At 34.9% G+C, this 72,089-nt stretch overlaps 2 protein-coding genes and 1 pseudogene across 5 annotated transcripts; 2 read left to right on the forward strand and 1 right to left on the reverse strand.

Moving 5' to 3' along the window:
* Positions 1-801: 801 nt before the first annotated feature.
* LOC127791723 (glutamate receptor 3.1-like) lies at positions 802-11,486 on the forward strand (annotated as a pseudogene).
* On the reverse strand, positions 11,198-16,302 carry LOC127791418 (disease resistance protein At4g27190-like). Of its 4 annotated transcripts, none has more exons than XM_052321289.1 (4): positions 16,178-16,302; positions 16,029-16,076; positions 13,175-15,828; positions 11,198-11,822 (listed from the first exon to the last, which is right to left on the reverse strand). In XM_052321289.1, exon 3 carries the CDS (start codon positions 15,820-15,822, stop codon positions 13,741-13,743), a length of 2,082 nt encoding a protein of 693 aa, XP_052177249.1. In that variant the 5' UTR covers positions 15,823-15,828; positions 16,029-16,076; positions 16,178-16,302; the 3' UTR covers positions 11,198-11,822; positions 13,175-13,740. The 4 variants fall into 4 exon arrangements, 3 of the variants coding, with proteins under 3 accessions (XP_052177249.1, XP_052177248.1, XP_052177250.1); XM_052321288.1 differs by lacking the exon at positions 11,198-11,822 and adding an exon at positions 12,485-12,862; XM_052321290.1 differs by lacking the exon at positions 11,198-11,822 and adding an exon at positions 12,485-12,862 and having other exon boundaries at positions 16,029-16,042; positions 16,178-16,285.
* A 24,512-nt stretch (positions 16,303-40,814) lies between these two features.
* Positions 40,815-59,688, forward strand: LOC127791724 (uncharacterized). Its single transcript, XM_052321701.1, has 4 exons — positions 40,815-40,902; positions 46,234-46,349; positions 49,576-50,587; positions 59,471-59,688. Exons 1-4 carry the CDS (start codon positions 40,815-40,817, stop codon positions 59,686-59,688), a joined length of 1,434 nt encoding a protein of 477 aa, XP_052177661.1.
* The last annotated feature ends 12,401 nt before the right edge of the window (positions 59,689-72,089 follow it).

Below are 72,089 nucleotides of genomic sequence, written 5' to 3' on the forward strand. Positions count from 1 at the left end.
AACTGCATAGGTAGAAAGAGAAATCCTAGTTGAACCACAAAATAGTACAAAAATAGGTTCGATTCCCAAGAATCCTAGCATCTAAATCAGATCTTAACTGTTTAAGCTCAATCGGAGCACAAAACATGGTCAAAACGTCAATTTTATCACAACTGCATATCATAGATGGAAATTCGAATTTCTCCCGAAACTTTGCCCTTTTCCTTCCATTTTTCCTTCTGTTTTTCTCACCTATTATGCACGACTTTTATAGCCTAAGAGGCACAAAAAAACCCTAATCTCATTAAGATTATTTTAGGTCCACGAGATAAAAATATTAGTGAAAAAGATTAGACCATCCTTTTAAAAATACTCAACCATTACTGTATCGTTCTCCAACTAGGATGGAAGCCCAACCCAACAGTTGCCATCTATGTGGATAATGAGTATGGAAGGAATGGAATATTTGCATTAGGTTATGAGCTTGGGAAGAAAATGTTAAAAATTTCCTTTAAATTTCCGTTGCCTACTGATTTTGACACTGACAGTATAACAGGTGTGCTGAATAAGTTCAAATTGCTTGGAACCCGTGTTTATGTTGTTCATGTCAATCCAGACCCAAAATTGAGAATCTTTAACATTGCCCAAAAACTTTCGGCTAGAAATTGTGTGTGACTTGGAACGGATTGGCTTTCTGCTACACTAGATACACCCTCCCCAGTGGATCATACTTCATTGAAAATCCTTGAAGGTGTATTTTGGTTCCATCAACATGCTCCAAAAACCACCTAGAAAAAGGCCCTTGTGTCTCGATGGAGAAAGATGAAAGATGCAGCAGGATGGGATCATGGGAAAGTAAATTCTGAATTGAATGTTTATGGATTTTATGCATATGATACAGTACGGGCAGTTGCGTATGCAATTAATAAATTTCTGAATGCGCACAACAACATAAGATTTTCTTTGAGTGGCAAGCTACAAGATGCAAAGGGATCTAATATACAGCTTGGAAATCTCAAAGTTTTTGATGGCGGCAAACTTCTAGTCAAGATATACAGCTTGTAAGAATTTGCGAGCAAGTTAAATATGTAAATAATTGTCTAAATCGATCAAAACCAATCACACAAAAGAAATATGCTATTTAGCGGATAAAAAGCATACTTCTGCTAGATTATAATTGAAGTGAACATGTTAGGTCCAAAGGCTTTAACTCTGTTGCTGTCTTTTTCTTTTTCGTTAGAACTCTTTTTACTGTTATTGGGCCGACTTTGTTATTGGTTTTTGTGCCCTCATTATAATTTAGAATATCAGGTGTTTGATACGGCTGTTGGAGACATTGCAATTGTGACAAACCCCACAAAGGATTGTTGGTTTTACCCAGCCTTTTATTGCGACAGGTCTAGTCATAGTGGCTCTCATCAGCAGCTCAAAGTCAGGCGCTTGGGTGTTTCTCAAACCATTCACAGTAGAGATGTGGTCTGTCACTGCAGCTGCCTCTATGGTTATGGCAGTGGTTATCTGGATTCTTGAACATCGTGTTAACGATGATTTCTGGGGTTCTCCTAGGAGACAGCTCATAACAATGTTCATGTAAGCATCATTGATCATTGATATTTGAAAGCTCATTTCTGTTTCCATATTGTTTGTATTAAAATTTTTCTATACATTATAGGAAGTTTAGGGGCTCTACAACCTACAACTGTACATCTGATTATGTTTAAGACTTGAGCCCAGTCCCTATAGACCACATGTCACCCATGAATAACTTGATTGCCCTGCATTCTGTTTGTGCAGGTTCAGCTTCTCAACTCTGTTCAAGGCAAATCATAAGAGAAGAGTGCACTTACAATAATGAGGAAAGATTACTTGAGCTTAAGAAAACAGTTCTTTTATTAGAGCATAATACATCACATTCGAATAAAGGGAAAGTGTCCATTATTGAAGAAGGATGATTTTCTTTCTTCTGCTATTTACATTTTTGTTTGCCGAGTTGTACAGAGGGACAATGATATATTTTTCCTTTTATATTGTTAGAATATTCCTTTTGTAATGGTATATAAATGATTGAGTGTACAGTTTTGAGAAAATAAGATCAAAAAATATTTTCTCTCCATTTTCTAGGCATTTTCTTCTCTGCATTCTCTATTCTTCATTTTGTTGCATGGTATTAGAGCCCCCTTGATCCAAACTTCTCGCCATGGCTAACAAAAGGTTTCTCAAATTTTCAGATCCTTTCAACCCATTTCACATTGGCAACGGTGACAATCCCGTTGCTGTCTTAGTTTTAGATCTCTTGACTGCTGACAATTATGTCAGTTGGTCTCGAGTTGTAAGTCGTGCCCTTTGAGCCAAGAACAAGCTTAGTTTCATCAATGGGACCACTTTCAAACCTCAAGATGCCATTGATCCAATTTTTGAAGCATGGGAATGCTGCAATGATTTAGTCGTCTCCTGGCTTCAAAATTCTGTAAGTTCTTTTATTAAATCCAGTCTTGTCTTGGCCGATGATTCTCGCACTCTCTGGCTTGAACATCAGGACCGTTTTACTCAACAAAATAGTTCTTGCATATTTCAATTCAAATGGGATCTTGCTAGCCTCTCTCAAGGTCAGGATTCCATTAGCACTTATTTTGGCCGCTTAAAAATTTTATGGGATGAATTGGCTATCTACGACCCCATGCCTGTTTGTGATTGTGGCAAGTTGAAGATCTTAAATGATTGATACGATTGTGATTGTGTCATATAGTTTTTAATGGGTTCATCTAATTCTTATTTCCCTTCCACAGATCAGATTATACAATCATGATTGAGTTTTTAATGGGATTATGATTCTTATTGAGTTTTAAGGCAAGGTTTTCCCAGCATCAGTAAAAACACTTGGTTATCTAATGTAGAAGTCTGAATCAATAGCAAAGCCGTATGTAAAATACCTGAATCGCAGCGGAATATCGCAACTGATTTGCCTAACAACCTCCGTGGAAGAAAACTATAAAAGCTTTCTTATCCGTCCACCCCTTGTCCGCCCAAGGCTCGAGTGGTGATGCCGAAGACAGTAAATGAGCGATCAGAAACTGATTCTGATTATTATTTTCTCCATTAGGCTCTATGTCTAATTATAGGTATCACAAAAATACAGATAGACATGGCTTTATCGGAATTTGAATCTCATTCAAATTATAATTACTTATCCCATTATTGTTAAAATTCAAATGTTAATGAATTTGAAACAAATTCAAATTCATAACATTTATCTATATCACTAGGGAACTTATCCCAATGTAACCGTAATTCTAACAATCTCCCACTCGGGTACATGGGATAATGCTCAACTCATCTCCTCATACAGGACGTCAAAGGGTGCGACCTTGATGACAACGATAAGAGTACTATATCAAACAACCACCAATGCCAACATAGTACTGCTGCAAAAAGAAATAAACGAGGGCAATGCCATCTATGCCTTAGATAATAAATAACACATCTATCAAATGCTTCCAATCTCTCAAGAGTAACTCTGGACAGCATTTGATCATCAATCGAAGTTCTTGCACTCATGATCATCACGCAGATGATCGTCCGGACTATGAGTTGCAAAACTTACATGATGTGGTATAAATTATCTTTCCCAAAATTCGAAACAATCCATCTCTTGGTTCAACCACTTGCCCAGACATGGCCCGCCTAGCTGCTTTCTTGCTAGCCAATTGGGTGACATGCTAAAGTAGTGTAATTGAACCTCAACTTCATAAACAATTTTAGGTCAAAAGGCATATGTGAATAGGGTCCCACGCGATGACAGAGAGAGAACAATCTTGGCACTTCCCTATAGCGGTCGTACAAGCGCATGCTGTATGATGTGTATGCTACGGTGGAGCTCCCACTAATCGGGGATGTCACACTCAAAACACTGTATAGATGTCGGCCCAGTCACAACATAGGCACTAGCCTGAGTCACTCAACTTATGAGTACTCACATCCTGCTTTTCTCGGGCTTAATATGGAATTCAGAATATATCCATATTCGACTTCTTCAAATAAGTCTCATCTTAGCCGTACTAAGGCGACAATAACAACCTTGTATACCCCTCATGTATCAAGGCACTTACACTGACCACATAAGTCCAAGAGTAAGTTGTCTCATCCTACACACCACATAGGTGTCAGGGCGATCGTCCGCGTGAGTGGACCGATCCAAGCCTAGTGACATTCACGAACATGTGCAATTATTTTCATGTTTTCCATATCAACAACACAATGTCATATAATGAAAACAGAAAGAAGATAACAAATATCCATCAAAATAAATCAAAATGAATGTCATAAACAGTGAACAAATGTAGAACTCAAATTCTACGTAATCCCATATGCCTCACATGGGATTCAAATACATTCCTGCTAAGTGGCTTTGTCAATGGGTCAGCCAACATTTCAGTGCTAGGAATATAACTTAAAATCACTTCTTTGTCCCTGATCAATCCTCTAATGTAGTGATATCTTCTTCTTATGTGCTTTCCTCTATCATGGAATTTGGGGTCATGTGCGAACTGCATCGCAGCTGTGTTGTCGATCCAAATTTCGACAGGTTCATTAGCCTGAGCTGTTACCCCAAGCTCTCGAAGGAAAGCACTAAGCCAGGAGGATGCATGTCTTCCAGCTTCTGAGCTAGCCACATACTCTGCTTCCATGGTTGACTGAGCAACACAATCTTGCTTCTTGCTTCGCCAAGAAATTGAGCCTCCACCAAGAGTGAAAACATATGCTGATGTGGAGACACTATCATCTTTATCTCCGCCAAAATCAGCATCAGTGTAACCATGTACTTTCATATCTCCACCTTGGAAAGTTAGAGCATAATCATAAGTACCACGTAGATACCTCATGATTCTCTTTACAACTCTCCAATGTATCTCACCAGGATTACTTTGGTATCTGCTTACTAGCCCAACGGCGAAACAGATATCAGGACGAGTACACTTCATAAGGTACATGAGACTCACAACAGCACTAGCGTATGGTTTCTTTTCCATTAGTTTCCTTTCTTCCTCTGTTTTAGGGCACTGACTAGTACTCAAGGTGCAACCCTTATCAACCAGAGTATCAACAGGTTTTGAGTTATCCATATTAAATCATTCAAGGATCTTACGAAGGTAAGTCTCTTGAGACAAACTCAAAAGCCTCCTTGAGCGATCCCTCGAGATCTTAACTCTAAGGATATAACTCGCTTCCCCTAAATCCTTCATCTCAAAGACAGAGGATAGCCATTCCTTAATGATGTTGATCATCTCCAAGTTGTTTCCCACCAATAAGATGTCATCCACATATAAGGACAAAATCAAGAACCCATCTTTTGTTCGTTGGATATACACACAATGGTCTTCCTCCATCATGGTCAAACCAATAGAGGTGACGGCTTCATGAAACCGTAGATACCATTGTCTAGACGACTGCTTGAGACCATATATGGATCGTTTGAGACGGCACACTTTGCCCTCTTGCCCTTCAGTAACAAAACCGATGGGTTGATCCATATATATCTCCTCGTCTAGTTCTCCATTGAGAAATGCTGTCTTGACATCCATCTGGTGTAGCTCAAGATCTAAATGAGCGACAATGGCTAGAATCATGCGAATAGAGTCAAATCTCACCACAGGAGAAAATGTCTCTAAGAAATCTACACCCTCCATTTGGGTGTAACCCTTCGCGACCAATCTGGCTTTATACTTGTCAATCGATCCATCAACTCGGCGTTTGATTTTCAAGACCCACTTGTTACCAATCGCCTTTCTATTTGGTGGAAGATCAACAAGTTCCCACACCTTGTTCTTATCCATCGAGTCCATTTCCTCTTTCATAGCGATCAACCATTGATCTCGGTTTGGGGAGGTTAAGACTTCTTCATAAGAAGTCGGCTCACTGTCATCCGACATGGCACACATAAGTACCCTTCCCTGAATATCATCGAAATGACGGCGAGGGATTAGCCCACACTGGCTACGTCGAATTACTTGAGTCTCCGAAGTACTGTCTATGGGTTCACTCCCACTAACTGCAAGAATTCTCCCACTGACAAAAGGCACTTCCTCTTGTAACTCATACAATTGGGAGTCCTTATTAACCTCACCAATTCTTGGGAACTCATCCTCAAGAAACTCTACATCCTGAGATTCTGTCTCAGTCAAACCCCCACTAGGATGTTCACCATACATGACGTATCCTTTTGATCCTGCAGGATACCGAATGAACACTTTCTTGCTAGCTCTTGGTCCAAGTTTTCCATACTTGTGAGACGTGCTATGAACATATCCAACTGATCCCCAAGGCCACAAATGATCTAAGTTTGGACTTCTACCAGTCCATAACTCATAAGGGGTAGAAGGCACGAACTTGCTTGGAACACGATTAAGAATGTAGGCTGCAGTCAACAATGCATCTCCCCAGAAATTAATCGGGAGATTCGCCTGCACCAACATCGATCTAACCATTTCCAACAAAGTCATATTCCGGCGTTTTGCAACACTATTTTGTTGCGGAGTGCCAGGAATGGTTAGGTGTCGAACTATACATTTTTCCTCACATAGGCTTCTAAACTGATCAGAAAGATATTCACGGCCTCTATCGGTTCGAAGAGTTTTTAAGCTCTTATCCATCTGATTTTCAACCTCATGCACAAAGCGTCTGAAGCAATCTAAAGCTTCTGACTAATGAGAAATCAGATACACGTAACCGAAACGTGAATAATCGTCTATGAAGGTAATAAAGTATGATACACCATGACGTGCCCTTGTATTCATAGGACCGCATATGTCAGAGTGTACTAACTCCAAAGGGCAAGATGCACGGGAAGCCTTACCAAAAGGTTTCCTCTTGGCCTTACCAGCTAGGCAAGGTTCGCACACAGTGAGTCTCACTTTACTGAGAGATCCCAATAGACCTTCTCTCGCTAGCCTTGCCATCCTTTCTTGACCCACATGGCCACATAAATCACAATCAACATTTATGTTAGAAGAAGTAGAAGAAACTAAAGCAATAGAATGGTTATCAAAAACATGATCCAAATTAAGTTTGAAAAAATCATCTACTAAGAAACCACCTCCAAAGAATGTATCATCCATAGATGTTCACGCCAGTGTCACGGAAAAGAAAAGAATAACCTTGTCCTAATAAACATGCTACTGATAATAGATTACACCGGACTCCAGGAGCATACATAACGTCCTTCAGGAGTAGAATCTTGCCATTCTTCATCTTGAGCTGGAAAGAACCAACTCCAAGAATTTCTTCTTGTGTGCCATTCCCAAGCGTGACGTACTGAGTTCCCACTGGCACCCGGTGGTAATCCACAAACCCTTCTTTCTCAACACTTATGTGTCGTGTTGCTCCTGTATCCACAATCCACTCAGGACGTGAGTATGCAACTAATGCATGTGAGCAAACATGAATCAAAGGGGAATAAGAAGAGAAATATATCTTCTTCAGCTCTGGACAATCTCGAGCGAAGTGACCATTCTTCTTACAATTATAGCATTTCAATTTGGACAGGTCTTTCTTTCCACGTGTCCCTCTTTTGGCCTTCTTGTTCTTGCCAATATTAGGTGCAGGCCCTGATGCCTTCGATCCTTGTCTCTTACGTTTAGGCTCGAAGCCCTCACGTCTGTCGACCTTGGCTACAAAAGCCGCCGCACGGTTCGCTTCAACGTGCTCCGCCTCAAGCTCCAAGTGACGTGAAATATCATTAAAAGTTTTGATGTTTTCACTGTGTGTCATAAGGAGCTTCATCTGAGACCACTCAGGGTCAGGCAAGGATCTGATCACCCCTAGGAGTTGCTGCTCATCAGTAAGCGCTACTCCCGCACTCTGAAGATCTCTGATAAGTGAACCCATCACTCTCAAATGCTCAGCCATGTTGTGCCTCGGGTCTTTGACATACTGTTGAAATTTTAATTGTAAAGCACGAAGCTTTGTTGCAGATGTCTGACCAAAAGTGATCTTCAACTTTTGCCACATTTCTATGGCTGTCTGGCAAGACTCAAACTGGCCCATGAGATCGGCCCGCATGCTAACAAGCATCGCAAGACGAGCATAATGGTCCCTCTTAAGCCATTTGTCATAGGCTCGCTGTGTCACCAAGGAAACATTTTCCCCTTGCGGCACGGGATGTGAAGTCTCCAATACGTCCCATACTTTCTCCATCTGAAGTAGATACTGAATCTGCTTCTCCCATGTGGAGTAGTTGGACCCATCCAACTTATCTGTCCTGGTCATGCTTCCAGCAACTGAACTGGTGGCCATTGATCACTGAATCAAGGACAACAAAAGACATTCAATGCACATGTTCAAAGCAAACAATTAAATCAAACATTTAGCTATGCACTTCAGGATCAACAGATCGCCAGGCTTCAAAGTCATCACCTTTAATGCACAACTAATATGTTATGACTTAATTGTTTATGTAGAACTAATCCACAATATCCAACAATATATTAGAACCCACACAAGGCCCAAGATCGGTACTAAACCAAAATTAATTATCAATAAGCAAATAAAACTAAATATTTGCAGACAATAGATAATTAATTAAGTTAGCAAAAAAAAAATGCCACATCACATGTATTTATAATTTTAGACTCAAAATTAAACTCATTAATTTATGGTCTAAAAGAATAAATCAAACAATTATCATGACAATATTAAAACATATAATAAAAGTCATGAAAACAATTTTATTAATTACAAAAATTAATATTCCAGAATTAAATATTCCTAAAATAATTCTGATTGATTTTTATTTTTAATTCAAAAATGGATTTATTATTTAAGTTAAAACTTTAGGCACAAAATTAAACTAATTAATTAATAGCCCAAAGCATAATCCAAATGATTAAATAAAAAACCCAATAGAATGCCCAAAACAAAATTGAGGCCCAAAAGATTTTAAATTAAAATCTGGTCCATGTTTTAATAAAACAATTAGTCCAACTCCAGATCCAATTATGTTAAAACAAGTAGCCCTATCCAAGGCCCATTTCAATTGAAACAAATCCAATTACTTAGATATTATCTTGGATCTTTAAATGGGGTAGGCTAAACGGATTCGGATCAGACCCAGCACTCAACTGGGTCTTCATCTTCTTCCTTAACACAAAGTTAGGGTTTTGCAGGGCAACCATGCGCCGCCGCCGCCGCTGGCTTCTTCCTCCAACGCCGTCGATCGCCCCTTCACCATCTCCGTTTGATGCCGCAGGCCGCGAAGACCGACGACCGACCGGTGGCTCGCAACAGCCACCATCAGTCTTTTAGCATTCCCGAAAATAGAAGAAGTCGCGGTCATGGTGGACTGATCAAGCCATGGCCGCCATCTTCCTTCCATTAATGGCGGCTATGGAGGCAGCCGTTCGACGACTCACGTCGAACCCATGACGAAGAGGAGAAAACAGAGGCATCGGCCATGAAGGAGCTTCCACAGCAGCGATCCAAGAATCGGCCATGGCCGATTTCAGCTTCCGCCTGCATGGTTCTCCCACTGGTCGAGACTTACACAACCCCTAGGGATGGCTTCAGCCATCGCGAGGACGACCCTCGCTTGATGCCTCTCTGGATTCGACACCAAAACATCGCCCACGAACCGCGACATACGCGGGTCTGGTTACTGCCATGGCGAGAAGACCGAGCGGCAAGACCACTTAAGATCGAGCCACTGGCCGCGACGAACACGGCCGCTGCAGATGGCGCCTCAGCCATCGCGAGGACGATCAACGAGCAGCACGCCCAGCGGCTGTGACAAACACGGCCACCGGTGACTGTCTTAGCCATGGCTAAATCGCAGAGCAAACAAACAGACCGACCAAAATAATAATCACACAGAATAAATTTTACGCGTAAAATATCACAAGATATAAAAAAAGACCCATGAATATAAATGGTCAATCACAATGGTGTAGACAAATTAACAATGGCTCTGATACCACTGTGGAAGTCTGAATCAATAGCAAAGCGGTATGTAAAATACCTGAATCACAGCAGAATATCACAATTGATTTGCTTAACAACCTCCGTGTAAAAAAACTATAAAAGTTTTCTTATCCGTCCACCCCTTGTCCGCCCAAGGTTCGAGTGGTGATGCCGAAGATAGTATATGAGCGATCAGAAACTGATTCTGATTATTATTTTCTCCATTAGGCTCTATGTCTATTTATAGGTATCACAAAAATACAGATAGATGTGGCTTTATCAGAATTTGAATCTCATTCAAATTCTAATTACTTATCCCATTATTGTTAAAATTCAAATGTTAATGAATTTAAAACAAATTCAAATTCATAATATTTATCTATATCACTAGGGAACTTATCCCAATGTAACCGTAATTCTATCATCTAAATTTTTTAGCAATGAAAATTAAACACGAGAAAATTTTATCTTGTGATAACTGCTTCGGTTTTTCACATTTGCTTTTTGTATTCATAATCTTTTTGAATACTCTTCACTAGAATTTCTCATTCCTTTCAACAAAAATTTTAGATTCCATTAGGATCTATGGCATTTCAGACCAAAATCTAAGCAGTTTCTTTTCCCAACTTGATTTCACAGAGGAACAGACCGTAAGCACACTTGGAAGGATGGTAATGGTGGTCTGGCTTTTCCTTTTGTTGGTGATCACATCAAGTTACACAGCAAGCCTGACTTCAATCCTTACAGTCCAGCGGCTTTCATCATCCATCACATGAATTGACAACCTAATTGCCGGAAGCTGGCCTATTGGCTATCAAGTGGGCTTGTTTGCTTATAGCTATTTAACAGAGAGTCTTAACATACCTGGATCAAGTGGGCTTGTTGGCTCCCTGAAGAATACGAGAAAGCACTTCAGCTAGGACCAAGCAGAGGAGGAGTGCCAGCTATTGTGGATGAACTTCCATATGTCGAATTATTTCTGTCAAAGCAGACGGATTATGGTATTGTCGGCCGGGCAGCCATTCACAAGAGTGGGTGGGGATTTGTAAGTATTCTCGTTTATAATTAGATTAAGCAGATGCACATTTACATGATTTCTTTCACACAATTAACTATCCAAAGTCGCTTTGTGGAACATTTAGTTTAGATTATACGTCATTCATTCATCGGTAAGCAAATGTACATTACACTATATCAACAAATTGATGTTGGTCGTTGAGGTCTTCTCTTTATGTTTAGAAGGAGAAAAATTAACAGATTTCATGGCATATGCCATTTTGAAGTGATGATATTATCATTGACAGAATTTCCACACTAAATGGCTTCATGTAATGCAACATAACCAGGTTTTTCAGAAAGACTCAGCCCCCTCGTCCTCTGCGCAATCAAGTGCCCGCTTTTCGATGTCGTTCATAACTTCTTCGACTCCATTGACGAGAAGAAGCCATCAAGAAGATGTTTACTCAACGCGACGATGTTCAACCTCAGATGAGTGGATCAGGAATTTGAAAGCACTCACAAAGAATGTCCAATCGCGGTTAATGCACCTAGAACTCTAGTTTTTGTTCTATATATTGACAATATTACTTCATTAATTACCAAGTGTCTGTGGATGGCATGTTGATATCTTTTTGGGAAGACATATGTATATGGTTTATTAATCTAATGAGTAGCTTTGACTTCATTGGCGTGTTGCAGCGGTGACAAGATGAGGCCTCCCCCAGTTCCACCCTGATGATCGAAGCTTTCTTCTTCTTGTTCTTCTTCGACAGTGACCGCAGCCCGGGAACATCGTGACTGCCGGCGGGAGTTGGAGTTTGAATTGCATTAAAGGGTGAGAAGAAGTTGAGCGGCTCAATGCACTTCAGGAGCTAGAAAATCTTCCCTTGAAATACCTAGAAGGAATGGAGCCAGTTGGTTATACACACGTGAAGTGGAGCTTTGATTTTCTAGAAGTTAAAAGAGGATGTAAAGCTGCCAAAGTGGGCAAGGGCAGCAACCGTGGGTGGAAAGTAGATCATCATGATATTCAAGAATGGCCAGAGAATGATGCCGTCAGGATCTCACCACAAATATATATAAGGAAAGATGTCATTGATCCTCAATAAAATCCTCAATAAAATTGATGTGGTTCCAGGCATCATTCTCTGGCCATTCTTGAAGGACACCTCATAACACTTAATGTCTCTAATTTTTGCAATTGTGGGAGCATATTTGAGAGTAACACATTTATCAGATTATGACATTGAGTTACTTCGACATTCTTCAGTTGAGAAAAAGATGCATTGTTTGATCTTTCTAAGGATTGGATTGTTTGCTTGTTCCAAATAGCTTTTATTGGTAACTCATTAATTTCCAAATCCTCTAAGAGGGGAAAAGAAACCTGTCATATAAAATTTAATATTAGACCATACACTTTTATATTTTAGTTTTTAATTTTATTATTATCAACACGCAACAATTATTTAAAAAGTAGAAAGTAATAGTTAGCTTGACAACACAAATAGAAAAAAATATTTTCTTAAAAGATAAAATTAGAATTGGAGTATTCATACTTATCATTAAATAAATGTGATATTTCAAACTTGGACTGATAAAAGCTTTTGAGATCTGGCAAGTTCAGAAGAATCAATTTTTTTAATTTGCAGAACTTAATCATACCATCATCGGTCACTCCATCTCCCCTTGCCTCTGACACTAACGATGTCAAAGAACGACAGATCCAAACATTTAATGTCTCCAATTTTTGCAATTGTGAGAGCATATTTGAGGAAAACACATTTACCAGATTATAACATTGAGATACTTTCACATTCTTCAGTTGAGAGAAAGATGCATTGTTTGATTATTCTAAGGATTGGATCATTTGCTTGTTCCAAATTGCTTTCACTGGTAATTCATTAATTTCCAAATCCTCTAAGAGGGGAAAAGAAACCTGTCATATAAAATTTAATATTAGGCCATACACTTTTATATCTTAGTTTTTGGTTTTACTATTATCAACACGCCACAATTATTTAAAAGACATAAAATAGTAGTTAGCTTGACAACACAAATAGGAAGAAATATTTTCTTAAATGATAAAATCAGAAAGTGGTAGTTAACTTGTTCTAGCTTTATTTTGTTAAATGATAAAAAATATTTTTATGAATAAAATTATTTTTTTTGTGACATTTTATCAAAAAATATCTTAGAGAAAATATTTTAAATAAAAAAAATAGATAGCATATTAAGATTTAATACATACCTCTTCATTAAAGATAGAATCTCCTGGTGTAGTCCAATTTGACGGGTTTCCCTCAATTGTTGTCTTCTGCATTTTGAGGCAAAAGCTTCTAAATTGTGGAAGTTCTTTCAAATGCATCTTTCTCAACCGACTGAAAATAATTGCCTCATCAGTAACGACTTCCTCTTCATGATAATGATCTCCTACTCCAATTATTTGTTCCATTTTGCTACAATCTTGTACTTTTAGTGTTTGGAGTTGTTGGAGTGTTCTGGCAGAGGATGGGGAAAAGAGATATTTACTACTATTACATTTAGATATTTTTAAATAGGTTAATTTTCTAAAAATAAAAGATCTCCCGTCACTTAGTGTAAAGTGTCGTTGTGGCTTGCCAGGTAGATATCTCATGTCTTGAATATTAGACAACCTCAACTCTTCAACTTTGTCCATCAAGAGATGAAACTCATCTATATGGTGAATACCATCAATTTCCAAAACATTTGGGGATCGATTACTATTACTATAACTGCCGCCTATAAATATGGCAAAATTACTCAATTTCTTAAATAAGTTGGGGCATTCTTGCATCATAATCGAGACAAAGATTTCAGCTCAGCAATGCTCGCATTGCTCATTCCCCCATCATATATAGTAGTAGTATCCCATTCCTTAAAGTCGTATGCAACATACAACTCTTCTAGATTGATCAATTTGGATATCACACCCATTGGAATCACCTTTAGTCTTCTGCACTCTCTCATATCCAAGGACCGCAAATGAGTCAATTCTTCAATCTCTTGTGGCAACTCCTCTATCATAGATCCCTTAAAGTTAAGTATCTCAATGTGATTCTTCTTATCACATTGTAGACATCGAATTGTAGACGGGCCTCCTAATAATTGGCAATTGTTTAGCTCTAACATTCGAAGATGATTCAACTCCAAAACTAGTGATGGGAGGTCCACCATCATGTCTTCCAGAGCTAAAACTCTTGCCTCCTCCATGCCTGGAAATAAATCGTTTGGAATTTTAAGTGAAGATTTTCCACGCTTCAACGCAAGGGTATGCATTAGTGGACAATGGAACACATCACAAGGAAAATGAATGTTGTCATCATTGATCATTGCTGTGTAATGTTTCCAGGCATTATTCTTTGGCCAATCTTGACCACCGCTGTGTCCTGCTTGCTTCTCCTTTGTGATAGAAATTGCAAGGTCACGAATAACGTCATGCATTTTAACAAAATTCCTTTGTGCTCCATTTAGCAACAAGCATGACTTTTTCAGCTTATTAACCATTATTTGTACTTTAATTCTTGCAACTTCCAGCGTAACCACCTCTCTTCCAAGGAACCCCGAGGCAAAGCTCCGTCTGACCAACTCATCAATAGAAATCTCAGCATCTTCATCGAACAAAGAGCAGAGCAAGAAGCACGACTGTGCACCCTCGTCTTTTAGAAATTCATAGCTCCACTTCAAGGGGGTATAACCCTGTGGTTCAACTCCTTCAATGTATTTTAGGCGGGACTTCTCTAATTTGTGAAGTGCAGATTGCCACTCATTATTTTCCTCGCCCTTTAATGCAGCTCCAACTGCAACTATAGCAATAGGCAGACCTGCACATTTCTTGCATACCTCTTTCGCTGTCGATTCATCAACTCCAAAATCTCCGGTCACCTTCGTAAACAGCTCCCACGCTTCTTCCTCCTTCAAGTAATCAATGGAAAAAACTGAAGGACCGACCTCCATCCTTTTGAAAACCTCTTCTCTACGCGAGGTTAGCAAAATTTTGCAACCTTTGTCGCCAAGGCCCGACTTAGGAATTCCAATTTTTTTCAAGTCTAGGTCTTGCCAAAGGTCATCCAATGTTACCAGTATCTTTCTTTCCCCGTTTAACAATGCCTTTCGTAGCTCATCTGCTCTTCCTAACTCATTTGTTTGTTTAAACTTGAGATCCAATTGGGTTGCAATATCTTCTTGTAGTTTTGAGGTGTTTGGATCTTTAGACACAGCTGCAATCACAATCTTATCAAAAATGCATAGTTTCTTAGCTTCTTTGGCAACCTCTTTCACCATTGTCGTCTTCCCAGCTCCACCAGGCCCATGGACCCCAATCATGTCAACGTTAGAATCCTTCAAAGCATTCTTGATGTCGTCAACAACTGAAGCTCTTGAGCTAAACATGGTGTAATACTGAGAAGAATCAAATTGCGTCTCCCATTGGAAAGGTGCATCGCGTGCCACTGGCGACTTCTCTAGTCTGTCACCGTCACTTATCAGTTCACTGACGTCCAACTTCCTCTTGTGAGCTTCCATACCCCTCTTGTGACGCCACATTAAGTTGGGACACATGCAGCCCGGAAAACACTTGAAAGATTCTTCGTCTTCTTGTTGGTGCAGGAAGTTGGCCATGTCTCCTTCCTTCTGCTCTACATTCTCTAGCCAACTGGAGACGTTAGGTTCAATGACTTTCCCATACTTTGTCTCCATGTCCACCATTCCCTGGATTCTGTCCTTTGTTTCACGGAGCCTCTTATTTTCTTGTTCGAGTAGCTGGACATGGTTCTTGTATTGAATCACATAATCCCCTTGGCTAATCACGCCATCTGCGAGAAAACTGAGAATCTTCCCCGCACATGAATCCATGATGTTTTTCAAAATCAAATTCATCCCGTCCTGTGAAATGAGATTTCAAAGAGGTAGCTATATATATGTGTGTGTGTGTCTGGAGATTAAGAAGAAGGAGAAAATCCAAACAATATTCTTCTTTCTTTCTTTATTCTATCTAGGTTGGTACCATTCGAACTCATATCTTGATTCAACTGGCAAAGAAAATAAAAGAAAGAGAGAAAGAGAATTAAGGAACAGATGAATACCTCGTCTGAAGCAGCTGGAGAGACAGAAGAGAGAGGTGAGTAGGTCTTCTTGTAAAGTAAAAATTAAAGGGAAAATAGAGAAAAGAGAATAAGAAGAAGAAGAAGAAACGGAGTAGTTGGTGCTGATGGTGTGTTTGAGATGTATGTACCTAATCTTCTTCAACCAAAGCTTTTGGATCTCAGATCCACCACAGCATGCAGATGCAGGGGAGACGACGGAGCTCCAATCCAGAGGAAAGAAAGATGCTGTAATTATTAATTATATATTTTACAGATGCTTCCTTCCGCGTTTCGCAATAATAAAGATGCTTCATTCCGCGTGGACTTCCGCACAATCGGGAATGCAACTTTCTACGTTGGCAATGACAAAGATGGTGCAAAGTGTTGGGGTTGGCGAATAGTTCGGGAGCCTTATTTCTCATATTGGGTATGCTCACGTGAGCTCAGGGGAATTGAAATGTTACCCAACTAAATGTGACCCCTACACGTTAGATACGGGAGTTTAGGGGTAGCGCCCCCGACACGAGTGTCCCGCTGCCCGGTCAATGGGCGGGGGTTCGAGGGCAGCGCCCCCGACGGGAGTTTCGCTGGCCCGTATGGTTGAACTTAAGAGTTTTTTATATTGTTTTATGTCCATTTTTGAGGCATATATATTTTTGCTTCTTTTATTCAATTGTAAGTTGTTGAATCTGCTGTAACCGAAAAATATAGTAAAAAACTCTTTGCAGGACGTAGCCCTAAACTTCGGATGAACCTGGATAATCTCGTGTGTTTCTCTTATTTTTTTTGATTTTTTGTGTGATCGTCTGACTCGGTTGCGATAAATTCCTTCACAAAGGACACTCGAAATTATTATTAAAATTCATTATTGGTGCAAAGGACACTCGGAAAGTTACCTTCCGCATTTTGCAATAGTAAAGATGCGTGTGAATGCTTTGATCGAATAGGAATTTATTTTGATTGCATCGATAGCGACGGTGACAGGCAACCTGCCAAAATTAAAGTAAAACATGCATCAATTAAAGTTATGATATAAAAATTTAAAAATATTATCACGTAAAGCTTAATAGATTTAAAAGTATATTAAGTAATATTAATTATATATTTTATACTTAAAAAAATTATTTAACAATATTAACATAAATTTATGATGAAAGTAAAATAAAACTCATCAAATATTTAAATTAAACATAACTATCCATATATAAATAAATGATAGGTAGTATTTAAATAAAATTAAAAAATAAATCTTTATAATTTGTTAGAGCAAGCTAAATATTGTGACCATTTCAAGAGTGTTATTGTTAGTTCAAGGGTTTTGGATATCTCTCATTATTAGTGTGCCCCTTGATGCCCTATTTTTTATCCCACTAATCTTTATTATTTTAGATATTTTAAAAAAATATTTATTTTGAAATGATTTTTGGATTAAAGGTTGATTTTTCTAAAAGTGTCTTGATTGGCATCGATGTGGATTGGTCTTAGTTGTTTTTGAAGATTGAGTTATTTCAACGGTCAATTTGCTAAGAGCTCATAAGACAATCGTTGAAAGCTCGCTAGGAGCTTTATCGGAAGCTCGTCACGTGCTTGCTTTATGAGTTTCGCACTTTGGTGGTGTATGAAATTTCTTTGACGTGGTCGCCTACACTATTCTGAGTTCCGGGCGATTAGGCCGACCCATTAAATTGAGTTTGGCCCATAAGAAGTGATACGAGAATAACGTGTAACAAGTTACAAAAGTGCTAAGATTGGTTAAGATATTAACCATTAGATAGGATTCTTCTCCTATTTTCATAACTAAACCTTGTGATATATGTTTCTTTTATTATTATTTTAATCCAAAAGGTGAAATCGCTCACCCCGAGCGCCCCCCACACCCGGCCTAACAGAACGTGAGAAAATGTTAATTATAGTGACCCAACCGAGCACAGTGGCTAGACCCGGGCTCACCGCACACAAGGAACCCCCTCACTTTGAAGAGAGGTACCCTCACACTGCCGCTTGCGAGACTCGATCCTTAGTCTTGATCTAAAATTCACTACGAAAGACACTTTGTGCCTCCCTTCTTGACCAACTGGGCATGGAGCATTGGTTCAACTTTTACTTGGATACTGTTGAGATAACTTATTTTAAATCCAGAGTCGTTAAAACACTGACAATAATTCATATATGGTCATGGAAGCCTATTGTCATAAATTTTAATTCAAAGTTCTATTAATTGTTGTTTATTAGATGACATTGTAGACATTCATGTTTAATTTAAGGGTTAATAATGAAAATAATCTAATTTTTCTTTTGCTAATTTTTAATTTTATTTAATCATTTTAATTTTAGCAATTAGATTCAAAATGGCTCAATTAGGCATAATTTTATTCAAAATATAAAATAGATTTAAAAAGAATATGTTCATGCTGAATTGTCATGTGTCATATAATAATAATAATATTTATGAGACATATATATACGTATAAAAAATATATATATATATCTTGCTGCATATAATCTCTTTATTTATTTTTATTTATTTTTACAATTTACATTTTTTCTTTTTTTATATATTTTTTTACTTACCCCTAGAGCTAAAGATATTTTGAGAATAATATTGAGAATTAATACTTACCCTGGAGGAAAGATCATTTTCTTTCATCCAGAGATAATCCTCTGCATAGCATAAGATCATTTTTTTATAACATTTAAGAATAATTATTTTAAAAGAACTCAGAGTAATTGAGATTAACTTAACATACCATCTTCATAAGATTTAAGAGAATGTGTTTATCCCAAGTTTATTCAGACTCGAGTTGCCTACTAGATTTTGATCATAATCTTGATTGAAGTAGGAATCTCAATTTTGATTGGTTTGCTTGTGAGTTTGCAAAAACTCAAGGTCAAACGAAGCCTAATTACTAGTGAGTCAATTTCTTAATGTCATCAAACATATAAATTATTCTTAAAACAAAAATAATCACACATACACAACAGGCAAGACAATAATTTATGGTAGATTACTTAATATAAAATGATCCAAAAAAGTAAATATATAAAAATATTAAGGTAAAATTGTCAACAAAAATTAAAACTTCACGTGGAATGCTTTTCAATAAAATTTGTATGTGCCCATTTTATAGTAAAATAAAAATATTTTATATCAAAATATAAAAATAACTTACATAGAAATTTTTTTATAGAATATATAATGATATAAATATGTCGCTAAGCAAAAAATGATACATGAAAACTGAAAAATAACACAATAAAGAATAAAAATGAAGCTCCGTTCTCTCGATTCACAAATTATGACAATACATTTTATTTGAAGTTAGAATTTAAAGAACAAAAATGAGACAACACAATATACTTTATTTGAAGTCGGAATTCAAATCATAAAACTAGAACACCTTACGGGTGGCTCAGTGATAACAGGGAGTCAACATGCCTAAAGTCTTAAGATTCAAAATTTTTAGAAAACACTATAAGAAGATTATAAAATTGAAGACTAGCCATACAAACTTCATGATATTTCAAGTTAATAAAAAAAAAAATCATAAAACTGGGACATTTTTTGGAATTTATTTAATTTTTTTCTTTTTCTCACTCGTGTGATGTGGTGGGTTAAATTTTTTATTAGTTTATTAAATATTAAATGTAATTAATTAATAAAAAAATACACAGGCTAAATATTTCATCCTTTACCTCTCTTCACGTGGCTTGTTGGTTCTACTTTCTGTCTCTTTTCTCTCTGCTCACATCCTTTTCTCTCTGCTCACATCCTGTCCTCCTCTCACATGGGTTGTCTGTCCTGCTCTCTCTCTCCCATCTCATCACTTGCTTTTCTCTCTCCATGGTAGACAGATGGCCTATATCAACTTTCTGCGTTGGCATTAATGACAAAGATGGGATGTTAACTTTATGCGGGAATGCAATTAAATTTCTTCTGATTGATGGAATGAAAGTAATGTTAATAATTGAATAATATGAACGCCACTGAGCCAAAATCTGAGGATGCAATTGCGAAAAATTCACTCGGCTCTTTATCAGTCTTGTTTCTAGTCAATTTTTTTGTTATGTTTCAAATTGCTAAGAAATTGTTCTTTATACTTCTTATCTCAATAACTTTCTCTCGTAGATATAAAATTGAAAAAGCGACTACGAGCAACAATAAAAGTGGCTATCAACGACGACGGCAACAAATAATAGTAGAGTTTTGACAGTAGAACGACAGCCAAAAATGAGAGATCAGAGTCGAATGACGAGGAAGAGGGTGTAGATGAAAAGGATGAGGAGATTTTCAAATGAGTGGGTGGAGACTGAAATTTTTAGAAAATAGGTTTGTGGGATTTTAATATATTTTTTATTTATTAATGTATTGAATGATTAATATTGTGTATTTAGTTATTGATTTAAATATAAAATTATTAATTTTGTATATGTGAATTTAATTATTAATTTTATTTATGCATATATCTGATTATTTTGTGTATTTAGTTATTAATTTGTATATTTTATTATTAATTTTGTGTATATATAAAAATTATAAAAAATAAAATAAATAGAATTAAAATTAATTAAAATAAATAAATAAAATAAGAAATGAAATAAAAAAAAATACAGTTAGAATAAGTATAATTTTTTAGATAAAATAAAAATAAGGAGTGAATTATTTATAATATAATAAAAAATGAGGTAAGGAGATAGGTTAAAAATGACCTAAAAATTCGTTGTTAATTATATATTTTTTTATTAAAAAAATTAAAAAATCATATATTACTATTTTTTTAGTATTTTTTTAATAAAAATATAATATATAATTAATAATATTATTATTAATTATAATTTTTAATATTAATCTAATAATTATCGATTATGTATTCATTATTGGTGTATTGGTGTAGTGACAGTAACGTTAATAATTTATTATCGTTGCAAAGGACAACCGGAAAGCTACCTTTCACGTTTTGCAATAGTAAGGATGCTTGTCTGTTCTACTTTTTGTCCCATGGCTTGCTTTTATCTCTCATCAGATCCTGTTCTCTGCTCATGTGATTTGTTTGTTCTGTTCTCTCTCTCTCATCTGTCCTTTCTTTTTCTTTATCCGACGTATAATTGAGTCCTTGCAGACCCTATCTATTTGAGTAGTTTGGGGTAATTTAATTTGATGTTTTTATATTAATTAAAATAAAAAATAAAAAATAAGATTTAAAACATATTTTATATTATATTTATTAAATTTATTTAATAATTCTTATTTAGATAAATTTATTTTTTTCATGTAAATTTATCTTAAGTTTTATAAATAAGAAAAAATGATTTATATATTTTCAATACATTTTAAAAAATTTAATAAATAGTATGATGAAAATTTTAAAATATTTTTTTAATTTTATATTGATAATTTTATATTTTAATTTAAAAATATTCTAATATTATACTGATATAATTTTATCTTATTTAATTTAATAAATGTATAAATATAAAATATAATATATTCAAGAACAGATGAATAGCTCTTCTTAAATGAGAAGAAGCAGCTGGAGACCGGAAAAGAGAGGGGAGTAGCCTTTGTGTGAAGTGAAAATTAAAGGAAAAATAAGTAGAAGAGAATAATATAGAATCATGCTAAATATATAATTTTTTTTTATATTATAAATTATATAAGGGGTATTATATTAAAATATTCTTCGCATCACATGCAACTCAATATATTCTATGAAATTTTTTTTATTATTATTAATACATCTTTATATAATTTATGATATAAACAAAAGTTTATCAATAACATTTTTCAATTGGAGAAACTGAGCAGGCAAGCAGAGGGCTATCAACATTGAATCAAAGTCACTTTGGCTGAGAAGACAGAAATGACTTTGGCCCGTTTTGACAGAGATGACTTTGTGACAAATTAAGATGACTCAGAGATGACCTTTCGTTGTTACAGAGATGACTTTGGCCGTGCAAAGGACAATCAGAAGGAAAGCTACCTTACAATATAAAGATGCGCGTGAATGCAATGATGGGCCTGACTTGTAATTGCAAAGTGGGGCAAGGCGTGAAATTGGAAAGCTGACTTCTGCAGTGCAAAGGACCATCATCGAAAATGCAACTTTCCGCGTTGGCAATGACAAAGCGAAGATGGGCTATCAGTGATTGAATCAATAATTATTATTAAAACTATTTTTCTTTATAATTCATTATTGGTGCGAAGGACAATCGAAAAGTTTTTACCTTCAGGGTTTTGCAATGGTAAAGATGCGCGTGAATGCGACGGTGACAAAGGCTACCAATCAAAATTAAAGTAAAATATATATTAATTAAAGTTATGATATAAAAATTTAAAAATATTATCACATAAAGTTTAATATTATTATTATTATATTATAATAATATTTATAAGTACCACATTTATACATAAATAAAAAAATATAACTTATTATATATAATTTATTTATTTATTTTATTTATATATATATATCTAAACCTTATAAATATTATTATTATATGATACTTAATATATCAAGTCAATAAACTCATTCCATCTAAATAAATTTTACATATTAAATAAAATTACACTTAATTAAATTAATTTGAGTCTCATTATTAAAATTTAAAAATTAAATAAAATAATAAATTTATAAAAAAATTAAATTATTTTCATGATTACCCCTTAATTTAAACAAATAGTACAACCTTCATATATTCATAAACCCTGCTCCCTACCGTATATTCAAAAAATTAAATTATGTCCAAAATGGGTTCATTACATACATTTTTAAAGTGTTTACTAACATATATATATATATATATATGCTATGCATGAGAGAGTGAGCGCTTTTATTGAAAGATTAGTCTGCATAGCGTTGATTAAAATAAATTAAATTAAATTAAAATATTTTTTTAATTAATATATAAAATAATTAAGATAAAATTAGAAAATATTTTTATTATTGCTAAAATACAATAATTAAAATTTGTGATGTGAGGTCCACTCGAGCTTGTTGTCGGGTGAGATTAGGTTGCCGTAAAAGATGTCACCTCAAGGGAATTTGTCGCTAGGAATGCTTGCCGCAAGGATTAGCCACTAGTTCTTGTCACAAACTTTCGCCACTAACTCTTATCACAAGCTTTCGCCATTAGCTCTTGCCACAAGCTCTCGCCACAAGTTTCGCCATAAGTTTCGCCACAAGCTTTATCATTAGTTTCGTCACAAGCTTCGCCACAAGGTTTCGCCATAAACTTTGCCACTAGCTTCGCCACTAACTTCGCCACAAGGATTTGCTACAAGGTTTCGCCACAAACTTCGCCACTAGCTTCACCACAAGCTTCGCCCCTAGTTTCGCCCCTAGCTTCACCACAAAGTTTTGCCACAAGTTTCGCCACTATCTTTGCCGCTAAGTTCACCGCAAAACTTTGCCTTCGTAGCTAGGTTTGCCGCAGGACTTTGCCCTCACTGCTAGGTTCGCCACAAGACTTTGCCCTCCCTGCTAGGTTCGCCGTAAGACTTTGCCCTCGCCGCAAGATTTTGACCTTGTTGATGCTCAAAAAATAGGTTAGAGGGCTCGTGGGAATCTTCCCCCGCGAAGACCCTCCGATGCCAAAGTCAGTCTCGGATCCCAATGATTGTTCACGAAAATAGTAAAAGTGTATTCAAAGTGTCTCGATTTTACCGAAATTGGAAGTCCTCATTAATATCTTGTAGCTGAATATTTATAGGGCATGATTCTCAAGGGTGGCTGGTGTTGACATGTGGCGTTTGATAGATGAGAACAACTTCAACGAAGAAGGGGGATCACCATGAACCTGCCGCGAGGCAACTTGCGGTAGGGTGCCGCGAGGCTGGCCCTCAGCCAACAAATGGCCGCAAGGCTGGCAGCCTTGCGGCCAGCTTCTGGGCCACAAGGCTTAGCCTTGCGGCCAACCAATAAGAGGCCGCAAGGCTGCCAGCCGTGCGGCCAGCCAATAAGCGGCCGCAAGGCATGAGCCTTGCGGCCTGCCATTAAGCGGCCGCAAGGCATCAGCTTTGCGGCTTGCCTCTGTGGGGCCGCGGCCCTCGCGACAAGCTGCTGCGAGGCTGGCCTCGCGGCTAGCCCATGCCGCGAGGCCCATCCTCGCGGCAGGCTGCCGCGATGCTGGCGGTAATTTGCCACTAGTCTTTTCTTTTTATCATTATTTTTTGATTTTTTATCCCTTCATTTTTTCATGGCACTACAATTGCCCCCCACTCTTCTATTTTATCTTTAGACAAAATTAAAGAGTAGAATATCAGTTAAAGAATCAGGTCTAGCACCTGAATTCAATCAAAGGTTCTAGGATACCCGAAGATCTTACCTTGACCCGGGCTGAAGTACCAAATTATCTCTGGGCAACCATACCCCTGATAGATAGACTTCACTGTGGAATTCTTACCGGTGTCCGAGCTTGTTGGGAGGTCTAGGCGCCGGATCAACTAAGGAGTTGGGTCTAGCTCGGGAGCATAGCACCTGACTCAGTTAATGGATCCCGATGAGCCTACGGGCACAGTCTTCGGAGCATCCGGCGATCCTATGACAGATTATAGCGCTCTGGCTATTATGTTCTCCATTTCCGGCTTTCAGGGTTAGCCTATTTCAGGGAATCTGGGTTTGGCTAGTGATCCAGTACGGGATTTCTACCAGACATCCGAGTTTGTCGGGAGACCTAGGCACCGGATTAACCAAGGAGTCGGGCCTAACTAAAAAGGCATAGCACCAAACTCAAACAAGGGATCCGGGTGAGTCTACGGGCATAGTCATCGGATGTTCTGGTAATCCCGGGCTGACTCGTGGTCATAGGCACCAGATTGCAACTGGATGACTCAACTCCGATAAGTGGGGTCATGGTAGAATTATCATAGGGTTGTTGTCTTTTTGTGCCTTTCTTGGGCCAGTCTACCTCAGGGGATCTGGGTTTGGCCAGTTGCCCGGTGCGGGATTCCTACTAGGCATCCGAGTTTGCCGGGAGACCTAGACTCCAGATCAACCAAGGAGTTGGGTCTAGCCGAAAAGGCATAGCACCGAACTCAAACGAGGGATCCGGGTGAGTCTGAGGGCATAGGCATCAGATCCTCTAGTGATCTCGGGCCAGCTCATGGTCATCGGCACCAGATTACCACTAGGCAACCTGACCTTCGGGAGCGATCTTATGATGGAGCTATCAGGTGATTACTTGACTTCTTTTTCGCCTTCCTAGGGCCAGTCTACCTCAGGGAATCTGGGTTTGGCCAGTGGTCCAGCACGAGATTCCTACCAGACATCCGAGTTTGCCGGGAGACCTAGGCGCCAGATCAGCCAAGGAGTTGGGTCTAGCCGAAAAGGCATAGCACCGAACTCAAACAAGGGATCTGGGTGAGTCTGCGGGCATAGGCATCGGATCCTCTAGTGATCCCGGGTTAGCTCGTGGTCATCGGCACCAGATTGCCATTAGGCGACTTGACCTATTGGAAGCGAGTTGTGCTTGAGCCGCCATACCTACATGATACATACAAATAATCTGGGCTTATGCAGATTTTACGTGATTCGGCTTATAGTTTTGCCTACTCCACGGGAATACATGGGATATATTCTTTTATTTATCGGGGGATGTTATTACAATGAAAAATTTAAAGACAATCCTGGTCTCTAATCGGGTCGAGGAACGCTTCTGACAATAGGTTTGACTCTATGTCTCGTGCTTCGTCCTTTCCCCTGGGGCTAAAATCGGGAAGTACCTCTCGAGGTGCGTGGTGTTCCAAGCTTTTCCTATCGCCTCACTTTATGGTGTTGGTAGTGTGTATCTGTTGGTGTCTCCCATCTTCTGGATTTTGTAAGGTCCTCCGCACTTCGGGCTGGGTTTCCCTTCCTCTTCTATCACCTTCCCCTGCATCCAAAATTTCCATTTGGGTGACAAACTGTTCTTCTCGGTCGAACAACTCAGTCATTGAATTTGGCTCAGAGAAGGCTAAGGATCTTCTAAGCGGGGTGTAGGTAGTTCTGTTTAGTAGGGCTGACACTGCTAACCCGAGTGGGAGATCCCTTACTTCCTGCATTGTGGCTCCGAATCGCTCGATGTATTGCTTCAGGGATTCATTTGACTTTTGTTGTAAGCTCATTAGATATATTGCATTCTTCTTCTTTGGGAGATAGACAGAGAATGCATTTAAGAATTCTTTCTTCAGCTATTCGAATGATCGTATATGCCCTGCTGGTAATTCGGTGAACCACTGTTGAGCTTGTCTTGTAAGGGAGAGTGGGAAAGCCATGCACCTCGTGACCTCATTCCATCCATGTAGCACGGCTACTGCGATAAAATGTTATAAATGATTCTCGGGGTCTTCCCTTCCTGAGTATATCGAAAGGTGCTGCAGGTCAAACCCTGGTTGCACTGGTCGCCTTTGGAGTTCTTCAAATAGAGGGAACCCTTTCAAGGGAGTTACCTTTGGTATCATCATTACCTGTTTCTGTTCTAGCACCTCTTCTATGAGGCGTTTAATGTCGGACACGCTGAGTGTTTCCTGCTTCCTTTCATTTTGGCAAAGAGATGGGTCATGAGGCACTCCTGAGTAAGTGCTTTCTGTTGTCTCTCTACACGTGAGAGCTTTCTTCGCCCTCCTATTATTTTTCCTTTTCTAGTCCGTTACTTCTGGGACTTGACTATTCAGCCCTGGAGTTCTGATTCCTATCCCCTGCCGAGGGGCTCTTGAAGGGTTGTCTTGGGATCTCCTATGTTCCATCCTTGTATCGATTTGTCCCATGTGGGGAATGTGAATGTCCGGCCTTAGTTCACGTAACAAAGTAATGACTTCCTATAGTCTTCTCATATTCTCCTCATTGGACATTTTGAGTTTGTCATTCTGTTTCTTCAACTCCTCAAAATTCTTCTGCAATAGTTCATAATCTGAGAGTAAGACCGTGGGTGGAGCTATTCTTGAAGTCCCCACGAGGTTTCCATTGAGAGTTGAAGATTATCCAAATGAGCGTGGTTCCTGACTAGCGGGCACTGCATGGGGGACTTGTTCCTCTTGCCCTGTCACGTATCTCCTCAATCCAGTTATGGGTGCTTCTCCTTGTTCTGAATGCTCCATACCCCCCCAGTCCAGTGGTATGGTTGCATTCGAGCACATGAAAGTTCCCGAAAAGTTCTAGTACTGTAGAGTGCACCTAGTGGGAGCTTTTCGTGGTTCCCGTCCTGGTACGAACGTGCCTTCGGGTGGGGTCAGGCGGGTTCGCCCAACTGGTTGATCTTGTCCCTCTCGGCATTTTGTGTTGAAATTGGCTTTTTGTTGCGTTTCCCACCGACGACGCCAAATTGTTGTTGCCAAAATACAATAATTAAAATTTGTGATGTGGGGTCCACTAGAGCTTGTTGTCGGGTGAGGTTAGGTTGCCGTAAAAGATGTCGCCTCAAGAATGCTCGCCGCTGGGAATGCTCGCTGCAAGGATTCGCCACTAGCTCTTGCCACAAGCTTTCGCCACTAGCTCTTACCACAAGCTCTCGCCACTAGCTTCGCCATAAGCTTTGCCACTAACTTCGCCACAAGCTTCACCACTAGCTTCGCCATAAGGTTTCGCAACAAACTTCGCCACTTGCTTCGCCACAAGCTTCGCCACTAGCTTTGCCACAAGGCTTCGCTACAAGGTTTCGCCACAAACTTCGCCACTAGCTTCGCCACAAGGCTTTGCCACAAGCTTCGCCCCTAGCTTCACCACAAAGTTTCGCTATAAGTTTCGCCACTAGCTTCGCCTCTAGGTTCACTGTAAGACTTTGCCCTCGCCGCTAGGTTCGCTGCAAGACTTTGCCCTCGCCGCTAGGTTCGTCGCAGGACTTTGCCCTCGCCACTAGGTTGGCTACAGGACTTTGCCCTCACCGCTAGGTTCGCCGCAAGACTTTACCCTCGCTGCTAGATTCGCCGCAAGACTTTGACCCTGTTGATGATCAAAAAAAAGGTTAGAGGGCTCGCGGGAATCTTCCCCCGCGAAGACCCTCCGATGCCAAAGTCAGTCTCAGATCCCAATGACTGTTCACGAAAATAGTAAAAGTGTATTCAAAGTGTCTCGATTTTACCGAAGTTGGAAGTCCTCATTAATGTCCTGTAGCTGGATATTTATAAGGCACGATTCTCAAGGGTGGCTGGTGTTGACACGTGGCGTTTGATAGATAGGGACAACTTCAACGAAGAAGGAGGATCACCATGAACCTGTCGTGAGGTAACTTGCGGTAGGGTGCCGCGAGGCTGGCCCTCGCAACCAGCCAACAAATGGTTGCAAGGCTGAGCCTTGCGGCCAACCAATAAGAGGCCGCAAGGTTGGCAACCATGCGGCAAGCTTTTGGGGGGCCGCAAGGCTGAGCCTTGCGGCCTACCATTAAGCGGCCGCAAGGCATCAGCCTTGCCGCCTGCCTTTGTGGGGCCACGACCCTCGCGGCAACATGCCGCAAGGCCGCTTGCGGCAATTAGCCGCAAGCAATCTTGCGATAGCCCATGCCGCGAGGCCCATCCTCGCGGCAGGTTGCCGCAATGCTGGCGGCAATTTGCAGCCAGTCTTTTCTTTTTATCATTATTTTTTTATTTTTTATCCCCTCATTTTTTCATGGCACAACAATTTTAAAATTTATATTAGATTATTTATTAAATTTTTTAAAATACATTAAAAAACATATGGGTTATTTTGTTTTATTTGTTAGGATGTCGATAAATTTATTTAGAGAGAAAGATAAATTTATTCAAACAATTTTAAGTAAAAAAATCACATGACTTCTTTTTAGTGAGTTTTCAAATAAATTTAACAAATATAATAGAAAACACTTTTATCTAAAATAATTTTTATATCTCACTTTTTTTATCTCATATTTTGATTAATAAACACTATCATAGTAAATAATATAATGACAGTTTATTTAAAATTATAATTACAAAATTACTAAAAGAAACAAAAAGTAAAACTTACTCTTAGAATTATCGTCTTTGCGCAGTCATCCGCCACTCATGTCCTCAATTTCAATAAAGGAAATAAATTACAAGCGAGTCTTTGGCCCTTGCCTAAATCTAATATCAAACTCGTGATTTACTAATACTAATCTTAGCATGTCACTTGACCTATGTTTTGGGGCAAAAGTAAAACTACCTCTTGATAATATGTGATATGATAGAAGACTTTGCTTCAAATATATGAAATATACATTTTTTTTTAATGATTATATATTTAGAGTAGTGGAAATAGAGAAAGTAAAATAAAATATTATGCATATGTCTATATATTTATGTTTTTGGGAAAGATTAAGATTTGGTATATTATTATTGTATGTCAATGAATATATTTAAATTTCGGATTCAACTTTTAAGTTTAGCTACAGTATTAATTAATTTAAATTTGGTTCCAATTTTGAATGGTTGTTATATTTTTATTAATTAAAATTATTAAATACAAACATGGCAATAGGAGGTTAGATTAAGTGACTGCCACGTCAAATTAAAAATATGGACTTAACATAGATAAATAATTAAATACAAAATATATAAATAAATTTTTAACGAGTCATACAAGCATATATATATATTTATATTTATAAACCAACATGGGATAATTTTGTTATCAATACGATGCAGAACAGTATTGTAAGTTGTTGCGCAAACAAAGAGCAACCCAAACACATACACACTTTGAATCATTGAAAAATACATTTCCTAACATTCAACAGAGTCGAAATTGAAAAACCAATCATACACTGCAAAAAAATACGAATAAAATTGAAAGCGGAACCAACACGAGAGATTTACCGTGGTTTATCCAAAAGGGCTACGTCTACACTGAGCTCCGGCAAAGGAGAGCTCACTGCATTATCGGAGTTAAAAATAGGATTTATAAACACACTGAATACAAGCCTCACAATCACTCTTATTTACAAAGACTGATTCTCAATAAAAAAACGCCTCAAAATCATAACAAGAAATAGATCAGAGGCATACCCTATTCGAACTAAAGAGAAGACCAGAAGGAGCCGAAGAGAGTTTGAATCAAGAATGAGAAAGACCCCTCAAGCCCTAGCATTTATTCACTCTCTCTCTCTCTCTCATATGTCAATTACACATCCCAATGCATAGTAAATAAATAGGGATCGCACGACGCATTTGAAGGGCTTGGATTGAACCAGATAAAAGGCAGCATCGATGGTCCAGATTGCACAAGGACGAGACAAGAAGCATGATCGAGATGAAAGACGCCCGGGAGGTTACCAAGCTACCCCCCACTGCCACGTGGCAGTGGTTGCAACTGACCCTCCTGCCCGGGTCCTTTAGTAAAAACGATGTCGTTGTGTGCTTCACAGCCAACAATCTCCACCTTGAAGCATCAACGATACAAGGGATCAAACACCAATAAGTGCAGCAAACTCCTACCCTTACCTTCATTGCTCTTGTTGGTTTGGGTTAACCAACTTCAACATGCAGTAAGCCTAAGCAGTGCTTGAACTTAGTTGCAGTTACTACCTTTATCCCAATATCAGCTGGATTTTCCTCTGTAGATACTTTAAGGATTACAACAGTTCCAGTATTTCCCAAATTTCTCACAAAATGAAACTTCACATCAACATGTTTAGTTCTTTCATGATAAACAAGATTCTTACATAAATGAATTGCACTCTAGCTGTCAGAGAATACCTTGACCTTACCTTATAGAAGATTGATTTCCCTCAAGAGACCTTGAAGCCAGATGGCTTCCTTGAAAGCATCAGTGACCGCCACAAACTCAGCTTCAGTGGAAGACAAAGCAATAAAAGGCTGCAACTGAGACTTCCAACTAAAATAGTTGCCACCCAATGTGAAGAAATATGCTGTGGTGGACTTACGGGAGTCTCTATCTCTTACAAAATCTGAATCTACATACCCTACTAGGTCAACTGTATCATTTCTTTTCTCAAAGTTTAAGCCAACATGTAAGGAACCATTAATGTATTTTAATACATATTTTAAAGCTTCCTAGTGAATTTTTCCAGGATTGGACATAAACCTACTTAGTAGGGATATTGAATATGCTAGGTCTGGCCTAGTGCTTATCATAGAATACATTATGGTCCCTATTACATTTGCATATGGTATATTTTCCATTTTTAGAGATTCTAATTCAGATGATGGACACTAAGTTTTAGATAATATAAAATGTCCAGCTAAGGGAACACTGACAATTTTACATTCAGCCATACCAAATTTTTGAACTGTTTTAAGAAGGTAATCATGTTGGTGTATTTTCAGTTTTCTTTTACTTCTATCTCTTTCTACTATCATCCCTAGGATTTTCTTAGCTGGTCCTAGGTCCTTCATGTCAAAGTTAGTGTTTAACAGTGACTTTAACTCACAGATCTTTGCCTTGGTCTTGCTAATAATCAAGATATCATCAACATACAGCAAAAGATAAACAGGAACATCAGATAGAATGTAGTAAAAGCAACTATTATATTTACTTCGATTAAAACCAATCTTAACAGCAAAATTGTCAAACTTTTTATACCATTGCTTAGGAGATTGTTTTAATCTATACAATGATTTTTTGAGCAAGCAGACATGATCAGGGTGATTTTTATAAATGTACCCAGCAGGTTGTTCCATGTAGATTATCTCATTTATGTCTCCATGTAAAAAGGAAGTTTTGACATCCATTTGTTCAAGTTCTAAGTCAAATTGCACTACAACAGCAAGCATTATACGTATGGTTTTGAATTTAACTACTGGTGAAAAGATTTCAGTGTAGTCTATTCATTCTCTTTGAGAAAAACCTTTAGCTACAAGTCTTGCTTTAAATCTTAGAGGATCAGATGGAGACATCCCTTATTTAATCTTAAACAACCATTTACATTTAATTAACTTCTGCTTATCAGGTCTTGGAATTAGTTTCCAAGTCTCATTAACCTTTAACGAGGTCATCTCATCATCCATAGCCTGTTTCCACTTAATGCTGTCATGGGAGCTGACAGCCTCCTCATAGCAGGTAGGCTCACTACTCCTCATTTTCATTCTGGCAATTAAAGCACATAATACTAGGTCTGAATATGCATATCTAACAGGATCACTTCGGGTCATCTAACTGATAGCCTCCTCTTAGGTCTTGTTGAGGGGAGTCATACCCCTCAACCTCTAGGTCATCTAGCTGAGCCTCATGATCACTTTCTTGATCAGAGATTTCTTCTTGGTTTAAGGGCTCATCAAAGGTGCGAGGGTCATTTGGGGATGGAACAGCAAGAGAGTCCTGTTGCTCGACCCCAATTTGGGTGCTACCACCTAAAACAATCTCACTAGGGTCGCTAGGTGTTGAGTTATCTTCATTATTGTCTGATTTGCATGGGAAATTTGATTCATTAAATTTTACATCTCGGCTAATAATGATTTTAACTCCACCTGAAGTTTTGTCCCATAATCTATAACCCTTGGTTCCCTCTTGATATCCCACAAAAACACATTTAATAGCCCTAGGTTTTAACTTTCCAACTGATTGATAGGCATAGGCCTCACAACCAAACACCCTTAGGTAGTCTAAGTTCAGTTTTCTCCCAGTCAATTGCTCTCCAAGATACTTAAAATTTATGATAGTAGAGGGGCTCCTATTTACTAGGTGAGCAGCTATAGACAGGGCTTCTCCCCAAAAAATTTTAGGCATTTTAGTAGTAAACAAAAGGCATCTAACCTTCTCTAAGAGGGTTCTATTCATCCTCTCAGCAACCCCATTTTGCTGAGGGATGTTTCTTACTGTTTTATGCCTAAGGATACCATGAGTTTTACACAATTCATCAAAATCTCTATTACAAAATTCCAATCCATTATCAGCTATTAGAGTTTTGATCTTTCTATCAGTTTGGTTTTCAATCAAGATTTTCCATGATCTGAATTTTTCTAGAGTTTGACCCTTAGATTTCATTAAAAATATCCATACCTTCCTAGAAAAATCATCAATTATGGACAAGAAGTACCTGTTACCGCCATGGGAAGGAACTTGGGAGGGACCCCAAAGGTCTACGTGCAGATACTCTAGGCATACCTTCGCCAGGTGAGTCCCCCTTGGAAAGCTCAGCCTGTGTTGCTTGCCTAGGGTACATAGCTCACAGAAGCCTAAGGCATTTGCAAACACTGAACCAAGGTACCCTTGGTTGGATAGTGCCTGTAGTCCTTTCTGACTCATATGGCCAAGTCTCAAGTGCCACAAATATGTTCTATCAGATTTAACCATGCATGTAAATGGAATATAACAGTAACCATTCAACACATATAAGCTATGTTTCTTTATTCCAGAGAGAATAAGGTCATCATTCTTAAACACATGCAGAAAACCATTTTCAGCTTTATATGAAAACCCTAGTTCATCTAAGGTGCCAAGAGAAATCAAGTTTCGTTTTAGTCTAGATGCATATCTTATATCAATTAACATTCTAATTTTGTTATCATGTAATTTCAGAGAGATGTCACCTATCCTTTAATTTTGCATGAATGATTATTTCCCATAAAAATAGTGCCAGTTTCTTTAGTGCTAAAGTTTTGAAACCAATCTAAGTTTGGACACATGTGAAAAGAGCATCCAAAATCCATAATCCATTCATTTACAGTAGATGTACAAGAGATATTTAAAACTTCAGCTAAGGAGTTTGAGTTACTGGCAGCTATTGTCACATTCCCACCCTATTTCTGTTTCTTAATGAAATCTGTAATGCCCTGCTTTCCCGGGCGCGTTATGACTTGGGACAATTCCGGGACAATAATTTTTTTTCTTTCAAACATTAATGCTACACCACATCATTCCTCGAAATCATCCCAGAATTCCCATTTGTTTATCTCGAAAGAGAATCATTTTACACATTAAATGCGAAAGCAATTATCGAAACCTGATATCTTAACATTAATTGTAAATAAATTAACCATCAACATTCCTCAAAACGTTCAGAATTCAAAGTAGTAGAACCTAAATACATGGGCTATATTACGTACATTTCATTCTTTATGCACTCTGCTAAGTGCCATTTCATGCCTCATTTATCCTCGTATCTGCTACACTCTCCATCTGGAACGTTTGAATATTCTTGGGGCAAAACCCAAGTTGGATGATGAATAATCTAAGTAGGGGTATATAATGCTATGTCATGTGTGTATGCAATGTCTTTCCTCGTAGGTGTCAACTACACCCCTCATGCTACTTACCATTTTTGCGGCCACCTCTTTCGAAGTCGGGGTGTATGGGTGCACCCTTGGCAAAGCAGCGATGCCAGTTCGTACTCCCTACGGCCTCAAATACGTGTGATCAATGATATCAACGTGTGTTTATGCATTTGATAATCACGTCATGTATGCAGTCTACATGATGGATACATATCAGAGTATGTCAATATGATGAAAATATTTATGAGGAACATAAATCACTTACAACCCAAGCATTTTTCATAAACTAACTTTAATTAGGGAGTACCACTTACCTTCTTAAGCTTATCGAGCTACCTCGATATCAGTGTCTTGTCTCGTGCATTGCCTCGATTTGCATGCCAATCTCAAAATTCAACAAGCCACTTCAACTTAAGCCTCAAAACATCCTAATCACCATAATTATTTAAATAAACATGAAAACCTATTTTTCCATAATTTCTGAAATTTTCTTTAATTTTCTCTCTATTCTTCCTAATTTTTCCCAATAAATCCTAACTAAATATTTCTAAAATATTTTCTCAAATATTCTTCTACGAAAATTCATAAAATAATATTTTTGAATTTTTAAAATTTTCTAGGGAATTTTACTTACCTTGATTTAGCTTTTCTAGCTTCCTCGGTATGAGTGCCATATTCCCGAAACGCGTGTCTGGGCCGTTTTCTCGCCAAAATCTCGCAGATATTACCAAAACATAATTTTTTATTTTTCGGGATTTTCCAAAATTTTTCCCATCATTTTCTTATATTTTCTTCTATTTTTTTCTTTCATTTTCCTTTTCTTTCTTTTTCTTTTCTTTTTTTTCTTTTTTTCCCTCCTTCTTCTTCCCCCCCCCCCCCCCATTTGCTCCTGCAACTCCCTTTTTATTTCAATTTCCTTTTCTTTTTTTTTTCTTTTCTTTCTTCTTCTTCTTCTTCTTCTTCTTCTTCCTTCTCTTCTCTCCCTTCTGCACGAACAGCCCCTGCCATGCGTGTACCAGCTGTCGCCGCCCACGAGCCAGCTAGTGTTGCCACCGTGAGCTGCTGCCTCGACCAACCTCGCCATCGCCGGTTCTGCCGCACCACTGTTGGCAGCCGCACGCAGCCGCCGTTGTCCGCGGTTGCTGCTGCCTTGTTGCAGTAGCTTGCGGCCATGGCCGCCGCCACTGTGCGGCCGACTTTGGCCACCTTTTGGTCACTCCGGCTGACACTCCAGCCTCCCGAGCTGCCTTACCTTGCTGGACGTCACTGCTTCGCTTGGTGGTTGCCGCTACCCCGTTCAGTTTTGTTGGGAGCTTGCGGCCATAGTTGCCGTAAGATATTCCAGCCCACCTCGGTTGCTTTCGGTTATCGTTACAGCTGCCTTGGGCCTCCAGCATCGCCTCCATGCTTCTCCCTCAATCATCTAGTCGCTTGGTCGCTGCCTTCGCCATCCATGTTGCTGCAACTCTTGGCAACAGGCTTTCATTCATGGCTGCTTTCTTCCTTTCCATTTCTTTCTTGCATTTGCTCTTCAAATGATCCCCTATTTATAGGAAACGCTCGGCCGCCCTTGACTGCCCAGCCACTCCTCGAGCCATCCCTCATTACGTGCAAATCTCAATTTTGCAGAGCTGAGATTGTAAAGATGATGTGCAGGGCATGGCCTCCACGGACGCCCACATAAATACACTATATATATAATTACATATATTATATTATAAAAATTATATTTTTAAATTCCTTTTTAACCCTAAATTTATTGGAATAATTCCCTAATTACAATAATATCCTCAAACACTGAATTAATTGGCATTACGATATCGAAAACACAAAATTAATAACTTGAAACTTAGTTAAAAATGACGATTTTGCCCCAGTATCCTTACCGGGTTGACGATTCATCTCGAAATCACTGAAGAGTTGATCCTTATGGAAAACCGGAGCCATCCTAGGGTTTCGTTAATTTTTCGGGCGTCTCCTACAACAATTTGGTTTTTCAACTTAAATGGGAGCTGTATTTTAGCTGTACCAAAAATCGTTCCTGATCTAATTTCTTTCGATACCATAAATTTTAACTCAAAACACATATCGAGACTCTATCATTTTTCTTAGACAATTTCACTCCGAGGCATTCCCTGTAGTTGATTCGATACCTGAAATTGCTATAAAATCAATTTTTCAATATTCTAAACCTATCGAAATTACGTGGCAGCCTCATACGAACATGGGGTATTACAAAATCATAACAGTATTTTTTGATATGACCCTTTTTTCCACAGTAGTAACATTTCCATTTAGACTGTTTTTGTTTTCCCTTCTTTCCATTTTGTTTTCCCTTATGCCCTGTACCCCCATTATGATTGTTGTTAGGACTACTTTGACCCTTTTCAAATTTTTCCTTTTCAAATAAGTTGTTACCAAGTTTTTTAGAAGTATGAAGTTCTAATTCCCTAGCCTTGATACCATAAATTACAAGTTCTAATGTAGGCATAATACTAGTGTACTGTAAAGCATGTTTAACTACATTGTAATCATCAGGTAATGAGTTTAATAATATCATTGCCTCACTAGTATCACCTAAGGCTTGGTCAGTTCCTCTTAATATTACTGTAAGTTTAGTAAATTCATCTATATTATCACCTATAGATTTTGATGCATTCATTTTAAAATTACATTAAATAGCATACATTTCAAATAAACTAAGTTCTTTGCATTCATTTTAAAATTGAATAGCATATCTTTCAAATAAACTAAGTTAGGAGCAAAAATAACAGCATACAAAGATTCAAGCCTATTCCGTAAATCAAGGGGGTTAGTCATACCGTCTACCTTTCTGATAACAGTATCCCCCAAATGGAGAAATATCAAGTTGAATGCCTCCTCCCTTATCTCATCGGTCCTGGCTAATTGCTCAGTGGACCATTTTCTGTCATCCAATTCAAGTGCAATATAAGCACTTTATGATGAGAGAGTAATACTCTCATCTTCTTTTTCCAACTACCGAAATCTCTTTTTTCATCAAATGTTTCGATTTCAAATCGAGTTGTTGTCATCTTCGCCTTGCACGAAGGTAACCTAGTGAAACCCTAGACACTGACAAAAACACACAGTAAACACCCGCTGACCATGAATTTTCAGGAAAAAACCCTAGAGGCTCAAAAAGAATTAACCAGGCGACTAACAACCCTAAACCGACTCTGAGTGGATTAGAAAATAATCAAGGACTCACACAGTGCGCATCAAAGAAATGGCTCCGATACCGCTTGTTGTGCAAACAGAGAGCAACCTAAACACATACACATACTTTGAATCACTGAAAAATACATTTTCTAACATTCAACAGAGTCGAAATTAAAAAACCAATCATACACTGCAAACAAATACGAATAAAATGGAAAGTGGAACCAACATGAGAGATTTACCGTGGTTCACTCGAAAGGGCTACGTCCACGTTGAGCTCCGACAAATGAGAGCTCACTGCACTATCGGAGTTAAAAATAGGGTTTACAAACACACTGAATACAAGCCTCGCAATCACTCTTATTTACAAAGACTTATTCCCAATCAAAAATGCCTCAAAATCATAATAAGAAATAGATCAGAGACTTACCCTATTCGAACTAGAGAGAAGACCAGAAGGAGCCGAAGAGAGTCTGAATCAAGAATGAGAAAGACCCCTCAAGCCCTAGCGTCTATTCACTCTCTCTCTCTCTCTCTCTCTCTCTCTCTCTCTCGAATCTGTCAATTACACATCCCGATGCATAGTAAATAAATAGGGGTTGCACGATGCATTTGAAGGGCTTGGATTGCACCAGATAAAAGGCAGCATCGATAATCCAAATTGCACAAGGACGAGACAAGGAGCACGATCGAGATGAAGGACGCCCGAGTAGTTACAGCTGACCCTCCTGCCTGGGTCCTTTAGTAAAAACGGTGTCGTTGTGTGCTTCACAGCTAACATGAGTTGAACAAGAGAGGTTATTGGTAAGTTGAATGATGTGGCCAAGAATTTAATAAAACCAATCACCAAACCTAATCAATATTTAATAGTTTTTATTAATGAAAGAGTATCAACAATTTAGAATTAAAATTATATTAAATTTGACTTGGAGATAAAAAAAAAAATAGTTGTTATTATTTTCAAAATTAAAGTTAAATTTAAAATTTAAAAGTAAAAGTTTAATTTTTGACAATTTACCCTAAACTTCATAATTTTACTTTTAACTGATCACACTCCTAGACAAATCAATTGTTTTTTAATTTTTAGATATATTAGAACATACTTGATGGCTGGAAACATTGGCCTTGAATCACTAGAACCAAAAAATTGGAAAAAAATAGATGAAATTGCCCCCCAAAAATGAAAAAGCTAGAGATAGTTTGGGAATAATAATGAGAATAAATACTTATTTCGGATGAGAGATCCTCGTCCTTTTATAATTATCCAAACATAATCTTTCACTTTAGCATAAGATCTCTTTTTTTGGATAACATTTAGGAATAGGTATCATAAAAGAACACAGAGGGATCAAAATTAACTTAACGTACCATCTTCCTAAGATTTATGAAAACAAGTTTATCCCAAATTTACTTAGACTCGAGTTGGACTGCTAGATTTCAATGATAATCTTGGTTAAAGTATGAATCCTAATTCTGATTGGTTTGTTTGTGAGTTTGAAAAAGTCCTTCCATTTAAGCTAAAGAAAGCCTCTATAAAATACCAAAACTGAGCCAAACTCAACCAATAACTCGAAGTCGAATGAAGCCTAACTAGTGGTCGATATCAATAAAAAAATTTACTTACTCAGTTTATAATAAAATAAAAATATTTTATATCAAAATATAAAAATAACTTTCATAGAAATTTTTTGTAGAATATAAATATGTAGTCGAGCAAATAGTAAATGTCAATTGAGACATAATGTAACATCCCGTATCGAGCGATAGGAAGAACTGGAACAACTTACCCTGATGGGCCTACGCAAACTTCCCAGGGGGTCACCCATCCTTAGATTTCCCCAGGTCAATCATGCTTAACCCTGGAGTTCTTTACTTACATTCAACCCAAAAGATATCCAGCTGGTGTTATTTCCTTCCTTACACTATCCTCGATATATACTAACTTCTTTGGGCTCTCAGGGTATTACATTCTTCCCCCCTTGAGCACATGACGTTCTCGTCATGTGACCTTATAACTTGTCCCAGATCTTCTCCCATTTGGAGGCTGCCATCCTAAAAGCCTGCCAGGAGCCGCTCCTTGATCAGGTCTTGCGCCTCGGCGCCACTCCCTGCCTTCATTGGATCGCCTTCTCCAAGGGTTAGCTCTTATACCATCTGTAACATCCCGTATCGAGCGACAAGAAAGACCAGAGCAACTTTCCCTGATGGGCCTACGCGAATTTTACAGGGGGGTCACCCATCCTTAGATTTCTCTAGGTCAAGCACGCTTAATCCTGGAGTTCTTTGCCCACATTCAGCCCAAAAGGTATCTAGTTGGTGTTATTTCCTTCCTTACACTATTCTCGATATATACTAATTTCTCTAGGCTCTCGGGGTATTACACACAACACATGAAAGACACCCGAATGGAGTGTTCGATGGCAGCAGCAGTGACAATGAAGCTCCTTTCTCCCGATTCACAAAATTATGACGACATCCTTTATTTGAAGTTGGAATTTAAACCAAGAAACACCATGGCTAAAGTTTGAGGTTGGATTTTTGAAAATTTTAGTGAATTTATATTTAGTAATTAACATTTTTATTTTAATTTATTAGACTAATTAAAATGTAACACATTGTTTAGTGTTTAAGATTTAGGATTTAGCAACATTAATATCATTCATGTGAACCAATGCCACATCTAACTAACTATTCAAATCTAATGATTTGGCCTATTACCTTGTTTTAATTTAATTAATTAGGTTATATGATAGAATAATGAAAGCCATTCGGAAGATAGATCAATACCATATCTTGTTTATATTTTTGAATAGAAACGCCCCAATCATCCACATAATTTCAAAACTGGCACCATGAATGTATTGTAAGAACTTCGCGCCTGTTTGATTGCACTCATTTTCTATGGAAAATGAATATTTTCCATTTAAGTTCTAACTTTGGTAGTGTTTGATTACACTTACTTTCTAGGGAAATTAAGTTCCCATTTTCGGTCACATGATACTCTTTTCTAGCTTTTGTGGGAAACGATTTTCCTAGGGGGGGCTTGTTTTCCATTTCCAGGCAATTCAATCACCACACGCACAACACATTCACTTCTGTCCACCTCGATTTCTCTAGTTCCTCTCCTATTCGAGCTGGCTTCGTCCCCTTCCTTTTCGTCGCCATCTATTGCCAAAGTCGAGCCTCGACTCGGGCTTCGTCGCCATCTCCAACTTCCTATGAGTTGCCATCCATCGCCGAAGACGAGCTCCGTATTGGGCTTCGTCACCATCTCCACAGAAGAGAGAGAGAGAGAGAGAGAGAGAGAGACTCACAGTGACGGCAACAACGTTACAGCTGACCCAGATGGCGACGATGGGGTTGGAGGAGCCGATGGTGTAGAAGATCGACGATGGGGTTGGAGGAGCCGATGGCGAGGATCGACGATGGCGAGGATTTGGTTGTTGGCCATGGTCGCGGGAGATCGAGGCTGACCTAGAAGATTGACGATGGGGTTGTCGGCCCGATCTTCTGCACCTTCAGAAATGCCTAGCAAAGGCAATGGCGAGAGGGAGACACGGGAGGGAGACAGAGAAGGTGAGAAAGTGGGTTTGGAGTGAGAGAAGGTGAGATCGTGGGTTTTTTAATTTTTGAGTGTATTTTTATTTTATTACTATATTTCATAACGAATTAATAAATGGAGAGTGTTTATTATTATTTTTAATTTTTTGTGATAAATAAAATGTATAGAAATGAAAAATAAAAATTATCAAATTCTATAAAAAATATTACTAATCAAACAGCAAAAGATGGAAAATAACATCATTTTCTAGGTAAAAAATTATACCAATCAAACAGTTTAAACTTCTAATTTCTAGGAATTCATTTTCCCTGCAATTCAATTCTCTGGAATTCATTTTCTTTCTACCCAAATTCCACCCTTACAATCAAACGCACCATTCATTTTTTCACATTTGTTATTTGTTTATACTTTAAACCCATTTGTTTATTCATAAAAAATGATATATTTATGAAAAACAAAAACACAAAGTTATTTGATAAATTTAATTATGTTATTTTTTTCATATATAATTTTTTTTTGTAAGTCTATGTAATATAATTTTATTTTAATTTAATAGTTATAAATATTTATCAAAAAAAGAATCACATATTTTTTTTCTATAATTAGCTCATTGAAAAATTCTCAAAATTTCTATCGCTTATGCTAGGACATATCAGAGTATCACATCCAAAACTAAATGAAATATGAAAAAAAAGATCTAAACTATCATTATATGTTTACATTTCTCCTAACATAAAAAATATATACAAATGTTAGAGGAAATCTTCAATTAAGTTTATTTTCAAATTTGAACTCATGATCTTCATTTGTCTTACCTCCCTAAGTATTATAAGTGTTATGTGAATGTTAACATTTGTGATACCAACACGTAGTTACTCATCAAACAAATACTTCGAGAAAACCACGGTGAGTAAGCATTATAAGATTTTTTATGTGAAATCGACATTTGTGATGAAGAAGACACCCGATTACTCATCTAAATAATACTTAGAGGCACAACCACTTTTTCACTATCCCTAAGCATTATTTGGCTTTTGACGCAAATATCGACATTTGTGATGAAAATTGTTAAGACTCGCTCCCAGATTTTCTTGCTAGCATAGGAAGTCTGAGAGATTGTTCATTCAAAATGGATACACTTATTCAACATTTCCAAATATTTCTTTTCTGAATTTGCTCACTAACAAAAGGAGCCAAACTAAATTATACAATATTCCTTACAATATCATCTTAAGGTTACCACCCATACATTTTCGAAATAAAGGCACAAAGATTTTAGATACATAATGAAATACTCTACTCATGCCCTCAAAACTATATCCATGGATCTTGAGGTTAGGACATCTCTATACACATCTAATTGAGATTCATCCCAAATAACTATATTTCCCTTTTCTGTAATGACAAAAGAAGTAAGGGTGAGCCACAAGGCCTAATAAGTATATAGCAAAGAGAAGTATCAATAGATCGATATATAAAAGTATGAATAATTCATAGCTAATGAAAAATCATTACTTGACATATAAACATCAATTGGGTTTATACCTTCTACACTTGACAACAACATCCTTAAAGAAATGTCATTTCTTACTTTTTATCAAAACATATTTTTTAATATGAGCCATAAGACTCAACAAATATATAGAAATAACGAAAAATGGATACGATTTTCCCTAAACATCATGCATATCATATCATATATGGAAATACCCAGTCTCATATGCATAAACGTCACACAATCCATGTCATGTGGTTATATAACTTGATACCTGGCCATAACTAGCTATAACATAACTGCATAGATGCACACATATGGTTTTTTAGGCCACATAAATTGCATACACTGACGCCCAAGTTCCAGTATACAAACTTGCCAGTAGCCAAGAACATGCTACCAAATCAATCACATGAGCCCAAGGCTTTCATACCACATCCATAGATATCATATGCATTACCATTGTCATCATGTGCCATAACACTCACAATCTCATCAATGTCACAAGTTATTGTGGGTCTTAAACCCCCCCAATTTTATGCATCACAAGATATAGCTATTGTGGGACTTAAACCCTTTAGTCTTACGCATCACAAGATATAACTGCTGTGAGACTCAAACCCTCCAGTCTTACGCATCACAATCACAAGCCAATTCCATCACCACTACCACCATACGGTATAATTACGCGAACACATCGCAATGCAATGCAACACATAATGAATGCAATGGCTCTTGCAGCATTAACGTGATGTCAAGGTTCGCATAAGCCAAATATCAGGTCATGCTACACCCACATAGGAATTCACACACACAAATACTTTAATACATGTGTTCGCCTAACATACACAAAGTTAGCACTCAATAGGCCAACCGTGTCATTCCAATACTCACGCTTCCAACACATATATAGCATGACCCCCCAATGAATGCAACCCATGACCCAACATCATAATGCAAAGCAATATAGTAACACAATGAAATACAACGTAGCCACAAGCAATGTTATAACAAGTAACATTCACACCCTCAATTTTTGTCCATTAAGATTCTTGGCTATTTCACATAATTCAACATTTAAATAGATTCCACCACATTAATTAAGTCCAATTATTTGATAATATTGATAACCGGGTTAAGGTGGAAGCATTGATTCCAAAATTTAAGATTGAGCGAATTTTAAGGAAGGAGAAAATTACAATCAAGCATACATTTCAAAGGAAGCCCACATGATCAATAGTTGACTAAATGGTTCAAATTCTATATAAATCGAAACTTATCGAGTTAGCGTCGCAACAAAAAAAAATGGATCTTAATTCTAATATCGGGACAAAAAGTTATGGTTTAAAGAGTGCAAGGTGCATAATCTGAAAGAAAGGGCTTAGTCGACTAAAGAAATGCTTAGTCGACTAAGGCTTAGTCGATTGAGAAGATTGCTTAGTCGACTGGGCCGAGAGTTGGCACAAAAATTTGAGAAAATTGGCCTCTACTGAGTCAACTAAACCCCAATATTAGTAGACTCAACGCACACATAAAGCATTAATGGACCCGAAACACCCCAAAACGAACCACCACTAGCTTCCTAATTAACCCACAAATGTCATTTCTTGAACGAAAAATAGCGTGAACAAGCCCCAATGAGACCAACAACAAGACCTAATAAAAGATTTAGACAAGCCATAAGATTTAAGGAGAAATGAAGATAATCACACAACCAATATAAAATTAGTTTTTTAACAATGAGGGGATGAAGAACCATGAAGCATTTCGACGCTGCAATGGAAAACACTATAAGAAAACCTGCGTTTAGAGACGGATTTTTGAGATGAACTTTTCCGTCTCAAATTAGAGACGGATTTAAAGATTGAACCCTTTTGAGACGAATTTTTTCCGTCTCAAATTGGAGACGGATTTTGAGATGGAAAAAAATCCGTCTCTAAATAGAGACAGATTTAGAGACGGAAATTAATCTATCTCAAAATTGAGACAGATTTTGAGACAGAAAAAATCCGTCTCAAAGATTTAAGACGGATTTATTTCAGTCTCTAATTACAGATGGATTTTTTTCCGTCTGTAAATCCGTTTGTAATTTGAGACGGAAAAAAATTCGTCTCAAATTTGAGACGAATTTATTTCCGCCTCAAATTACAAACGATAAAAATCTGTCTCAAAATTCGTCTTAAATTTGAGACAGATTTCGAGATGGATTTTTTTCCGTCTCGAAGTCCGTCTTTAATTGAAAATTAAATATAATTATTTAATTTAAAGTCTATTGAAAGTTTATTTAATTATATAAATAATAAAATAAAAAATTTAATGAAAAGTGTATTAGAAAATGTAAACTAAATATAAAATTTTATAAAACATATAAAACACATATTTTATATTTTATTAAATATAAAACACACACTCCATTTTAATTAGTAATATTAATAATATAAATACTATATTTTAATATTATAAAACCCTATAAATAAAATATATACTAAACATACACTACATTTTAAATTTGAAGGACATACAATGAGGGAATCAAATATTAAAAAATAATTAAATTAAAAGTTAATCAATCTACAACTTAAGATGATTAAATAATTAAAAAAATTTAAATCAATTCAAAAAAATATTAAATAATAAAATTATAGACATGCAATAATAAATATATAAATATTAATTTTCTTAAAGGAATCAACAAAAAAAAAAATGGTGCTACTTATGCGACTCGTGTCACATTTAGTAGATGTTCAACTAACATTTATTCATATCTATTATATTCATCTTATGAATATAGGCATGTGACTCATTATGCATTAAGATTAATATTTCATGCTAATTAAAAGAAATAGTCCATGTGTCAATTTATAATCGATTTATCATATTTTTCTTTTATAAGAAATCTAAGGACTATTTATTTATTTAAGGATGCATGATAGGTTAAAGACATATTCAATTTAACCCCTAAAGATTTCGACAATGCCATTCACAGTAAGGGCCTATTTGATTGCACTTAATTTCCATAGAAAAGATTTCGACAATGCCATTCACAATAAGGGCCTATTTGATTGCACTTAATTTCCATAGAAAATGACTATTTTCCATCTAAATTCTAACTTTTATAGTGTTTGATTACACTTATTTTCCAGGGAAATTAAGTTCCCATTTTCGCTCACGTGAGGCCCTTTTCTCGCTTTTGCTAGAAATGATTTTCCTAGGGGGGGTGTTTTACATTTATAGGGAATGCATATCCGCGCGCACAACACATTCGCACCCTCCACTTGATTTCTTTAGGGTTTCCTCTCCCATTCGAGCTGCCTTCGTCTCTGTTCACCTCGATTTCTCTAGGGTTTCCTTTCCCATTCAAGCCGCCTTTGTCCCTGTCCACCTCGATTTCTCTAGGGTTTCTTCTCCCATTCGAGTCGCCTTCGTCCCCTTCCTCTTTGTCGCCATCCACCGTCGAAGTTGAGCTTATACTTGGGCTTCGTCGCCATCTCCGACTTCTTGTGAGTCGCCATCCACCTCTGAAGAAGACCATCTCCGACTTCTTGTAACTCGCCATCCATCTTCGACTCGGGCTTCGTCACCATCTCCACAAAACTCCAGCTCTGACTTTGTTTTCGTCGCCATCTCCGCGGAAGACCACCTTTGATTTCAAGTTTCACACCACCAGCGTATCTTCATCTTCTTCCATGGTAAGGTTTTCGTCCTCGTTCTGTTCTTATTTATGTAGATCTGACGAGAGATCTTGGTATTCATCCACCGATCTTGGTCTTCGACCATTGATCTGGAGTCTTTGTCCACCGGAAGCGATCTTTTTCTCTGTTTCAGCGAGTGATCTTGGTTTCTGTTTCAGCGAGCGATATTCGTGTTCACCATCTCCGTCGAAGTCGACCTCCAATTCCGATTTGCATACCGTTGTTCATCCTCGTCGCTATCTTTGTCCACGGTAAGCTTTCGTCGCCATCTTGGGTAATTTTTGTTCTAAAAATTTATAATTTTACAGAAAACTTCTCATTTATATATAGATGTTTAGGGTTGCTTTGTGGTAATTTTTGTACTAAAAATTTATAATTACAGACCAATTTTTGTATCATCTTGGTCTTTATTTAGGGTTGCTTTGTCTCACATTATGCATATAATATTTTGTATAAAAATTGTGTCTCATTGGATAGGCAGTGGCGATGAAAATTATAATTACAGACCAATTTTTGTATCATCTTGGTCTCTGTTTAGGGTTGCTTTGTCTCACATTATGCATATAATATTTTGTATAAAAATTGTGTCTCATTGGATAGGCAGTGGCGATGAAAATTATAATTACAGACCAATTTTCTCTAATCATTGTATGTCACAGTAAGGATTAATTTTACTATTTAGTTTGTGTAAAATTATGTGAGTTTTTGTTCACTTTTAATGGTGAAAATATTTTGGTACAGTACCGTTGTTTTATGATTATACAAATTTGTCAGGCCCTGCCCTGTGATTTCCTTGAATGTAGAGTTGAAGAACAGGAGAAATAGAGACAAAGGGGAGAGAAACCGAGAGAGAATAAGGGAAAAAATTGTTGGGGTGGGGGGTGAAGAGATCTTTAATTATTATCCTTTTATAATTTCAATAAAGAAGTGTATAGCTTTATATATCAGCTATTCATAATTTTTAATGAGTAATTATCACTTCTCCATTACAAGTAAGTGTGCTCCTTAATTGCTCCATAACTATACCAATATGAAAATAAAGATAATAACTAACTCTTTTTTAAATTAATACAATCTACAAAACTAAAAGTTGAAAATATCTAGCTAAGTGGTGACAAAATTTTTGTTGTTAGGCTGTGTGTTGACTGCAAACAGTATCCACATAGATGAGAGGCAGATAGAGGCTGATCTTAATTAGCCCGTGCCAAAGATCTGATAGATGCTTCAATGGCTTGGCTTCCCTGTATTGTCCCTGTGTGTAGTGTGATTTAACTTCTCGTCTGTTTTTGCTTCATTAGTTAGATGAAAACCCTAATAAGACCTGACTGATTGGTACGTAACATCATTTGTGGTCCTCAACTGAGAACTTTAGCAGTGTTAGGAAATAATCAAGTCAAAAAACTTGGGAACTCTCAAGAGAATGTTTGTAACCATTCTACTTATTGTGCCTTTGATGGGCATTTAGAAGCAAAAGGAGTTCAAGTAGACTAGGTAAAACCTAAAGGGACCTTCCAACCTTTGATGAGAAGGTTAGTTGAAGCTCCAAAACTACGATTTCTGGACTGACTTTGCTGAAATGTTTCAAGCTTATTGTGATGCCTCAGAAGTGGGTGGGTGGGCGTTAGTTGAATCTGCCCTTCTGCAAGAAGGGCTAATTTTGGTGAGAAGCTTTTAGTGATAAAGCTCTCAAATCCCATCTTGATAATTGCGTGGCTCATACTCAATGCCTCGTTGATTGGAGAGGCTTAGGTATACCCAATTCTAACTATAATTGGATTTTGAGTCAATTGATTGCTAACCCTTGGGAAGATCTGGACTCAAATTCGAGAACGGGCTTTCTTAGCCTGGGAACAATGACGTAGATGCTATTAAAATCATATTTTTGTTTTTATATTTTCTCTATTTTTTTTTTATGTTGTTACTTGAATTTTTTATATTTTGCTTTGTCTCACATCATTGGATTTTGTTGATTTTTTGGATTAGTCTATTGATTGATTAGGAAAATGTGATTAGTGGGTGGATTATTCTTCATCTTGGATTAGCAGCATTACCAAATGATGAGGTTTCCCACTAATTCATCATGTACTGTTTCATTTTAATATAAAAATGAAACAATTACTGTTCAACTGAAATGCCTTGGGATTATTCAATGTTGTGACAATGATTTAATTTGGGGTTAGGTTTAGGTCTTGACTTCACCTACTCAACCCAAATAGATTATCCCATATAAAAATCTCTTAAATACTTATCTTACCTAGTATTAATTAGTAGCATGATATATTCTTTGAATTTTTTTCTTTTTTTTTTTAAGTTTAGTTTAGGTAGGGGTATTTCGTTTCACACAATAATTTGTCAATATTAATTGTTCATAAATGAGTTGTTTAAATATAAAATTACTGCACATTAATTTGAGTTTTCAAATAAATTGCATAATTTTGTTTTTGTTCTTGGAAGCTGCATAATATTGGTAATCACTGTATAAGTCTTGAAGCCTTGATTTAAACCAACCATACTTGATTTTGATGGCTAAATTGGTTTAGTTCTAACTCTAAAATTAAAATTTTGATTATAATTTAATTGCATCGAGATCATATTAAAATTATATAGAACTTGTATTTAATTAGTCATAATATGATATATATATATATATATCATATTATGACTAATTAAATAGCAGTGGGCAAGAAAACAGATGTTCCTCTTTTCAAGGCCTCTTTGTTGAGCAAGAACTATCTTAAAATATTTATGATCTTGCATTTTCAATTGTTATTTGTGCGAATGTCTATCATTATGAACATGTTGGTAATTATCTGTAAGATGAATTTTGTTGTGATTTTAAACAATCTTATAGGGGGTATAGTCCGGTTAGATGGGAGACTCTGCTGGATTTTAAAAGGAAATTATATTAAATAAAGAATATAATTAATTAAATAATTTTCAGCAATTTAGTTAAATTTGTTAGAAATTAGTCTTAGATTCTCATTCGGTGACGTCCTCGATGGAGCGAGGAGGTCACTGAATTGTCTAGTTGGACAATCTAAAAATTTGATGTCATGTTGTGTGCCCGGTGGATACGCATTAATTTACTCATGCATGATACGAAAATTCGGTAGCATCTCATGTTGTTCTCTAGTTGAATATAGGAATATGTTCTGATTTATATGATTGACTCAAATTGAGTGTAACTCGTATGAATCAGCACATAATCCTTATTATGCATTTGGAGAACTGCGTTGGGATGCTGCCGAAATTTCGTACCGTGAGTAAATGCGTATGCCAGTGGTCATATCATGACTCATTTCCAGATGGGATAGGTTCCAACCTTCAAATTTTAAGGAGTTATAAGGAGTGGTTTAGTGGATAAAGATTGAAAAAAAACTCAGATAAAAAAACTTTTGTAATTGTCTTTGTACATATATGGCTAAGGGAATATTATATATATTAGCCATAGGGGTTGAGAGTTTTGATGTGTGCTAAGAATTGATGTGAATATATTGCAGATCATTGACGTACATGAGCAGCGAGGGATAACAAATGAGTTCATATGCGGAGTTGAGAGCTTCATACATTATGTATGTGCTCGACCACAGTTCACACAAGACGATGAGACCTTAAGGTGTCCGTGTGTTAAGTGTCGATGTAGAAAATTTCTAAGTGTGGATGATGTGAAGTTGCATCTTTATCAGAAGGGATTCATGGCCCATTACTATTACTGGACATGCCATGGGGAAGATGAGCCTCCCATGGAATCCCAGGTCCGAACGAGTACTGGTGCATATAATGAAGCACAAGGGGTTTACGAGGATAATCCAAATCCATATGATGCAATGGTGATGGATGGTGTAGGTCCTTCTGTTAGAGCACATACGTTGGAAAACGAAGAAGAAGAGCCCAATGTAGATGCACAAAACTTCTATGAAATGTTGGATAATGCAAGAACACTTATATATGATGGTTGCACTACTGATCACACCGAACTTTCTACAGCGATGAGGATGCTTAGTATTAAGGCTGATTTCAACTTACCTAAGCAATGCTATAATGCTTGGGTGAAACTAATAAATGAGTTGATACCCGAAGGCAACCGGATGCCCAAGGACTTTTACAGGACAAAGAAGATGGTTTCTAAGCTGGGCCTTGGATTCCAAAAGATTTATTGTTGTGTTAATATGTGTATGCTTTATTTTAAAGATGATACAAATGCAACCGAGTGCAAGTTTTGTCATGCCCCACGATATACAAGCCGCAAGGTAGGTCCTGGGAGGCGAAAAGATGTTCCAATTAAACGAATGTGGTATTTACCTATAACACCTAGGCTCCAGAGGCTTTACGCGTCGAAGACAACAGCTGGAGAGATGAGATGGCACTATGAAAACCCACAGGAGCTAGGTGTGTTGTCCCACCCATCTGATGGAGAAGCATGGAAGCATTTCGATAATGTGCATCCTGATTTTGCTCGTGAACCACGCAATGTCAGGCTTGGGCTGTGTGCTGATGGCTTCACACCGTATGGTAAATCTGGGAAAACCTATTCATGTTGGCCTGTGATTGTCACTCCTTATAATCTTCCTCCATGGATGTGCAAGCGACAAGAGTATTTGTTTTTTACAATAATCATCCCTGGTCCTTACAATCCGAAATCCAAAATAGATGTGTTCCTACAACCTCTCATAGATGAGTTGAAAATGTTATGGGATATTGGCGTGCCAACATATGATATTTCACTAAAACAAAACTTTCAAATGAGGGTTGCACTAACACTACAAGAATTTTGGGATTTAGCGACGGAATATTTCCGTCGCTAAATCCAAAATTCCGTCACAAAATATATTTAGCGACGGAAACATTCCGTTGTTTCCGTCGCTAAAGTCTGTGTCGCTAAATTTTCTTTGCGATGGATCCGTCGCTATTTTAGCGACGTCTTAGGGACGAAAATATTTCCGTCGCTAAATGTATTTTTTTAAAAAAATTGCGACGGAATATTTTCGTCGCAATATTTTAAAAAAAAAAAATTTAATTATTATTGTTTATTAGAGACGAAAAATTCCGTCGCTATTATTTTTAAAAAAAAATATTTAAAATATAGCGACGGAATATTCTGTCGCTAATTAAAAAAAAGAATTTTTTTATTTTTTTTTAAATGCTGCGACGGAAATATCCGTCGCAATTTTTTTTAAAAAAAGAAATTCTTCTTTTTAGCGACGGAATATTCCGTCGCTAATTAAAAAAAAGATTTTTTTTTTTTTTAAATGCTGCGACGGAAATATCCGTAGCAATTTTTTTTTAAAAAAGAAATTCTTCTTTTTAGCGACGGACTATTCCGTCGCTATATTTTAGAATTTTTTTATGAAATTTATAATATTTTAAATTTTTTATTGTATTAACTATATCAACGGAAATTTTTCGTCGCTATTAGTTTAGAATTTTTTATTCAATTAATATAGCGACGGAAGTTTCCGTCGCTAATATTTTTTCAATTTTTTTTAAAATTAATTATAGCGACGGAAAATTCCGTCGCTACGAATTTTTTTTAATTTTATTAAATTAATTATAGCGACGAAATTTTCCGTCGCTGAAGTAAATTAAAAATATATTAAAAATTTATTGCGACGGAATAATTCCGTCGCAATATATTAATTTTTTTTTAAATTTTAGCGACACAATTTTTTTCCGTCGCTAAAAGTTATACATTTTTTAATTTTATTTTAATTTAATTATTTAATTTTAAAATTTATTTATAATTATTTATTAAACAAATTATATAAAAATTCCAAAATTTATATTTATAATATAAAAATTAATATTCAAACAAAATACTAATAATTGTCTATTACATGCTAATATAATTGTCTGTTACATACCAATCGTTACATAAAAATTTTAATTTAATTATTTAATTTTGTATAAACTATTTATATTTATCATATGTTAAATTAGTTATTTATGTTACTAAATTAACACACATATCTATATACATCTATATAATAAAACAGAACAATTTTTGAATTGTCTCAAATAAATATACATTTTGATGGTTGAGATCAATTTCTCATACATTGATGGTTGAGATTAAAATTTTTGCCGCCCATTCACTCCTGTGTCTCTCTCTCTCTTCACTCTTAGGGCTCAAGGGTCGCCGATCGCCACTGGTTGGAGACTCCAATTTTTTTTAAATTTTTTAAAATTTAAATTTCAAAAAATAAATTATAATTTTTTTAATTTCTATATATCAATACTTAATTTTATTTAAAATTTTTGTAATTTTTTTATATCAAGGTCAGGGACTCTTTTTCAATTCTTTTAAATTTTGAATTTTTTTAGAAATTAATTTTTAATGCATTTAAATATCAACGGTGTAAGTTTTTAAATTTTTTTGAAATATCATGTAAATTTTAAATAGAAAAACACCAACAGTGTAAGTATTAATTTATAAATATCTATTTTTTAAATCATTGATGATCGAAAATTATTTTTAGTGTAAAATTTTATTCATATAATAATGATATCAAAGTAAGAAATTTAATTAAAAATTTAATATTTGTATCTTTAGGTATTGAATTTTTTTATACTTAAAGAAATATGAAATTAGTTAATCTATTATATTGAGTTACTTAAAGATGTAAAAATTTAAAAAAAATATTTATTTTTTTAATTTTAATTTTATTTTATTAATTTTATTTTTTATTTTAGGCACAATAATTTTTTTAATTAAAATAATATAAAAATAAAAAATTTCCCAACTACGCATGATCAAGGAACCCAAGATTTGAGAACACAAAGATTCCTGATCACTCACGGTCAGCAACTCAAGGTTCTTTAACCTCGAATCAAGGATCCCCCTCCCCATTGATAGCCGCGGCCATGGCAGCAGACAACAGTTGGTATGCATTGTTTGATATTTAATTTTTAATTTAATTTATTTAGATCGTAGAACATTACTTTATTATATAGATTTAGTATTTTTTTATTATAAAATATTAACAAGAATACAATAATTTTAATTTCTGTTTTTTGTTTAGTGTTTGTATTTTTTTTTGTAATATTAATGAACATTATTATATTTTAATTTTAATATTATTTATACCGTGAGTTTAGACACGGATATACACTAGTAATCAAATAACACACATAATCAAATAAACAAAATCAAATATATATTAACACACCCGTGCACATGTATATCTATATAATACACTAAATTAATAATTTTAAAATATCAAATGAATAATCAAATACACAATTAGATATACACATACACATAATCAAATACACTAAATTAACACACATATCTATATACATAAACTAAACTAAATTAAATTAACACTAAATGAATTTACACTAAACTAAATTAACACACTAAATTAACACACATATCTATATACATAATCAAATAACACACATAATCAAATATACATTAACACATACGGGGGCGCACGTATATCTATATAATATACTAAATTAATAATTTCAAAATATCAAATATACAAAAAACATAAAACACTATAAAAAATACACAAAATAATAGGATACACATAATAAAATGTATATAATGAATAATCAAATACACAATTAGATACACACATAAACATAATCAAATACACTAAATTAACACACATATCTTTATACATAAACTAAACTAAATTAAATTAACACTAAATTAATTTACACTAAACTAAATTAAATTAACACCAAATACAGAAATGAAGCAAACACACATGTAAATCTATATATATATATATATATATATATATACACAGAGAGAGAGAGAGAGGACCTTTTGGAAATGGGCAGCGGCGGTGTGGCGGGGGGCGACGGTGGTGTGCAGCAGGGACGCGACGAGCGATGCAGAAGCGGCGACGATGGCGTGGGTGGGTTATACAGTTGTTATCATCCACACAGCATTATACATGTATGTATGTGCACAGGTTAATTCCTTCTCTCTCTGGTTGAAGAAAATGAAATCCAAAATCAATGTTCAACAGGTGTTATAGACGCTGCTAACGGCTAGCTATGCCTATGGTTGTAAGGGAGAATGAAATAAATGGAGACTTATTGGAGTTGAACATTGATTCCAGAACCAATAATCTCGCCGTCTTCGTCTTCGTTTTGCCCCCAGATTGCTTGCTTGCTTCTATAACTATTTATATATATAAATATAAAAGCTCCAATTCCTCTGAATATATGCTTCCGAATGCACGCTAGCTACATCTATATATCTATAAAACCTCCAAATCTTATGGCTGATTATATATCCGCGAGAGTCTGCGATTAAAACAGCAAGACTACTGGCCACCACCCGAGACGCTCGGGATCAACAGAAACCAAAGAGAGAGAGAGAGGGAGAAGGGTAATGCAGAGAAGGGAGAAGAGGGAAAGAGCAGGGGGGGAGGGTTTTACGAGGGGGAAGGGAAAGGAGGGGTTTACGGGGGGGAGTGAAAGAGGCGGGGAGTTCCCTGCCTATTTCATTAATAAATTTTATTTATTAATAATTTTTATATATAAATTTATGTAATATTAAAATTATTAAAATAATAATAAAAATTATTAAAATTATGATAATTATTAAATAATTTTATTAATAATTTATTATAATCATTTAAAATATCATAATAAAATAATTTAAATCATTGTATTTTAAATTAATATTAATTTAAAAAATACTTATATTATAAATCTAATAATTATAATAAATTAATTTGATATGTTATAAATACTATTTTAATAAAAAATTTATAAAAGATAAAAAAAATTCAAAAATATTGTAACAATATTCTTTATATATTTTGAATGTTGAGTAGTCTTTAATTTTTTAAAGAAGAAAATTTTTGATTATTTTCTCTTTCATATATAAAGAGTTTCCCTCATTATTAGGGGTACGTAAACAATCGGTTCAATTATTAAATTAATTAAAAATTAATAAATTGAATTGAGAAATTAAACTAAATTGACTTGACCGATTAAACCAAATAAATTAAATTAACTAACAATAGAAAAAACTAAATATAGACTACATAAACTAAACAGATTCAATAAACCAAACAAACATATAAAAAAATTAATTAAAATTGAATTAACCGATAAACCAAATAAGCTAAAAAATCGAACAAGCTGAAAAATTGTGTGATAGGCCAAAAACGACATCATTTTATTACCATAAAAAAATTATTGTCTTAAAATCCAATCGATTAGATTATTTTTAACTAAAAAATATAATTGAAAACAAAAAACTAATTTTTTTTAAAAACATTAATTGAATAGAAGCAAATTTAAAAAAAATGATAATTCTTATTAATTTGATTCAATTAATTTGATTATATCGAATTTTAATTAATTTGATTCAATAAAGTAGTAAAAACCAAAAATAAAATTAGAAATTAAAAAATAATACATTTTAAAAACTAACGATATATTGTCATACAAACAAAGAGGTTATATCGAATTTTAATTAATTTGATTCAATAAAGTAGTAAACAACAAAAATAAAATTAAAAATTTTAAAAATCATAAATATTTAAAACTAACGATATACTGTCATACAAAGAAAAAAGTGAAATGATGATCAACAAAACAACAAAGATATAATATTTAATAACATGAGGTAATTTGTTGCGACACCAACTAATGGTGCGAGGAAAAAGATAATGGTGATAACGACAAGTGATTGATAGTTGGTTGTTGACAAATAATAGTTAGTGGTTAACAAATACTGCCAAATAAGAGAGAGGGATATGGATTAGAATTTTTAAATTTATATAAAAATATATTTATTTTTTTCTTGTTCAACATTAATATTTTATACATAACACTTAAACTTCAAAAATAAAAATTAACCCCCTATAGTTTTTTTCTAGTATAACTATTAAGGGAGAAAACCATTATTCAATATCTTAGTCCGAAAACTATTTCGAACTTATCTTCATACTTACTTATCTTGCTCATTTTAACAAGCGCTACATAAATATATTAAATAAATATTTTATTTTGTATTATTTATTGTGAATGACTTAATTATATATTTAATTGTTTTATTTTTATATAATTCTCCTAATTATAGAGAATAAGACATTGATAAGATAGCTTATAAACTCTTTTCTATATAATGTAATTCCTCGATATTGTTTTATTTTTATGCACATGAAATATATTAATTAATGTATTTGGAATTTAGTAATATTATGATTTTTAAATTTAATATATTTATCTAAATTTTTAATTTTTTTAATTAAATATACATTAATATATTTAATTTCTTATAGAATTTAATATTTATAAATTAATTAAATAAATAAATAAAAATTAAGTTTAGCGACAGATTGAAAGTTCCGTAATCAGCGACGAACTCGTACAATTCGTCACTAAATTTATTTATTTATTTATTTTTTGTTATTTGATTCCGAATTAAATTTTAATTTTTTATTTTTAAAATTTGCGACAAAAAAAAATTTCCGTCTCTATATTTCAAAAGCAAAAAAATTACAAATAAAATTTAATTTTTTAGCAATGGAAATAGTTTTGCATCGCTAAAAGTAGTGACATAATATTAAATCTGTTGCAAAATTTAATTTATTATTTTTTATTTTAAACTTTATGAACGGAATTTATTTCCGTCTCTAATATTTGCGACAGAAGATAAATTCCATCGGTAAAATTAATGATAGAAAATAAATTCCGTCTCTATCTAAAAATTTATTTTTTAATTTTTTTATTATTAAAACTATTATTAAAATAAATTCTTGCCTCTTGAATTTATTTATTTTTAATATTTTAATTATATAAAAAATAATATAACTTATAAAAATAATATTAATAATTATTTAATTAATAAAAATAATGTATTTTAAATAAGATTTTATTATTAAATAACTTAAATAAAATCTTACTGTAATTATCTAAAATGTGATAATAAAATAATTTAAATTATTATATTTTAAATTAATATTTATTTAAAAATTAATTTGATATATTGAATTATTTATTAATAGTTTGTTATATTAAAAAATTAATTTTTCTATAAATAAAAATTATATTAAACAAAATCTACATAACATTTATAAATTTTTTGGGTAATTTTTGAGTTTCATAAAAAAATTTAAAAAATAAAAAATAAAAACATCCACGGAACTTAGGATTCTCAATTATAGAATAGAACAATACTAATGGCAGAACCCATCTGATCAACACAGCGAGTTTCAAATTGTTGAATTTCATCTATAAGTCAGAGACAAAATTAGATAGGACAAATGATAAAGAGATATATTTATTTTTTTCTTGATCCACATTAATGTTTTGTACATAATATTTATATTAGATAGTGACATATAATATTGTTATCAAGTATAAGACACAATGTCGTTCATATATTAGTCATGTTTGTTGCAGCTTGATTAAAGAAATTATAGTTTATAACTTAAAATAAGTTGTGAACTTATTTGTTGCAACTTCTCAGAAAGATGTAGAAGTTGGGGTACCCTATCTTTGAAAAAGCCAACTTCTACCCCTTCTAAAAGCTAGTAGAAGTTATAAGTTATAATTCTACAAATTAAAACAAATAATACATTACCATTTTTTTTAAACTAGAAGTTAAAAATTACAGCTTTTAAGCTGCAAAAAAACAAGCCCATTATGGTTTTTAAACCTTTTAGCTTAGCAAAAAATTCTCATAGTTAATAAATATTACAAGCCCATTATTGTTTACATTTTGTACACAGTTAATAAATATTACAAATAATTAATTATTATACATTTAATTGATATAGTTAGAATTTAGCAATGTTATGATTTTTAATATTAATATATTTATTTAAATTTTATAAATTAATTTTTTAATATTCATCTCATGGTTAAATGTATATTTAAATATTCATTCCAAATTTAAATATTTATAAATTAATTAAATAAAATAATTAAAAATTAAAAATTAAAGGTAGCGACAGAATATTGAATCCGTGGCTAAATCAGCGACGGATTTGAATAATCCGTTGCTAATTTTAATTTTTTAATTTTTTTAATTTAAAATTTTATTTTAATTATTTAAACTAATATTAAAATTAATTTTTTCTTTTAAAATATTGCGACGGAAATTTTTTTCCGTCACTAAAAATAGCGATAGAAACATATTCCGTCTCTATATAAAAATTTAATTTTTATTTTTTTATTATTATTAAAATTTAACGATGGAAAGTTATATCCGTTGCTATTTTTAGCGACGGAAATATTGTTCCGTCGCTAAATTTTAATAATAAAAAATTTAAATTTAAAATTTTATTTTAATTATTTAAACTAATATTAAAATTAATTTTTTCTTTTAAAATATTGCGATGGAAATTTTTTTCCGTCACTAAAAATAGCGACAGAAACATATTCCGTCGCTATATAAAAATTTAATTTTTATTTTTTTATTATTCTTAAAATTTAACGAGGAAAAGTTATATCCGTTGCTATTTTTAGCGACGAAAATATTGTTCCGTCGCTAAATTTTAATAATAAAAAATTTAAATTTAAAATTTTATTTTAATTATTTAAACTAATATTAAAATTAATTTTTTCTTTTAAAATATTGCGACGGAAATTTTTTTCCGTCGCTAAAAATAGCGACAGAAACAAATTCCGTCGCTATATAAAAATTTAATTTTAATTTTTTTATTATTATTAAAATTTAACGACGGAAAGTTATATCCGTTGCTATTTTTAGCGACGGAAATATTGTTCCGTCGCAATATTTTAATAATAAAAAATTTAAATTTAAAATTTTATTTTAATTATTTAAACTAATATTAAAATTAATTTTTTCTTCGTTAAAAATAGCGACAGAAACATATTCCGTCGCTATATAAAAATTTAATTTTTATTTTTTTATTATTATTAAAATTTAACGAGGGAAAGTTATATCCGTTGCTATTTTTAGCGACGGAAATATTGTTCCGTCGCTAAATTTTAATAATAAAAAATTTAAATTTAAAATTTTATTTTAATTATTTAAACTAATATTAAAATTAATTTTTTCTTTTAAAATATTGTGACGGAAATTTTTTTCCGTCACTAAAAATAGCGACAGAAACAAATTCCATCGCTATATAAAAATTTAATTTAATTTTTATTATTATTATTAAAATTTAGCGACGAAAAATTATTTCCGTCGCTAAAATTAGCGACGGATTGTTTTTTTCGTCGCTAAAAAAATATTTTTTAATTTTTTTAATTTTTGTAGCAACGGAAAAATATTCCGTTGCTAATTCTAAAAAAAAAAAAAAAAATTAATCCATGGCAAATCGGTCACTATTCCGTCGCAAAATAGCGACGGAAATGTCCGTCGCTAAAAATCCGTCACTAAATCCCGTTTTTCTTGTAGTGTAATGTAGACTATTAATGACTTCCTAGCCTATGGTATGCTATCAGGTTGGATGACTGTGGGCAAGTTAGCATGCTCATATTGCATGGAGAATTCAAAAGCATTCACGCTGAAGCATGGTCGAAAGACATCCTTTTTTGATTGTCATCGAATATTTTTACCCATGAATCACCCATTTCGAAGGAACCGAGGTGCTTTTGTTAAGAATAAGATTGAGAAAGGTAGGCCCCCACCACGGTTGAGCGGTGATGGAATATGGGGTTGAGTTTGGGCATTGCCAGAAATAATTGAAACAGGTCCAATTCGCACTCAAGGCTACGGGGTAGACCACAATTGGACAAGGAAAAGTATTTTTTGGGAGTTGCCATATTGGAAAACAAATCTCATTCGCCATAATTTGGATGTAATGCATATTGAAAAGAACGTATTTGATAATGTTTTTAACACCGTGATGGATGTGAAGGGCAAAACAAAGGACAACATTAAGGCTATGATGGACATAAAAGAGTATTGTCGACGTAGAGAACTTGAGTTAGTGGCACAAGGTAATGGCAAGTACTTAAAGCCAAAGGCTCGGTATGCACTCAATGTAGAACAAATGAGAGTAGTGTGCGAATGGGTATGTGAATTAAAACTTCCTGATGGATATGCATCTGATTTGGGTCATTGTGTAGACACGCGAGAAGCAAAGTTGCATGGCATGAAAAGCCATGATTGTCATGTTTTCATGGAACGCCTCCTCCCAATTGCACTAAGAGCACTTCCAGACCCTATATGGAAGCCTCTAGCAGAGTTGAGTCAATTCTTTAGGGAATTATGTTCTTCAAGTCTAAGAGTAGATAAGCTAAAAATAATGGAGGAAAATATTAAGGTAATCATTTGCAAGATGGAGCAAATTTTTCCACTTGGGTTCTTTAACTCAATGGAGCACTTGCCTATACATTTAGCTTATGAGGCACGTGTTGGCGGCCCAGTACACTATCGTTGGATATATCCATTTGAGAGGTAATTATAATTGAAACATTACACAATATCCTTTGTTATGTAACTTAGAAACTTGAGTTAATATATTTTTGTTACCCAATAGGTTTTTGCACATATTGAAGCGTAAAGTTAAAAATAAGGCACATGTGGAGGGCTCCATTTGCGAGGCATACATCACAGAGAAAACCTCCACTTTTTGTTCGCATTATTTTGGACCTGATGTACAATCAAGAATCAGACGAGGTCCACGGAATGATTATGGTGTTGACTTATGGCCAGATCAATCAACTTTTTCCATCTTCAATCAATCTGGTTAACCATCAGGTGCATATAAAGATCGATTATTGGATGATCGAGAAATAGACCGTGCCACGTTGTATGTTCTTCTGAATTGTGATGAGGTCCAACCATACATTAAGTAAGTGATCACTCATATCTTTAGTATTATCAACTTTAGGTTTCTTATTTGCATATATGATTAACATGGCCTATATAAACGCAGTTTATTTGTGGATTCTATTAAAGCAGATGCACCACACATTACTGAAATCGATGTAGATAAGAGGATAGAGGTTGATTTCCCGAAATGGTTTAAGGAATACGTAAGTCTATCTTAAATTACGGAAATTATTATTATGATAAATATACGAATTATGCCATGTACTTCATGTGCACAGGTGCATGATCCAACGAATGAGATTAATGATCAACAAATACGTGACATGTCATGGGGGCCCTTGAGAATGGTGCGCACATGGCCTATGTACATCATAAATGGGTATAATTTTCACACAGATTCATGGAGTCAAGGCAAGTCAACAAGAAACAGCGGCGTTTGCACTAGAGGGTCAGTATACGGGCAACCCGAAGATGACTATTATGGTATACTTCAAGAGGTAATCCAATTAGAATACCCGGGATTACCAATCAAACAAGTGGTGCTATTTAATTGCACATGCTTCGACCCAACCCAGGACGTGGGACTCAAATACATGATCAATATGGAATAGTTGAGGTCCGAGCTAGCAGAAGGTATAATCGGTATGATCTTTTTATACTTGCCTCTCAAGCCCATCAGGTTTATTATGCTCTGTATCCATCTCGACAACGAAATTTGGTAGACTGGTGGGTGGTTATTCGAGCAAAGGCTAGGAGCATAGTTCACGCCCCAACTATCGAGAGACCAAGGGATGCATATCAGGCAGATGAGGAAACGCCAGTGCAGCCGATTGGAAATGAACAACTCAACACCCTTAGAGATGAAGTTGGAGAATTTGAATGGGTGGATGAGCACTCATTTGATCAGAACCTTGTTGCGGGTGATGAGGAGGTAGATGCTGAAGAAGTCGAAGATGAGGATGAAGATGAGCAGTCAGACGACACAGAATAGCTACATAGGTGATAGTGAACAACTGCAATCTTATCCTTACATTTAATCTGTTAGTTCAAAAACACAATTTGAAACACGAGTTCATGAATATAACATAAACCATTGATTTATATGATAAATCATATTTTATTTCGAAAGTATTTAAAAGTTGTTATCACAATTGGTATGATCATTTTATAGATTAGAAAGTTTGATGTTGTGAGTTTCAATTTCAAACTATTAATATCTAAGTTATCAATAATGTTATTTGTGAACTCCTGAGGCAGATTAGGTACTTGCATTGAAATATATATATATATATACATAATACTTTCTTATAATAATTTGCTGTCACTAGTTCTTCAATGTATATTTTGTAAATTTAAGAATATTTATAATAATTCATAAATCACATAGCCAACTAAACATACGCCAACTAACTATAATGTTATGATTATATTTAAGTTATTGGTTCAAAAACACAATTTTAAAACAGGTTCATGAATATAACATAAACCATTTTGTACATGATAAATCATATTTTATTGTGAAAGTATTTAAAAGTTGTCATCACATGCCTACTAACTATTTTCTTTATATGACAGGATATGTCACAGAGAACACCATATGGTCAGGGTATGCGACGTCGTCAGTTTAGAGAGAGTGCTGACGATGACTACATTGGTACACTCTACACTCTATCTTTAAATTATTCATTACTTACATGTTGAACCCCTAACAATTATTTATTTTTGTAAAAGGACATTCATCTCCTTCTGATGTGAGATTTGATTCCTCTAGCCCACATACACCTCACTCCTACGCTGATGGGCCTTCTTCCATGCCTGTTGAGGTTGGGGGTTCATCAACGCCCCCTGCTCCCCGTCAAAATTGTATCATGATACGTCCCTTGGGTTCCTCGTAAGCATTCTTGATTTTATTAATCAATTTTTATTTGCACAAAGTTTTAATAGATGTTTTCACCAACTAATGTGTGTTTCAACAGGTTTGATAACATTTGGTGCAAACGAGATATAACACGAATAATTCAAAGTAAGTTTGAGAAGCCATACACAAGTTGGAAAAAGACAGACCCTGCTGTCAGGGATATGTGGTTTGGCGAATTTAAGGTAATGTGTTATTTCAGTATGTCTAAACTATTTAAAGTTTTAGAAGCCATACTTGTTTTATGCTTTTAACCTGTTTTAACCCAATGGATAACTTTTTACTATATTTATGCCCTAGTAGTTTAACATTTAAGCACCAAACATATGTAAAATATGAACAAAGTATTACTCTTATTGTGTTTATGAACATTGGTTCCATTGGTTTGCTATTGAAAGTGTGAAATAAGGGGCCATGAAACAATGTTCTACTAGTTTTTGCGTAAAAGTTCTTTGTTCTTTGCGACGCTGAAGTGGCTTTGATAATTTTCTCTCCCAAAGGGAGATTAAACGAGTTCTCAAGCTCCAAATTAAATATTGAGCATCTATCTGGCTTAGGTAATTTGGATCTTAGGCTTTGGTTTTATAGTAAAAATTGAATATTGCAGCTTTTTCCAAATTAAATAAGACTCTTCGTCTTCCATTTTCTGTTGTCCTTTTTTTTTTTTTCTCTTTTTTTGTGCTTCTCTTTATTAGTAAATAAATGAACTGCAATCACATGTGTGAAGCTCCCTAATGTACTTTCAGATATGTTTTTGTTTCTATTATTTATACCTGAAGAAAACTAATTTCATGCGGTTCATTGCTCTCCTATTCTCCCCTTTTATTTCTCTATTGGTCTCTTTGAAGTGTTCAAATTCCATCACAGGCCTTACTTTCTATAAGTAGTCTATGTGGAGAAATTTCAATTAGGCAGCTGCTATAATTACGTTTTTTTCAGAAAGAAGATAGCTGTTATAGTTACATTCTACCAGTTAGTATCATGTTGGGTCAGATACACATTCATCTTCTTCATTTCCAAGTTTCTTTTCTTGCATCATCCATTCTCTATAAACTGTTTCATCATTAATTAGTTGCCAAAGAATTTGGTGAAAGATCCTAGATTTTGCAACATGAAATAGTTAAACAGTATCGAGGGAGACTATTTAAGAGCACAGAAATTGAGATTTTAATAACCAGAAAATGCTGAATAGCCTATTAAGACTTCTAGATTTGCATCTCTTAGTGTTTTATTTATATAGTTTCTTGTTTTTATGGTTGCAATCGTATGTAGTTTAATTCTCAAGTGCATACAAGTCATGATGATAACAGTGATGCATGCTGAGAACTTGAATCATGCAATTAAATTTCTTAATGCAGGCAATCTGTTCTACCCACAGGATGAATTTAGCATCAATGTTTGTGATTTAGAATTGATAGCTAAAGATTTTTTATTTTTTTTTTCTTTTTTGCTTGATGTTTAGTTCCAAGAATAGTTTTGATTCCACAGTATTGTAATACCCCGAGAGCCCAGAGAAGTTAGTATATATCGAGGATAGTGTAAGAAAGGAAACAACACCAGCTGGATACCTTTTGGGCTGAATGTTGGCAAAGAACTCCCAAGTTAAGCGTGCTTGACCTGGGGTAATCCAGGGATGGGTGACCCTCCTGGGAAGTTCGCGTAGGCCCATCAGGGTAAGTTGTTCCGGTTCTTTCTATCGCTCGAGCGGGATGTTACAGGTGGTATCAGAGCCGACCCTTGGCGAAAGCGGTCCTATGAGGGCGGGGAGTGGTACCGGGGCTTGAGGGCCTGTACAAGGAGCGGCTTCTGGCAGGCTTCTAGGATGGCAGCCCCCAAGGGGAGAAGGTCTAGGACCAGTTGTAAGGTCGCATGACGAGGACGTCATGTGCTTAAGGGGGGGAGAATGTAATACCCCGAGAGCCCAGAGAAGTTAGTATATATCGAGGATAGTGTAAGAAAGGAAACAACACCAGCTGGATACCTTTTGGGCTGAATGTTGGCAAAGAACTCCCAAGTTAAGCGTGCTTGACCTGGGGTAATCCAGGGATGGGTAACCCTCCTGGGAAGTTCGCGTAGGCCCATCAGGGTAAGTTGTTCCGGTTCTTTCTATCGCTCGAGCGGGATATTACAGTATAGTGGGTTGACACATGAAATATGCTTATAGGGGCTTGAAATGGTTTGCATTTCAGCTTTGAAAAAACTAATTAAGCGAACCTGCATATTAAATTCTGATTGTTAGTGCTCAGTAGTAGGAGTTAAACCTTGAAACTAAGGGAAATGGAAATGCTGTTTGGATAATCAGTTAGGACACTTTTAGTAACCCTCATGCATTGATGTATTATGCTTTGTGCTATTTGACTGAGCTAAAATCTGTGATCTCATTAGTTATGTCATTAGCATACATTTCAAATCAGATTTCTCAAAGTTCTCCAAAGAATATTCTATTCAAATGATAAATGATAAATCAGATTTTTAGCCTCTCATGCTCTATAAAGTGACATCATCTTTTAAGGAGAGAGTGTTTCATTTTTGCTTATACAGGTGTTTACATTGTACTTATCTACTTTAGCTTTTTAATTAAAACTTTATGAATTAATAGTTCAAGTTATATTTATGTCAGCTTTCTTACATTTCCTTTAAATTTATGCTTATTTAGTTTACTGTCATTAATAAATATTTATTCTTTAACTCATTGATCTTGCGGTTTAAAATTCTGTTTATAAAATTTGCATTTGAATTTCAATTAATTCATGTTTGTTTAATTTATTTCATTCTTGATGCTCATTATAACTTATTCTATTTATGTTCTTGTTTGAATTAGTGTACTATGTTTTTCCGTCTCAAATTTTGTATATTCTTAGAATGCTAGGTTGATAGAAAGATGGATTTTTTTTTGGGGGGGATTCAAAATTAGATTTCAAAAAAATTAGAAAGAGTAATATTTATTAGTCAAATAGTTCTTACAATGAGTGTTTGTTGAAGGGTATCTATAAGCGCATGAATCACTCAACTATAGTTAAAGTTGAATGAATTGGCTTTCCTTTATTGTCAAATCTTTAGGAATTGAATGTTTGCAGTTTATCACGATGGAGGATCTATGGGTGAGGAAAAGAGAGGGCTTTAACCCATTGTAAAGTTTGATAGTGAATTAATCAAAGAGAGAAGAAAGACCATGACAAAGATTACACTTTGCTTGTACATAGGTCTTCTAGACTAGTACCTACTAATAACAGGCTGTTTCAGTTCACCAGTTTATCATCGCTTCTTGATGGTCCAAAATGAATTGATTTGACGTTTTAGTTCACCGGTTTGTGGTCACTTTTTTATGCATCAAGTTCCATTATTGTTATTTCACCATTTTTTGTGTTTAGATCCTTTTACCATTTGTTCCATTCGCAATGGATCTCTGTGCCTCTCTGTGACTGAGTGAGATTATTAAGGTTTGAGCTTCTTGTGCAAACTATGTTTCAACTGTTAACTGGTATTAAGGTCTGAACTAATACCTGTTCTTAAGGTTTGAGATTATTAAGGTTCAAGTTTCTTCTGTTAACCATGTTTCGGCATAACAGCTTTTAAATGTGATTACTATTTATATTTATCAAAAAATAGTAAATCATTGTTACAAATAATTCAACTATAGTGATTACAAGAAACATTGGATCATTGATTATGGTTTCTCATATCATGTGATTTACAATGATTTACTATTTTTGGGGCCATCACTACATAATCGAGAATCAGCAGTTGTTATAATTGATAACTCAACTCATTTGGTAGTAAAAAACAACATTCTAAAGATTGGTGTTGATAATAATGCAAATGATGGCAGTGTCATGCTAAATGATATCTATCATGTTCCCAAGTTTGAAGAAAAATTTAGTTTTAGTTTCTCAAATTACTAATTTTGGAAAATATATTTGGTTTGGGTCAAATAATGTGATACTTGATAATGTGAGAAATGTGGTAGTTGATGTTGTTCTTGTTGGTGAGTAGAAGCGTTCTTTGTTCTTGATGCCAACAAGTGAGGCTTATGTGAATAAGACAAGCTAAACTAAGAATGCAGCAATTTGACATGTTTGGTTGTGCTATTTAGACTACCAAATGTTGCTACAAATCTCCTCAAAGAAGTTATTGGATGGGATCATATTTTTGAAGAATGTATATGAAAATAGCCAAATTGGAATTGGATCGAGTTTGAATAAAAACTGAAATGAAACCAAATTGCTTGATTTAGTTTTTTCCTATTCAAGTTCTTAAAAAATGGAGCCTTTTTTCTTTTTTATATAAAAATTTAGACAAAAAACTTTGTTAGGTAAATGACTCAAAATTGAGTCTATTAAAACTAGTACTAGCCGTTGGATACTACAACTCCAACAGCTATCTCCTAAACTACTAACGCCTAATTGTAAAAATCTTTAACATTGGAACTAACAGTTCACGTCTATAAATAAGAACAAAACGGGCAACAGAAGGGCTAAGAAAGCTGTCATGTATCTATGTTCTCAAAAGTGTATAACATTGGAATTGAGAGACAAAAGAGAGCTGTGAGTGCTGCGTGCTTGGGGCATTTTGAGCTTGTACTCGGTGAGTTCTTGAGAGATACAAAGAGATTTTCAACTGGGTGATTACAAGTGCAAACTTGTAATCACATGATATAAGCTACTTTGGAGTTGATAAGCTATATAGCTTTTGATGGTTAAGTGTTTGACAAAAATAGTAAACTTAAAAGCTATCTCACTTAAAAGCTGTTATACCAGCATTTAGCAAAAGCTGGTACCCCTCCTTCAACATTGCCAAAAAACACTGCTAGGTTGACTAATAAAAATATCAAAATACCCTCAAAAGCTGGTAAAAGTCTGAGGCAAAGTTAAGCTGGCAAAGTCTGAGGCAATTTTATATATATGTTGGGTGGTTGCTTGGACTCAGAGTACCATTTCTAATCATCATCATCCTCCACCTTTAATGGCATGCCTTCCCTCCCCTCTTTGTCCACGTCCACGTCTTCCTTCTTCCTTCCATGCATATTAGAAGTAAGTGAAATCCTTTTTTGATTCATATACTTAAACATAATGTAATGATGTCATTAAAAAAGATGATAAACAAAGAACACAACAAACTGCTATTTCTTTAGATTCATCTAATGAAAAAACGTTTCATAACTAATGACTCATAATATTATTCTAATTAATGTCAATGCCCCGGCCCTAATGTAAACATGGCTCCAATATTTATATTTAAAGGGATTAACACAAAAGAGTGCAAAAAGTTTTGAAAGTATAAAATAGCAGTTTGTTTAAAATAAATTAAATATGTTAAAAGTAATAAGATTGATTAGGAGGGTTTTTACAAGTGTGTACAGCTTATGTGGATATTGAACTCTTAGTTCGTTGCTTTATTATGCTAATATCAATTGCTATATTTTGCACCAAGTTAACACCCATCTCTAGATGAAAAAGTAGCAAATAGGAGTAGAGCTACATTGTTATGGTGCAGAATTAAGTTTCCTGAAACTAGTTTTTGAACATAAATCAGATTGCATATGACTATTGAAATTACAGGAAGATGAGGATAAGCTTTGTATTGACTCTTGTAAGTTTTTAAATATACAGACTCAATACCCAGCATTTTTATCTTCATGTAACTTCAAATCCACTACTTTGGTTTGTTTTTGTTTTGTGATTATAATGTTTTCCTTTTTACATCTTTGCCGTGGATTGCTTATTACTAGTGTGGATTGCTTAAGTCTAGTGAAACTACATAGACCGGAGAGATTGTAGGAGTATGGATTAGGATAGATTAATTTAACAAATTTATTTTGTTTAAATTTTGCTTTGCTTTACATTACAGAAGAGGTGGTCTTGGGAGAGTGAATTGAAAAATCAAATAAGGATAAATTTTGAAAATACAACCTCTGATCTTTTGACTGACCTTTTGTTCCGTGTGAGGAGGGACTTGACAAAAAAAATATCTTGGATGTGTCCTGTTGTATTTGAAGCACTCAAAGAGTATTGGAATACTCCAGAATTTAAGAGCAAATCAGAAAAGACAAAGAAAAATCGATCCTTAGATATTGGTGGTAGTAAGCACACTTGTGGTTCCATCTCTATGTTTGAACATAAGAAGCGACCGGTAATTTTTAAACTTTTTTATTATTTTCATTGTACTTAATTAGTTAAGTATGGTTGCATTAACATTTTATTTTTTGCCTTTGCAATCTAAGCTATTAGGTCGTCCACCTACGCAGGCCGAGTTATTCATTGCAACACATCAAAGAAAAGATAATTCAGGATTTGTTGACAGCAGATCCGAGGAAACTTATGTAAGTATATAACAATACTTGTGTTTTATTATACTTAATTGACCTTTTGATTGTACAACTTATTCCATTATATATATACTTGCAGGCTAACTTTCAGATGCGGAAAGCATCATCACAATCATCAGTAGTTAGCCTGACAGAAGATAGTGACACTGCTGGACAGCCCTCGCAGACAGCTTTAGATGAGACATCATTATGGTTGGAGGTTGCAGGCGGGAAAAAGAAGGGTCGTGTGTATGGCATGGGGTCTGAAGCACATGTCATCCCTGGTTCTTATCATGTGTTGTCGCCACCGCCACTGCCTCCACAGTCATCAATTTCACTGGCTGACCAAATTCAACAAGTTGTTAGCTGCACTATTAACGTAGCTATAGAACCATTTAATCATCGTTTGTCAACTATAGAAGAAAGATTTCATAACTCTTCTTCATCGTCGTCGCCCTCAAATCCCTCGGATTATTAGGAGGATCCGTCATTACCATGGATATATATTACATTGTATTATTTTTAATGTTCATGGACGATGTGTTTGACTAATATTGTATGAATTTAATATTGTGTATATCAGGTTTATATATTTATGCATGATTTATATTTTGTATATCAGGTTTTTTTATTTTTTTTATAGGAATAATAATTATTTTTTAATTAAATTTAAAATTTGAGACGGATTTAGAGACAGATTTTATCTGTCTCAAATCATCGAACAATCAAGCTCTAATTCCGTCTCTAAATCCGTCTTTAATAAAGGTAGAATCCGTCTCCAAATCCGTCTCAAACAGAGACGGAAAATTTCCGTCTCAAAATTCGTATCTATAACCGTCTCTAAATCCGTCTCAAATGGAGACGGAAAATTTCCGTCTCAAAATCCGTCTGTAAATTCGTCTGAAATTTATTGACGGGAGTTTTTACGACAGCTAAAATCTGTCTCTAAATCCGTCTTAAACTAGAATTCCGTCTCTAAATCCGTCTCAAATTGACTGTTTTCTTATAGTGAAAGAAGGAAAGCTTGCCCCAAAAAATTTGGAAATCCTCCCTCTAGAAGCTTCAATGTAAGAAGATGAATAAAAGAATAGAAGAATAAGAAGAAGAAGAACTATCGGGGAACCAAAAATAGAATAAACAAATGAATGAAGAAGATACAAGAGAGCATGGAAAGGAATAGGGAAAGGAATGGGCTGCCAACCATCTCTTAAAAATTTACCATTTTGCCCTTAACTTCTTCCACACCCACATAGCATATAAGCTCTCTTTGGACATTTCACATTTTCTTATTTTTTTTCATTTTCTTTATCAAATCAATTATGAAATTTTCCTTTTTGCCCCCACATTTTTTTATAAAACATGCCCTTTTGTTTGTCATTTGCCACATTTCTTATATTTATTTAATTATAATGCCACCTTTTACACACATGGGCTCAAGCCCAAATCAATGGCCCAATACTAAGCCCAATGGGCCAACTCTTCAACTTGTTCCCAACCCAATTCATTCAACTTAAATAAAATAGAACACAATTTGCACTTAAGCTTAACCCATTTTTAAGAGGCTAATCCATGAGAGGTGTGTTTATTTTAAATCTTCCAACAATCCATCACATTAGATCTTTCCACTCTTGGCCCAAATCCAATTTAGCCCACTAAGTTGGACTTTTCAACCATTTTTTCATTTTCTTTATTTCACATATTTTCACAAAATATGATAATAACATTTATAATTTATCCACATAATTTACTCACATAAATTTTTTTAACATTTAATTTAATAAGGGCAAAATTTTTAATGCCCAAAAATAAAATATTAATAAAGACCTAAATCCACTAACGGGTTGTTATAAAAATACTCGATTACTCATCAAATAATACTTTAGAGTGCATAAAGCATACTCATGATTTAAATCATCATTTTACGTGGAAAAAAATGATATTTGAGATTTCAATCCCCAATTAATAATCAATTCAAAACACAGGAGTAAGAATAAATTAATAGCCTAGAAGTCGCTAATAATGCCGCAATGCTGACTCTACAAATTCTGAGGGAAGGAAATGGTAAGAATTACATATTTCAATGAACACAAAATTAAAAAACCATATTGGTATTTTCTTGTTTTTCTTTCTTTAGGAAAAAAGCCCAATAAAACATTGTTTTCTATTTTGTACTTTATTTAAAATTTGAAAAACAAGCACCATAACAAGTTTAATTTTCCGTTTGATATTATTGCTTGTACTATGAGATCAAGAGGCAAGAGTCTCTATGGTCATGACAAATGCTTTAACCATGCTAAATCTAGACCATGACATATACGTTAAGAATGAGAGGGGTTGTGGATTTGTTGAATCTCCTCCATTATTCTATAAGGGATTGAATGATAACACACTTAGAAATTAATTTGTAGTTTTTCATAAGGTGTATAATTTTTTTTTTAAAATTTTAGGATATATACAAAAATTTTATCAATATTTATCATAATATTAATATTTTACTCTTGTGTTTAATTTTGATAATGAAAAACAAAATTGATTTATCTCCTAAGTTATTTGTGAAGAATATGGTTTTTAAACAAAAATCAATTTCAAATGAGTTGTTAAATCAAAATGAATTATGATTTTCTATTTAAACATTATTTATGGAGATTAGCAAAAACAAGTATATTAGATAATGGAAGATCATTTATTGAAAATTAATTGTTGAAATTTTGATGAGGGAGAGATAAATTTTGATGATGAAGTTATTTTATTAACTTGGTGTTTCAAATTAATTTTATGTGATAAATTAAGTATAATAATAATTTTATCGTTTTAATGTCAAAAAATTTTATTATAAATTTTTTGATGACATTTGATTTATTATATTTTTATTTGATCAAAAATGTTAAATGAAAATAAATTTTATCATTCAATCTAATGCCAAAAAAAAAAAAAAAAAAAGATTTTGGGAAAAATTTTGTATGGCATTTGGATTATCATATTCTTATTTGATTAAAAATGCTATATAAAAATTATTTTCTAAAGAGCTTAAAAATAAATTAAATAAATAATCAAATGCAAAAAT

Source organism: Diospyros lotus, chromosome 15, assembly GCF_014633365.1.
Source record: "Diospyros lotus cultivar Yz01 chromosome 15, ASM1463336v1, whole genome shotgun sequence".
NCBI classification, from domain to species: Eukaryota; Viridiplantae; Streptophyta; class Magnoliopsida; order Ericales; family Ebenaceae; genus Diospyros; species Diospyros lotus.

Coding starts and splice junctions, on each gene's coding strand:
- LOC127791418 (XM_052321289.1), bottom strand. CDS start 15,822: ATGAATTTGATTTTGAAAAACATCATGGATTCATGTGCGGGGAAGATT.
- LOC127791724 (XM_052321701.1), top strand. CDS start 40,815: ATGGGGTTGTCGGCCCGATCTTCTGCACCTTCAGAAATGCCTAGCAAA. Junction 46,350..49,575: donor AGCTTTCGTCGCCATCTTGG/GTAATTTTTGTT, acceptor AATATATTGCAG/ATCATTGACGTACATGAGCA. Junction 50,588..59,470: donor TGATGGCTTCACACCGTATG/GTAAATCTGGGA, acceptor GTATGCTATCAG/GTTGGATGACTGTGGGCAAG.